Here is a 59,010-nt window from a genome sequence, read left to right as displayed (position 1 = left end):
TTTTATAGGCAAAATTATAGAAAAGGTAGTTTTTAATCAGCTGAACAAATAAGTAAACTCAAATGGATACCTGGACAATTTTCAATCTGGTTTCCGACCGCATAACAGCACAGAGAACAGCACTCATTAAGATAATAAATTATATTCGCTTAATTCTAACTCAACAAAATATCGGTGCTGGTATTGCTAGATCTCAGTGCTGCGTTTGACACTATCGATCATAACATACTTCTAGAGAGACTGGAAAACTGGGTTGGGCTTTTCTGGGATGGTTCTCAAAAGGTTCAGGTCATACTTAGAAGGGAGATGTTATTATGTGAGTCTAGGAGAGCAAATGTCTAAGTGGACGTCCATGACATGTGGAGTCCACAAGGCTCAATTCTTGCACCCTCTTGTTTAGCCTGTATATGCTCCCACTAAGTCAAATAATGAGAAATAAACCAAATTGCCTATCACAGCTATGCTGATGATCCCCAGATTTACCTAGCCTTATTCCAATGACTACAGCCCCATTGACTCCCTCTGCCAATGCAATAATGAAATTATCAGTTGATGTGCCAAAACTTTCTTCAGTTAAACAAGGAAAAAAAATGAAATTATTGCATTTGGAAACAAAGATGAAGTTTTCAAGGTGAATGCATACCTTGGCTCTAGGGGTCAAACAAATAAATCAAGTCAGTAAATCTTGGTGTGATTCTGGAGACAGACCTTAGTTTCAGTAGTCATGTCAAATCAGTAACTAAATCAGCATACTATCATTTAAAAAACATTGCAAGAATTAGATGTTTGTTTCCAGTCAAGACTTGGAGAAACTTGTTCATGCCTTTATCACCAGCAGGGTGGACTATTGTAATGGGCTCCTCACCGGCCTTCCCAAAAAGACCATTAGACAGCTGCAGCTCATCCAGAGCGCTGCTGCCAGGATTCTGACTAGAACCAGAAAATCTGAGCATATCACACCAGTCCTCAGGTCCTTACACTGGCTTTCAGTTACATTTAGGATTTAAAGTACTTTTACTCGTTTATAAATCACTCAATGACCTAGGACCAAAATTTATTGCAGATATGTTCACTGAATATAAACTTAGACACGACCACTCAGATCATTAGGGTCAAGTCAGTTAGAAATACCAAGGGTTCACACAAACAAGAGGAGTCCGCCTTTAGTTACTATGCTGCCCGCAGTTGGAATCAGCTTGCCAGAAGAGTTTAGATGTGCTAAAACATTAAATCATTTTAAATCTAGACTCAAAACTCATCTGTTTAGCTGTGCATTTCTTGAATGAGCACTGTGCTATGTCCGAACCGACTGCACTGTATTTTACGTATTCACTGTATTTTAAGTAAAATCATTTTCTATTTTTAACTGTTTTAAATTCATTTTAAATAAGTCTAAATAAAATAAATACGTTTTTATTTTCGTTATTCTTTTTCATGATTATTTTATTTTCTTTTATGTAAAGCACATTTAATTACCATTGTGTACGAAATGTACTATATTAATAAACTCACCTCGACTTGACTTATAAGAACAGCATCTTTCTTAATTTCAGATGTGTGGCATGTCTGTAAAAACTGTTATTTACACTACTCTAAGTTTTTTTTTAGGCTAAATTGCTACTATTGAAAAGGTGAAGACTGGTACTGCACAAAAGTGCCGAATTACAGCTTTAAGTGAGTCTCTGATCCAATCAGACGCCTAGCTTTTCCACACCTCCATCTCAGCTCTAACCAAATAAACCACGTATATTCCTGCCAAAACACCAATTTGATTATTTTAATTTTTAAATGTTCTTGGCAAAACAAAAACAACTAGTCTGTGTAAGAATTTCATTTTGAGGAGTGTGTTCCTGAAATCCTGCTCCTCTCTCAGCTGATGGAGTCTCACTTATTATGCACGTGTGCAGCGGGTGGCTCTTCACTCCTTCACACTTCACAGAGAGAGTTCAGGTCATTACATGAAGGATATGACCCTCATAAACACAACAGGATCTCACAACTCAATGCCATAACCACCCACAATGTCACTCAGACTCCCTCAATAAACATCATATAAACATCCATGAACTTAGGGCCAGGAAGAAACCACATGGTCATGAATCTGTACTAGTGCTACATTTCAAACAAATATACAGTACATGATCTCCAATGGAGGAACTGTTTTCTGTGTGGCACTTCAGTGCAATTTATAATTTCTGTGAGCAGTTTATTTTTTATTTTTTTTATACAGCAGCAGATTAAGCGAGCCAGAAGCCAAAACCGTTAGAAGAGATTAACGCATTACACTAACACATCTATTACTTCATAACCAAGACAAATAGTCTCACATTTGCATTAAATGCTGATCATATGTCATCTATAGCACCACTGTAAACGAAAATTAATACTCCTTTGTCCTTCTCAGTTTTGATTATCACGCAAAATGTAATCCAACTGTACAGTACTAGCTATCTGTCGCCACCTACAGGATGGAAAAACCCATGTTTTTCACAATTGAGATCTTTGTTAATTTACAGTGTGATGCAAAAGTTGGTTGAATTAACCATACTCGGCTTCTCATGAACAAAGACAGAACCAATTAAATATATCCTGAATATAGACTTATGTTTGGGGTCAGTTAGGCCTGTCGCGATAACAACTTTTTGTTTTGAGATATTTTGCCCCAGTATTCTGCATATTCCATATGCACAAAAGCACTTAACAAGGCCATATCTGCAGATTAAACTTTTTTGTATATGCATTTTGAACTAGCACCAACTACACCACATTATGTAAATTTTTTACACATTTTTATGTAAATATAATGGGCAATATATTGCATCACCAAAAATTATTGAGATCTTGTACATATATTGTGTAATAAATCGATATATTATTACGACAGTCCTAGGGTCAGTAGATTTTTTTCTAAAAAAAAACTCACAAGGATGCATTAAAACTGTTAAAAAAGACAACGTAACAGTAAAGAAAATGATCATGTTACAAGAGGATTTCTATTTAAAACTGTTTTTTTTTTTTTACTTTCTACTCATCAAACAATCCTGAAAAAATTGCAACACTGATTTTCAACACTGATAATTATAATAATTTACCTGAGCAGTACATTAGCCTATGAGAATGATTTCTGAAGGAGCTTGTGGACACTAGAAAACTCATATGATACAGATCTTAATGGCGGGTCATTTGAGTTCAGACATACTGATGTGTTTGACTTAATCCACTCTGTTCTTGTGCATCTGCAAGGCTGGTGTTACCCAGCTCCCACACAAACACTGCTCACCAGACCAGTTAAAGGAGCCCAGCTTTGAGCTACACCTGGGACACAAAACCACAAGAGAGATATTTTTTTGAAATGTCATTTAAAAACAAAGAAACAGAAAAGTACACACATTTATTGCACAGCAAATACAATCTCTGGCCTCCCAAGCACAAAATATCATGCAATATCTTTAACCTTTTAAATAAAGGATAAATCAATATTAAATCTACTCCATTTTCTTTCTCAATAATCAAAGAATATACGCTTAGCATTAAACAAATGTACAGTTGAGAACAATGTTTTGATAATTCTATTTAATTGTGTGTCCAGATGTGTGAAGCAGTGAGGTATTACCTGTCCTTCCATAACACCCAGTAAGGCTCCATCCACTGCAACGGCTCTATAAAGTAAGATGTGCACTGTCTCTGATCCTCACTATCACTCACTATCCTCATCTTCTTATGAGAGAACGCAGAGGCTCCACTTCCCACACAGTGACGGAGAATGCTGGAGCGACGGGAAAAGTGCTGCATCTGTAGGGAAACAAGACAACAGCAGGTTGTGACTGCAGTGTCCGTGAATTCAAAATAACTGAGAGGATATCAACAGAATTTTTTTTAAAAACTAAAACAATTCACCTGCACTTTCTACATCTCTATACAGCTTCTGCATTCTGGGTTTGTGCAGGGTCAACAGCGAAGACATCTTTAGGCACATTCTGGAGTTCTGAATTGATCGAAACACGTGACTTCTGTATAACTTTTCTTTCATTAGTTGTATTCATATTAAAGGGTGTAGAAAGCTGAATGAAAATCACAGTACACTGTTTTTAAGCAAAAAAGGAAATTATGTAACAACCAGTATATTCTGTCATTTTCTTCAACCTAAACTGTTTATATAACAGATCTGTGGCCGCCTAAAAAGGGGAAATAATATATTACAATATATCACAATATATTTTAAGAAATATATTGGTAAATATATTTTTCCCTTTCGTAAGGGGTGCCCAGCTGGTCCATAAATGCTTCATTCATTCTGAGAAAATGAGTGGGAACTCTATTCAATAATAATGCTCTCACAAGTGGTTAGTATATGCATAGTATATGCATCCTGTAAATTCCGATCTTGTGTTTTCATCAGGTGAGCAGTCACCACAGCAGGGCCTGTACCATGAAGCTGGATTAGGTGGCTAGCCAGCTATGTTTTCAGCTTAGTTTCCGCCAACCCTGGGTTTTAGGTACTATGAAAGTAGGCTCGGCTTTAATCGGTGTTCGTTGCCATGGTATCTTACGCTGCCACGGCTAACCTGCTCCGGGGCAGGTTATGTTCTGGATTCAAGGTCTCAAACTGAAGGTGAACCAATCAGATGTGAGAGAAGTGACACATGTCTGACACAAAGTCACTCCAGTTTATCTTGCTCCAAAGGTCACTAATGCTAAAAAAAAAAAAAAAAAAATAGAAGTCTGGCTTTAATGATAATAACTGAGTCATTTTATGATTTAAATAATTATTGTGATTCATATTATTATTTATCCATTATTAAGCCATTTTAGTTTTAACAGTTATTATACATTATTTTAAATACATATTAATGTATACATATAATGTAATGTAAATAAGCTGTAGTATCAAAAGATTGCACTATTTTAAAAATTACAAATCTGACCCTTACATGTTCAAGTCTCTATCACTATATTTTTTTCAAATGTATAAACTTAGTTAACAAGTTCCACTTGTGACTACACTGATGGAGCAAGATAATTTATTTTTATAAGTCCTCCTTCATTTTCATATGACATTTAAATTTGTCATATTCTTCAATCTCTTAACCTTTTAGCAAAACCTTTAACCTTTAGTTTTGAATCTCGCTGGGTCTCTCACGAGAAGTAAATCAAACAGCTTTGTGTTGCAAGGCTCGTGATTGGTTGGTTCGCCAGTGATGTCACACATTCATGTACACGCGCTCCACAAACTCAGGATCAAAGCCTGAGTTGACAAAGAAAGTTGATGAACAGCATCATGGTACCAACAAAGCCGGATTGGAGAGGTTTGGTTTTGTCAACTCAAAACTAATCCTGTAACTCTGAATTTGTTCAGCTACCACCATGGTACAGGCCCCAGCACTTCTGCTTTGCCTTACATGGCTTTTTAAATTAATTATACAAATCTGAATCTAAATATTTCAATGAATACATTGATACTTTATCAAATAGTTAATTATCTGAATGTGTATTCATTAATGGGCTGTTGGGATTACATACTTTTATTACATACACATTACTTAATACATAATTAGATTCTTAGCTACACTTCTGCTTATAACTAAGTTAAATTTCCTGGGCTAGGTTTTGAACAAAACATAAAATTAGCTGTAGAGTTTATTCATTCAAAATCATTCTGTTTTGCAAGATCTTCTTAAGAAGACTTTAGTGTAAACATCAACGCTAAACGCATGTGCTACTTGCTGTCAAGAAGGACGTCCGGTAAAATGTTCATAAGAAATAAAACAAAGTCAACTTGTTTAGTTCCGGGCAGAACGTTGTTATTATTAAAGCTTCACAAAGCCTCTAGAGGGCGTTAATATGAAATAAATAAACACTTGATGTTTATATTACAATATTGAAAAACGTGTTAAGATTTCTACCAACAGGAATCGCAAAGCGAATATGTTTTCATTGCTGTCTATGTGATTTATTTTCTAAAATTAATCATGTTTATGAGCAAATAAAGACACTGATATTTGCATTTTTACATCATTATTTTCAAATGGAATTGAATTTCAATGTACGAGGACATTAAGCTAACTGTAATTGATATGGACACTGGCAAAATGACAATTCAAAAAATGAAGCCCTAGAAACACTCCTTCAATCTGCTCCATTTTTAGACAGACCTTTCTAGTGTTGTAGTGTGATCTGCCATCTTCATGTTCAGCCAAGTTCATCGAGAACAAGAAACAAGGGTCTAGATTTATTGTAGAACCATAATCAGTTTAAAACATAATTTTACAGTAGCTGTAGCCTACCTTACAATATTGCCAACTCAGGGATCTGCACTGTACTAGATTTGATCTCTTTTGCATCCTATCATTTCCTGTTGTGTGGTCTAGACCTGTAATCTACCCCTTTTGCAAAGCTTTTGGCTGTCCTGCATGTGCTTAATGAAAGCCAAAACTAGAACATTTGAGTGAAGGAGTCCAGTCCACTGCACCTCATGACCAGCACATGCTGTCTTTTTCACTTACATATATGCTAATTCTTCCCTCATTCCTGTTAACTGTCTTTTCTCAGAGATATTAGACTACAGTTGGATTATAAGTCTTCGGTGAGAATGATGGTGGAGTAGGCATTCTACATGGCATCTAGATGAACACATAAACAAGTCACTGCACCCATTACAGAGCAGATGCCTGTGCTTTAATCTGACTGGTCCTCTCAGGACAAGTCCAACTTAGCCTCACTTGGTCCCTCAGAATCCCTGTCCAACCTGTTGCACGTATGTCTTTCCTGGGATTCACAAGAAAACTGATTATCACATGAAACCCAGATTAGCAGAATTTTTGTTGTTTTTTTTTTGTCAGCAGCTGTCACGTGATGATTAGGGTTATTGATTTTGGTAAGGAGCATCAGAAATTTGCACCAGAATTTTTAATTTGTCTGGACCCAGGAAGGCAGATTTAAGATTAAGGGCTTAAAGCAATAAGAACTGATGCTTCCTAGAAATGAACATCTGTGCGGACATCAACAGCCTTCAAGTTGTTCTCCTGCAATCTTCGTGGTTGTTCTCCTGCACCATTCATGAAATTTAGAGTTACAAAACTTCATTCGCTTTTGCAACAGGACATTGATAGGAAATGAAAAAGTACAGATCATTGTTGAAAGTTCCTCCTTGACTGAGTATTTTCAATGAAGGAAATGTCATTTACATGCAACGATTCTTCTGGGCAAAATAAAATAATTTATAAAAGCATACGGAAATACATTTTGGGTGTCACATTTGTTCCTTGTCCGAAATTGTCAGAAGTTCTGAATTCTATGAAGACCTAAGAACTGAAAATATTGTTGAAATCTTTACTATTAAAAAAAAAAAAAAAAAAAAGGTTATGCTCTGTGCTGTAACTGGTCTCTTGGTCACTCTTACACTAAACTTTTTTGACAGTTTGACTAGTTCGGCAAAATTTTATATGAACATTTTTAAGCATTTATTGCATGAAAAACAACTAGGAAAGCAATCAATGCAAATAAATTATATAAGACCTTTCCTCAGAACACACTTAACTTTTCGAGATAGTTTTTGGTATGACATTATTTTTTTATTTGCCTGCTTGCTTTGAGGATGCCAATTTGATCCATGGTTGATCATTTAAAACCTTAGAAATGTATTTATATGAAAAGTTTAGATTAAGGAAATAGTTTTAAATTTAAATTTACTCACCCTCAAGCCATCCAAGATGTAGATGAATCTGTGTCTTCTTCAGAACAGATTTGGGGAAAAGATTGCATTTTGAGGGTTCAAATAGTTGTTAAAAACATCATAATAATCCACAAACAATCCACACAACTTTATCCATGCATGTTTCCTATGCAGTTTTCCACTTCACAAGATGCTAATTGATGGACTGCATGCAGTCATCTGGATTACTTGTGGATTATTGTGATGTTTTTATCAACTGGAGGATCCATTGGTGAACAAGTGATGCTAAATTACTCCAAATCTGTTGTGATGATGAAACAAACTTATAGTATATTGGGGTTGGCCTGAGGGTGAGAACATTTACAGCAAATTTTCATTTTGGAATGAACTATTCATTGAAATAGTGTGCTATGTTAAAACATATTACTAAAATACATTTTAAATGTTATATGTTATAAAAGTTTGTATATTGCAAAGAAGTCCAAATACTTTTTGTGGCCACTGTGTATAATAACTTCCTTACTATAGCCTTCCTTACTATTACCTTTCCTCAAAAGCACCTGGCCTTGGCAGCCTCTTTGAAACTTCCCTGCAGAGCTCATGATTGTTATTCGTTCAAATGACTCTACTAGAGCTGAAGCAGAATGCATCACAACATTAGTTTTTCTCAGCTGGCAGCCCAAGACGTGTGCGCTCTTAAGGTACAATTGATTTCGCCCTGTTGTTTCCTCTTTAAAGTTCACTCAGGGTAGCCTTACTTCAGCTGTTTCTATTTCAGTGCTTCAAGAAACGAAAGCTTTATTGCCAAGTGTGTTCCTGCATTTGCGTACATTGATTAATTAAACCATTGTGTAATATATATTCTGATCGCTCAGTTCTTTCCTCTTTTCTATTTATATGCATTTGCTTTTTACTGACGCTAGAGAAAGTATCCCATGACCATGCTGACAGAAGTACTCACAAACTTTCACTTCACATTGACATTGGAGGGACTATGATATTTTAGATATTCTTTCAGTTTCATTATTCTCATGTTTTCCATTAAAAAAATGCATGCCTGTGGAGAAACTCATCAGTGGTGTTATTTAGAATATTCATAGTATGTGGAATATTGCTAGTTAGTCAGATTAGGAATGAATGAATAAATGTATTATTTCTAATTTAGTCTAACCAGACTGCAGCATACTGCAGCAAATAAATAAATGATTTCATTTTTATTAGAATCCAACTGAAGGCCAACAATTAAATGCTTGTGAAGAAACTCATCAGTGGTGGGTTTCAGACATGCATTCTTGACTTTAAACCTTTAACCTCTGAACTATTTTTAAACGCTGGTCTGCTGGGTTTACAATGGTTTCCACAAAGACGCTTCCCTTGATACATATTTTATAGGTCTCGCTGCTTTGTGTGCCTGCATGTTGGTTTAAGTTTAGTACTTATGTGTTGATCAGTATGTCATGGGTCACATCCCATGAGCTTGTCTGTCATTCGGCTTGAGTAAGATTTATGACGCACATCCTGTGGTGAAAGAGTAGCAGGACGCCACTCATGAGGTGACGCTGGCAGTCCTTCCTGGAGGTCAGCTCTGGATCTCTTGCTTAAGGCTTTTCTCTCACTTGGTCACAAAGCAGCTGAAGGATATTTGATATTATAGCACTCTGCCATAATACTATGGAATGATTTCCGAGCTGGAAGTTTAACCCAGTTTTCTGGGGATCACACAGTTTTTGATCAAGTCAAATTCTTTTCATAACTCCTTAGATTGATCAAAGTGATTGTTTTTTCTTGTCTTATGCTTTTTTAAGTGTGTGAATGTCACATTTTTTCTCCTGTAAGAAGTGTGCAACAGCATTTAGGCTCCTCATTAGACATCTGAAGGCCAGAGCTGACCTTTAAATGCAATAAAATATAGTGATTTATTAATTAATTAATTTGCAATCTTGCTCTCATTCACACAACCTGATTTAAAGCAGACTGATATGCTTTTTTGTGTGTGATTTGTTGAAATGGTCTGCATCATAAAGAGGTTTCACACCCAAAAATTGCAGCATGTTTTACCTTTGTGTTTAGATTAATGACCTGTGAGATTGATGATACATGGCGTGGTTTCACTAGTGTGTGTGCGTTTGTGTGTGTGTGCATGGGTGTGGTTTGCGTTTGGGGTCTGATTAAAACATGAGGGGGCTTTGTTAATGAGTGTATGACAGATGGAGAACCACCCCCCCAAACACACACACACACACACACACACAATCTATCCTATGATATGATCAGTCGAGCAAAGAGGAAGGTTGTTTCTCAAACAGGTTTTCACTTCACTCGATCAGATAAAAAGCTGACCATTGTTGCACGCAGGGTTTAAAGCAATATTCCTGGTTCCATAGAAGTGATGCTCAATCAGCAGCACTTGTGGCATTATATTGATTAACACAAAAATGAAGTGGCACTCGTCTTTTCTTTTCTTTAAGTAGTGGGATATTTTCAGTGGAATTGAATGAGGCCATAAAGGTTCAATGCTTAATCTCAAAATTACAGCCACAAGATGAACATAATATGTGAGTTAATATGATTTTACTGAAAAAAAATAAAAAATAAACCTTTTATGGACCTGTGTAAAATCTGATTTTACTTCTTCGTCATGGCATAGAATACCTAAAACCAATAATATTTCACCATTTACTCACCTTCATTTCGTTCCTAACTTGTATGATTTTCTTCTATGGAACATAAAAGATATTTTGAGGAATCTTGGTAACCAAACAGTTTGCTTCCTGTTGTATTTTGCGTGCGTACAATAGAAGTCAGTGGGAACTGAAACTGTTTAGCTACAATCTTTGAAATATTTTTGGCTACAAGTGCTTTTACAAAATAATTTTATATTTCTGCATTCCAATTAAGAAAGCTACTTTATTCACTTCCATTAAGTTTCACTGTAACCTCCTTTCTTTTCTTTTTTTTTAAGAAAACAAAGGACAATTAAAAAATATTTTTGTGGTAATCAGCCACAAATGATGTCGGTTCATCTTAACTTGTATTGAGCTCTAAATATTAAGACAAAGACCAGAGATGATTAATTAGGCTTGTTTTGTTCAGATTTACTTTTTATTATTATTGCAGCACTAATTCACTTTACCAGTAAAAAAAAAAAGGCAAGTGAGGGTTTGATATGGATAAATATTGATCACTCTTGCTTGCATGAATATTTAGCTTGAAGATGAACATTTTAGACGTTTGTGGCACATTTGTCTGGCTCTGTGTTTGTATTTGCCACATGGTGCCCCCAGACACGGGCTGTTGTCTGAGGGTGAGATGACCAGACTGCTCGTTTCTCCCGGCTGGCCTCAGAGCACTGACTGTTAGGTTAAGGGGTGGGCCGCTCTGCTTTTAACTGGTGATAGATGATTGCAAGGGTGAGGTCTCCAACACTCTGCAACTGAATGGTCCATTGGCAGCCATTGTTGTGGACAAACAGCAAGATAATCCCACAAGCCGTCTCTCAAATCTGCAGTGATTTAGAGCTTTCTTTCGGACCGCCTGATCTCCTTTAATTTCCCTATATTCCATTAGCCGTATTAAAAGCAATTACACCTATTTGCACTGAGAAAAAGAAAAACATCATGCTTGCCATTCTCTCATTAACGGAAGCAACAGGATTGAATACATCACCGGGAATCATTACGTCGCTCATGTTCGCACCGAAATCTAATCCTCATTCTTGTTACCCTCTTTTCAGCTCTAATATTCTTTGCAGCTCAGGGGCGATTGTAATGCTCTGGAACATGTGGCTCCATTAGAGGGATAAAAGGGAGGTTGATAAATTGTCCTTTTAGTCCCTTTCTTTGACACCACAAATTTACATTATCTAACAGGGAACAAATGAAAAGGCCCTGATTAGTGTGGAATGAGTTGGAAGAGAAGCCATTCATCTTTGTTAGCATCCCCCTGTGTTCTTTTATGTTGGGTTTTTACAAGGATGGGAGCCAGTGTGCTTTTCCCATTCGACAGCCCAGCTCATGGACTGACAAGAGTGGTCATCACTAACGCTCTCTCTCAGTGTCCTCCGAAAACAGGAGTTCAAAACTCTGAATGCTGGTGACTTCTGAATAACCTCCTGAGGTAGTGGGAGCTCACCCTTAAATGACCCCTCACTCTGAAGAGATCTTGGGGGGCGTCGAGGGGTTTCAGACCCTCTGGTAGCTTTGTGGGGACTGAGCGCTTGGAATTTGGAGAATTTTTTTTCCCCCTTCTCCAAAATCTCAAAGGCCATGGTCAGCAGATCTTGCACTTAGCAGTTTGTAGACAGAGAACATTACGAAAATCCTCTGACCCAACAAAACTACAAATGAGAATGCTAATCTACAATGATTACTTGGTGTCGATAGGTTTAATGAAAGCTGTTTCGGTTATTTTACACGGATAAAAACTGTAGTATTTTTTATTTGTATGAAAATTTTACTGTTTAGAAATTAAATAAGAAAACTTCAAATACACCTGCTTACTTTTAATTTATATATTTAGCTAACTGAAAAATTTAAATGAGCAAATTGCTTTATTGATGCTACATGAGTGTTAGAGTGAGTTAAAGTCACTGAAAAAAACAGATGTGTAAATTTTCACTCAGATAAAGGCAAGTAACATTGAATTAAGTGTGAAATATGTAGTATTTTATTTACACTACAATTTATTAGCAACTTTGAAAATGTATTTTAAACATTAATTGTAGGAAAAATCTTCAATGGGTTATTAACACATTTTTAAAACATTTTAAATCACAGTAATGCAAAATAATAAAAAAGATACGTAGCTAGTATGCATTCAACTGACTAGATAGCAACTGTATGTTGCATATGACCGAAATTGTATAATAGTTGGTATGACAGTTTACAAAACTAAAATATTAATAATAAATAAAAATTCTGTATTTTTATTTTCTGTGAAACATATGGGGGGGGGGGGGGGATGCAGTATGTTGCATGCGTTTAATTTTGCAAATTGTACAGCTTCGGTTAGGATGTCACTGTGAGAGGTCTGGCCCTCGCCTCCCCCTCGGTGGGGCCCCAAGTGTGCGCAGCGAATCCTCAGTCAGCTCGCGGACAGCAGCGGGGAGATGCTGCCGTCCAGAACGACAACCTACACACTCTGCGAGAAAATTGGATAGTTCTTTCACATTCTTCCAAACATGGATAATAACGACACATATCTGCATTTTAGTAAGTGCTTCGTAGTTTTACGTCTTTTTTATTCCCGGAAGTCGTGCTATTTTCCTTCCATGTCTCTGCTTGAGTGTCCCCCGTGCCGTGTGTTATCTGAAGTACGGATTGTTCCGACGGACTTTGGACGAAATGCTCATAAATTGTACGTGCTTGAGCTATCGGCTCAGTCGTGTCATGTGTATTGACTTGGAACCAGTGCCAATGTTAAAATCAGGTGATAAAGATTGTGCCTCTCAGTCAGGGTCAGGGGTTGGCACTTTAATTGCGGTTATGTAATTTATAGCTTTCCAGAGCGCCTCTTGTTAAACTGTTTGCTGTCGAGTAGTTATTAATGGCTCTCAGTTGGTATCTGGACAGCAGTGTGCTGTGCGTTATTTATTTGTTTATTTATTTATTTCGCAACAGTTTTGACTAGAAGGCATTTAAAATCAACCATTTACGAGCCCATTGAAGATCCGAACATATTTAACTACATGTGGAAAATGTTTATTTATTTTCTTGTCATGCAGTTAGACTTAGGAACATCTACATTTGCCCCAGTCATCAAACTAAGTTAGAGGGAAATGTTGCCCGATGGGTCTCACAGATCACAAGCATGCGCAGTTTTCTTCTGTAACTTAACCCAGCATCCAGATTTATCGTATGTTTAATTTCTTTCTTGTGGTGTTGAAAGGTATGCACACACTCGTGTTTGTCTTAATGTGATGAAATTCTTCATCACTTCGTTTTCTCATTATGAAGACTTCACAAACTCGGTTGTGAAATTTATTATTTTGCAGATGCTATTATGTCAGGTAACTGTTAAACGTTTAACGACTAAACAGAAGACATTATTTTAACCATCACGAGCGACATGTAATTTACCTTGAAAAGTAAAAAAAAAAAAAAAAGGCATGTTTTTAACATCTCTGACCATGAATGATCTTCCTGAGAATGGTTTACACTGCGTTCACGTTTGTGTATCGTCCAGCTTTTGTTAGAATGACTTAGTGTATAATATTAGCTAACTATCACATGTACAGCCTTTAATTCCGGTCTCTGTGCTTAAAGTGTGGATATTTACCACAAAACTAAGTGCTCGAGCTTGTCACAGCACATAACATCTGCCTGGAGTCATTTTTTTGCTTTCATTAAGACCCTCATTGTTGTGTTTATTAATATCACCCCAGATGCTGTTGTTATTCAGAGACAAATTAAGGAATATGAAGTCTATTTTAAGATTTTATCAGACACTCAGTGAGTCGCATGCTCTCTGATGTCAGTCGCTGCCTCGAGCTGCGTAATTTGTGTTTAGGCGCGTTTTTACGCACAGAGCAGTTTCGCATGCTAAAAAAAAACCAAGCTCCTTTTTCAGCTTAACCCTCTAGTATCCTTCGTATAGCAGTCCTTACTTGGTCTTTCGTGGACAAATTTGGGCACGAATGTCTCAGGTGTGATGCCATTTTGTTTTGTTTTTAAATAAATGTCATATCACTATATTCGATTATATATATCTATATATCTATAGATATATAGATAAAAAAATAATAAAAATAAAAATAAAACAATTCCTGTAAGTTCAGACAACTAAAAATCTAAAATTTGGGGACTTTGCTGAGATCTGGTGACATATGATGGTACAAAAATATGAAAATATCAAAAATATCAGTAGCCACTATTTGGCTGTGGTACTGAAATCTATAAACCATTGTTGTAACTAATTTAACCTCTTGAGTTTAAGATTTTAAAATTGTGGAATATATATAAAACATTTGTGTTGGGTGAGACTATACAAAGATGCCAACATGCTTACAGACGAATCTTATTTAAGTAATTAAATAAGACTAATTATTAATTTCTAACAAAACATCAGATTTCAATAACTCAAAAAAGAAAAATGGTACCAAATAAGTAAGAATAAACAATAAACCTAGCAAGAAGCATGTTTCAGACATGTTTTGTTTAGAATCAACAAGTCTTGCGGTAGGACTTTGATCTGACTTTGAAGTGTGTGTGTGTCTGTGTGTGTATGTGTGTGTTGTGTGTGCTCTTGTTTTTGTGACATATCAGGACACAACTCTGTATAATGACATGGGTATGACACAGGTATTACAAGGAGAGGGTGACTTATGAGGACATAACCCATGTCCCCATTTTTCAAAACGCTTTTTTTTTTTTGAGAAAGTAAAAATGCAGAAAGCTTCCTGTGAGGGTTAAGGTTAGGTGTAGGGTTGGTGTAGGGTCATAGAATATACAGTTTGTACAGTATAAAAACCATTACGCCTATGGGATGTCTCCACTTTTCACAAAAACAAATATGTGTGTGTATAGTGGCTGAATGGCACAATAAAAAATGCTTTCATTGGCTCATTCAGTTCTTTATTTTTGTATGTGTGAGTTACTGTTGTGTGAGTGACTGTTTGTATTCGAACAAAAAAAAAATTGCTAATTCAATGCTTTGTTTATGGAGGTGTGTTCGTGTGTGTGGGGTGGGCTATATAAAGAACACAAAAGACCATCATGAATGAAGTGTGTGCAAGCCAAGAGGGATACAGCAGCAAAGAATTTATACTAATTATCTCCAAAATGTGGAATGGACAAAGCATCTGATGATCCCTGATTTTGTGTATCCTGAAAGAGAGAGGCCTTGGCAGGCCCTTCAGCATTGTTGTAGCCATGTGTTCAGCTCATGTTACAGTAGTCAGTGAATGGTGTGCATGATGGACAAGGCCAGTGTTGCATCTTGGGTGTTTAAAGACTTTTTCCTTCCTTGTGTTTGAGGTGGTCTCATTAGATAAACTGCTGTATCCTATTCCATCTTCACTGTTGCAGCTAAATGCCTGTGTTGTCCTTCTCCCTTCCCTAACAACCATTGCTTTGACTGACCTTTCACTTGTGTCTGTTTGATGTTGAAAAAGTATGGGATGATTCAACACTTTAGTGAATTATACTTAACATAGCACAGGGCGAGCATTGTTCTCTCAGCATCATTTCACCATTGATAAAATCTATTGGGATCGGGATCAGCATGCATTAGTTTGCATTAAACACAGTCTTGTAGCTACTGTATAGCTACCTACACAAAAACACTAGAGCACAGAATACCTGATGCATTAGATATCATTCAGCCCGAAAAAGCAATGGTGGAAACCCTCAACACAGGCCGGGATGTTATTCAGTTTGATAATCTAATTGACAATTTTTCTGCCCCAGTTATGACAGTCTCTCCTAAGGACAGTTTCAGAGACAAACCATGTTCCAGATCCATGCTCTTGGTTGTGTCACTTCTGGTCCAAGGTTATTCCTAGATAGAATGTATACAGCTTCTTTACTTACTAATTTATATTGCTCTCTGTATTATCTATTGTAATTTTACACTGAAAAATCTGATGAATAAAATAAAGAACTTTCCATTGACAATGTGAAGTTTTTTTTTTCTAGATCATGTCATTCAGGATGATTTATTAAACACTTCCACAAAAGCCAAATCAACACACATTCCTTCTCTTGACATTTAGAACTTAACCTTATTATCAGATTTTGGGCTTGCATCAATAAAGCAGTTCCCCTGTGAGCCACGGGATGATAATCTCTTTAATCTGAGTAGGTAATCCAGCATCAGTCCACCACACATCCCGGGGCTGATTGTTCAATCCAGCCTCACCCCCTTATTTACCAGGAGAACATACTTTAGGATCCAGCATAGTATGTATATCTATGTTCCTGAAAAGATAAACAGACAAATTAACTGACTGCATTTTGTCAAAATTGCATAGCAGGTCATGGCAGTACCAAAACAGAACAATAATTGTAACTCGATTTAGGATCTCACTGGTACATTTTGTTACTCAATTTGCAGTCTCATCATTGGTAGATTTGTATATGATCTGTTTATATCTCACTGACAGATTTAGGGGATAGTTAGGTTTTCTGTGATCTGGTTGTAAAAAGTAGTCCAATTCTGACTGATGAAATTCTTCTCTCTTTGTAAAGTGGCAGTCCTGAAATGTTGGCAAGGAGTACAAGGCAAGGAGTACAATCAAATAACCACGATTTTCTCCATGTTCTTAAACAACGCTTTGCTAAACGCTAATAAGACAAAATGTTCTCTGTCCTAAAGTCAAGGTTTCCTTTTTTTGAGATAGAAGTCTAGGTGTTTTGGTTTAAACACTATACAATCATCTCACGGTTTGTTTCCATGCAATTTCAAATGACTTTGGGGGACTAACCTGAATTTCAGACTAGTTTTCAGCCTAATTTCAGTTATATTTTACATTTCCATGATAAGCACTCCCAAAGAGTCTTCTTTGAGATGAATTCATTTTCTTAGGGGGCTTTCACACTGGCAGTTTAGTGCGAAACGGGGCACGGTTCGCATGAAAAATCGCTAATGTAAACATTGTCATCAGACCCTGGTGCACACTGGGGTACCGAACCCGAGTCTACCTGGAGAAGGTGGTCTGAGATCGGTTGCAGGAAGTAAAGTATCCCGCGCATGCGTAACGCTGTCGATATAATTGTTTCCTCAACACAGGAGAGAGCCAAGTTTGATTACACACACTCCTTAAAGTCAAAATTACATTAATTAAAATTAAATAATTAAAATGAATTATTATTCTGTGCATAATAGCACCAAAATAACAAAAAAATTGCAACTATGCTCAGTCGCGTTGTGTTCTCCATGCGAATTCCATGTGTATTTGCAATGCAGTAAGGTGACCGCAAACGCACATGGGTTCGATACAACTACTGAGTGTGAAAGCAGAACAACGTTGCGGGTGGCCCCGGGAACAATCACGCTCGGGCTCGGACCGCAGCAAACGAGCCCAGTGTAAAAGCCCTCTTAGGCTCCTTAAAATAATAAATGTGACCTACAGTACTATACATAGTCCATTATAAATCCACACTAAGTTGAATTGTACTAACAATACACTTCTTACACAAATGTACACTCCACAATCCTGTTGAAGAATAAAAAAAGAAAAACACTGAGAAAAGAAATGGCAGTCACATGTAACTTTACATGGTGTTGTTGAATATTTGAATGATTAAAGTGGTCATATGATGCAATTTAAATTTTCCCTTTTTCTTTGGAGTGTTACAAGCTCTTGGTGCATAAAGAAGATATGTAAAGTTGCAAAGACTAAGTCTCAAATCCAAAGAGATATTCTTTAGCCACTCCTAACTACATAAAACGGCTCATTCTATCAAACCCCCACGTCTAATTCATGTGGAGATGTTGTAGGGGTGGCGGTGGCTCAGTGGTTCATGTAGGTTGTTTACAAACCAGAAGGTTGATGGTTCAATCCCTGGCTCCACCTGACCAAGTGTTGAGGTGTCCTTGAGCAAGACACCTAACCCCAGCTGCTCACGACGAGCTGGATGGTGCATTGCATGGCTGATACCACTGCCGTTGGTGTGTGAATGGGTGAATGTGAGTTGCTTTGGATGGCCATGGGTCTGTTGAAAGTGCTATATAAATGCAGTCTGTCTGTTTGTTTCGTTGTGAAAGAGAAGCTACTTTGTTTGGCCTTCCAAAAGAGGACACAACTAGAAATCAGTGGTTAAGTCGTATTTACAACACTGTTCCAGAAAAGTTCAACCCAAATGTTCAGATGTGTGCAGCACATTTTACAGAGGACGAGGACTGTTTCCTGTGAGAGTAGCCTACAATGCATGTCTCTGTTTCTATAAAGTGGGGCAATTCCAACTTTGCAAGGAAAGTCTGGCGCTTCTGTCTGTAAGTACATTTTTACATTTAAAGAATATACCACTGATGATGCAATGCGAGTTTTGAGCAGTGTAGAGTAGCTCTTGTTGTTTGTCGTTTCTATGATCACAAATGCAAAGACGGTTTTGTTTACGCAGGATTCCTGCTGGATGCAACAAATGTCTTGTTTGTAATGGGTTTTATTGGTTTTGTCTTGTCACACCAGGACAAGGTGTTACAGTACAGTAAGGGGCATAACATCTCCAACACACGCTTGAGGTATTCGGCCAATCACAATCACAATTATTTTTTTAACCTTTAACTGCATAAACACAATGCATTACACCAAATACACAAAATAATGTTCTTTTTAGCAACATAATATGACCCCTTTTTAAATGACTATTGATCTTCCATAATCTCCACTCTCAAACAAATTATTGCTTATCATTCTGTCATACAGATTTGCTGAATAATCAACAAAATGATTACTTCTATTCAGAAGTACCACATCCCATTTAAGAAACAAAGGCTGCATTTATTTTAAAATGATAACAAATAACGAACTAATGATTGACTCGTTCTCGAGTCAAGAACCGGTTGCATCGGTTTTCGGATCACCAGTACTTCTTTCGGACAGTTTGATTCAATAAACCGGTTGAAGAAAACAGTTATCCGGTTCTTTTGTGCTCGACGTAATCACGTTATTTGTGATGATTGCCCTTGATTTAAGCCTAGTTTACCCGCGCTCATAACACTAGCACAGAATCAGTTCAGAATCAATCACCAAAAGAATCAGTTCGGTGTCGGTCTGCTTCACGGTGAATCACACATGCATAGTAACATCACCTCCTCGGTTCACGAATCGGACGCGCCTGACAGAAACGGTTCTTGACTCGAGAAAGAGTCAGTCTATTGTTCGTTATCTGGCTCGGCTCGGTATTCATCTTCAGTTCTCTCTTCACAGCAGTTCAGTCAGTGTACTGTTTGAGTACATGAATTACTCCGGGATATTGGTTTGTTTGAACTCAAGAGGGAGTGTCAGCCACATTAAAAAGTTAACAGCTTAAAGGGGGGTGAAATGCTATTTCATGCATACTGAGTTTTTTACACTGTTAAAGAGTTGGATTCCCATGCTAAACATGGACAAAGTTTCAAAAATTAAGTTGTACGTTTGAAGGAGTATTTTTGTTCCCAGGGCAAGACAACCCTGCACAGATTACCAAAAAAAAAACAGCATTAAGGGACCAGTGGATGGAGTTTATTTTTACAGAGCATCAACAGAGTTGTGCAAGTGTTTTTGTTTGTTCCCTGCATTTCGAACATGCTTGTTTTACAAACAAGGCCCAGTTTGACGACGAATTTGCATATCGTTTATTTCTTAAGGATGATGCAATCCCAAGGAAAAATGGTCACGATCATGTGTTGGAACCACAGGCGGTGAGTAAAACTGCTTCAAATATCTCTGCCTCCTTGTTAGTGCGTCCGCCTCCCATGCCGGAGACCGGGTTCGAGCCCCACTCGGAGCGAGTTGTTGCTGCTGCTGCTCTTGTTCAGTTTCAGCCTCGGGATCTGATTCTGGATCATAAATAAACGGCTGAATCTGACTGTTAGCCATGGTTTGTTTTGGCGCGCGTGATTCTTTAGCTCCGCCCACACGTCATGCCTCCAGCCGGTCGTGTTTTTCCGGGAAAAAACGGTACAGACTATCTTTCTCTTATGAATATAATAAAACTAAAGACTTTTTGGAGTTATGAAGGATGCAGTACTACTCTATAGATACTCAAGATTAACAGGATATTGAGTGAAAACGAGCATTTCACCCCCCCTTTAAGTCATTTGTGGATTAATGCGTACTGGAGACGCGGACCATTTTAAACGATTCAGTTCGATTTGGTGAACTGGTTCAAGAAGATCCGGTTATATTGATTGATTAGTTCCCGGACTGGATATCACTAAACCTCAGTGTTTTGAAATCTCACAACAGACCGGAAGAGAAGACAATGCTGAATTTGGACCCAAATGTATTTTTGATGCTTCAAAAAATTCTAACTGACCCTCTGATGTCACATGGAGTACTTCGATGATGTTTTTCTTACCTTTCTGGGCATGGACAGTATAACGCACACAAAGCTTCAATGGAGGGACTGAGAGCTCCCAGACTAAATCTAATATATCTTAAACTGTGTTCCAAAGATGAACAAGGTTTTACGGGTTTGGAATGACATGCGGGTGAGTCATTAATGACATAATTTAGATTTTTTGTTGAACTAACCCTTTAACAATTCTGAAAACAGTTGATTAATATTTTTGTGGAAATCATGATAAATTTATTCAGGAATCTTTGATGAACAAAGTAAAAAAAAAAAAAAAAAACAGCAAAAGAACATAACAATTTGAAAGTCTTTTGAATAATTTAAACCGTACTTGCTAAACAAAAATTTCAACATTCAACTTTGTCAACATTTATTTCTAAATTTACATTAGTGATCTGTTAAGCTTTATAGAAGTTAGATGTTCAAAAAACAAATCAGCTTTACAGCCCTTTTCTGAGGCTAAAAACAGAAATGGCTCATTATAAAATCTGTTCAGAACACTTGCACAAATTCTTACGACCTGTTAAAATTGTATTTTGAGTATTCAAGTTAAATAAAGTACTGTGGCTTTGAACATGCACACCCAGGCTTTCCAAGGATAGATGTTCCTTCTGATCAGAATGTGACATTTAGAGGTCATTAATAGCACCGGAATCAAGCCAGGGCATACTTGAGTAAGTGTGGGTGCTGAGGATTGCTTTTACAATGTTCCCACTGGTCATCCAATGCATTACCGGGCATGTCACAGACACAGAGCAACTTCAGTGTGAGGAACAGCAGGCATCACAAGAAAGACATCTTTGGAAAACTACCACTCAATCATGCCTTTAAAATACAGTGAGTGTGAGTGAAAATGGGTTATTGGGATGTTTGGCTGACTTTGGACTGAGTTTGTGCATGTGGCCGATTGTAACATGAATGTTAAAATTAATATGTATGTATTGTGAAGGTGTGGAAAATGCGAAGGTCTAAAACGGCATCTCCTTTGCATGATAGGCCTCTTGATTATTTGGTGAATGCCATGTTTTGGTTTTAATATTTAAAGTGAAATTGCTATTTTAAGAGATTTGTTTGTTGTTCATTCTACCATTTTAACCTCTTTCAAAAAGAAAGGGTTTTTGTGAAGAAAATTTGTTCTTGTGAAAGTGGGGACATCCCATAGGCGTAATGGTTTTTATACTGTACAAACTGTATTATTATATCGCCCCTCACCAACCCTACACCTAACCCTAACCCTCACAGGAAACTTTGTGCATTTCTACTTTCTCAAAAAAACTCATTCTGATTTATAAGCGTTAGGGGTGTGCATGGATAGTCGAACATTTGAATATTCGTTCGATAAATAAAAATGATATTCGAATTTCGCAAAAAAAAAAAAAAAAATTCACAATAAAACATAATTTGGTCACTTTCTGTGAACGACGTCTGCCGTTGTTAAGCATCAATGACGTGCTCTCTCCATGAAGGCGTGGAAATTTTAGCAAAGGATAAATGGATTTGCAGCACAAAAAATCGCTTTCAGTAGCTCTGCTACTAAATTAATTTCAAAATGACAATCCATATACAGCTATGATCAGCAGTTCCTTCATCTTGGCTGAGCTTTCAACGTTGTAATGGGAAAGGATGAAGCTGAATGTTTAGTTCTTGTCACATGACCTGCGGTGCGCTTGCGGCATTCTGAAAAGTTCGCATCGCGACCGCGTCGCTTCCCTTAGGGCCGTTACATAGTCAACGTGAGAAACGCGAGCAAGCAACGCGAGCGACGCGCTCCTTTTCATAGTCTAAACAGTGGACGCAAGCGTCACGGACGATGCATGTATGCAATACACCTCTCACGCAACAGGGGGTATTAGTCGGGTGATATTAGAAGAGTTTTCCCATCGTGGTTGCAACCTCTCTTCATGCATTTTCTAACGTTATTTTATTTGAATGTAATTGCGATTAACTATCGTATAAATGTGGATGAATACGTATAAGTTCACATAATTTTTCCTCTTCGCCCTCCATTGTATTCAAACCAGCGGCCGAAGCCTCGGGGACGCGAATGCATACAGATGCGTTGACTATGAAACGGCCCTTATGAGCACGCATACCGTGGGCCTTCATTGGAAATAACGAACTTGAGCGCGCAAAAGACGCGATATGTGAACGGCCCCTAAGAACTGCCATGGAGAATCACACAAAGTGACCTTGTTGCGGCATCCCTCAAGCAACGAATAAACACCACTAACTTGGAGAATGCAGTGAAAACTCCCCTTCTCGCGTCTGCCCTAGACCCTCAGCACAAACATCTCATGTTTTTCATCTCACGAGAGAAATAAGAATTTTTTTTTACATTATTAGAAAATTTTCCTTGATGCAAGTGGTGCGGATGCAGCCGCCGTCACCAAGATAAAGAGGATGCAATGCTCACTCGTCAGAAAAGGCTGAGCCAGTTCTTCAGCGATGATTATACAGAGAGTCCAGTCGAGACGAGTGGGAACAGTTCTTGCTGGAGCCATGTATTCCTCCAGATGAGGATCCCATTCAGTGGTGAAACAAAAACACGAAGCGCTTCACAAAGCTTATTTGCTTAGCACACCGTTATTTGTGAGTCCCACTAACGTCTGTGCCATCAGAGCGTGTTTTCTCCGCGGCCGGCCTTATTGTTAACAGAGCCGACTTCCCCCGATCATGTAAATGTAAATGCCTGTGTTTCTCAACAAGAACATGTAAAAGAATAGAAAAAAGCAAAAAAGATTTGTTGACAGTTTCAAAGTTTCAAAGTTAAGTGTAGGCTATACGTTCTACAATAGCCTAATTGCTGCAGGCTGCTTTACGTTTTTTCTTTGTTCACTTTTTTTTTCTTTGTTCACTTTTTTTTTCTTTTTTTTTTTATCTGTACTTTTGTTTGTTTTTCAGCTACAAAACACATTGTGTAATGTTCAAGCTTATTGTGTGTAAGCATATTCAAAATGATGGAAAACAATAAATGTTGCTGAAAAATAACGTCTGTCTCATTAAACTTCATTTAAATAAATGAATATTCGAATATTCGTTTTTTTGTGAGCTCAAATATTCGAATGTGATATTTGCGGAAAACGGCCATCCCTAGTTTAGAAAAATGGGGACATGGGTTATGTCATAAGTCACCCTCTCCTTGTAATACCTGTGTCATACCCATGTCTTTATACAGAGTTGTGTCCTGATATGTCACAAAAACAAGAGCACCTACACACACACACACACACACACATACCGTATTTTTCGGACTATAAGTCGCACCTGAGTATAAGTCGCATCAGTCCAAAAATACCTCATGATGAGGAAAAAAACATATATAAGTCGCTCTGGACTATAAGTCGCATTCATTTAGAACCATGAACTAAGAGAAAACAGTCCACGAGAGGGCGCTCTATGCTGCTCAGTGCTCCTATAGCCTACGGTAATTTAAGTATGACAAATTGCGTGTATGCTTTACATAATATTTACTCAAAATACACAAATATGTTAGTACTGTTATGTTAATCTGAAAATGGCCAAATATTGTCTGATTATTCGTCTGGCTGCTAGTAGCCTTTCATTAGCTAAGTTACAGACAATTCATGCATATTCATGTATATAATGTATAAATAATGGGCATGTGAGAGACCTGAAATTTGATGTGTGATGATCCATTAGTGCTCGCAGTCACTGCTAGTCACTTTTTTGACCCCTACTACTGTGCAAATGCCACCAACCATTACTTCCATCATTGACATGGCCCCCAGATGTCTCACGGCATTTCTAGCATGAAAATGTCAAACTGTCACATTACATTTTCTGTCTTTATATAGTAGATGAGTAGAGAAAAGATATTTCTAAAACATTAACGAATCAACCACATATTCATATGTATTTAAGATCTGAATGATCATTAATGCATTTATTTTAATATATATTTTAATATTAATATTGAAAAAATATATATTTAAATCAAATATTTAGATGTACAAGCTGTTCATATTAATTTCCAATTGCATTTACTATTGATGGTGGATACAGGCTAATGCCCTCTTTCTGTTCTCAGGTTCTTCTTTGCAGGTAACACATGGTCACCTGAGCTCCCCTCCATCCCAGCCTCCTCTCGGCTCCCTGGTGTCCCACCATCACCCCTCCATCATCAACGGTCTAGGGTCGCCATACTCAGTCATCACTTCTTCCTCCCTGGGCTCACCCTCAGCCTCCATGCCCACTACCTCCAACATGGGCTATGTAGCGCTCAACAGTCCACAGGTACAGCACTAAGAACGACTCAGAAAGAGGGTCTGTCAAAGTGGTTCAACTAGGGGCAAACATTTGGAATAATTAAGATTTTAAAATGTTTTTGAAAGATGTCTTTTATGCTTAACAAGGCTATATTTATTTGATAAAAATACAGTAAAAAAAAAAAAGAAACGTTATTACAATGTAGAAGAACTGTTTTCTGTTTATAATATATATTTTAAAATGTAATTTATTGCTGTGATAGCAAAGCTTCATTTTTTTGCATCACTACTTCAGTCTTCAGTGTCACATGATCCTTCAGAAATCATTCTAATATGCTGATTTGGTCATTTATTTGTGGTGGCAAAGTCATTTGAAGTAATTAGTTAAAAACACTGGGAACACTGAAGAACAAACCCCGAAATGTAATTCTTTTATACTTTAATTTACTGTAGCTATTTTTGTAAAATATTACAGAAATTAGGAGTGCTCATAGATTTAAAATAAAACTTGAACTATATTGGAGGCCTTTGAATATTGAATATTGAAAATCAGGCGCCTTGGAGTCAAAAAGTCTGGTCTATTAGACACGAGTACTTATATCACAAGTCTCAACATAAGGTCCGCTAGATTTTAACAGCAAAAATGACAAAAACGACATTAAATTATTCATATTACATATTTTCCATTCTCATATCCTTTCTAAAAGAGAGCTACCACCTCTGAGTTTAATGAGCACAGTCTTTTACTTTTCTTTGCTTTCGATCATTTGTGCTTTTTCACGGAAGAGATATTGGGACATCCAAGCTTCCATGCATCAGAGAAACTTTTGCTGCGAGAGCGAATCAGCGAGGCAAATGCAGAAAGCTCTTTTAATGCATTTCTCCTTTCCTCTGCAGGGCCTCCTTCCAGCCTGAGGGAGAACAGCCCATTCAGTTTAGTCTAGCCTAAAAAGAGCTAATGTAGCGTGACCGAAAACCCTAGTATAACCTTGGCTCACATGGAGAAAGATATCATTGCGTTGAGCCTGCGCTACAGCGGGCGCAATATGCGACACTTCAAGAATGCTGTGGAAACCTGCCATACTATTAGCTGTAAATAGCGTCATGTGTGAATGTGTTGCCTAAAAGTAGGGATGCCTTTATAGAGCAGTGCTTCTCGTGAGTGAGGGCCAAGTGCTCTAAATAATATATGGGCTATATGCAGCAGATTAAAAGGAGTGAACGTGATGGTGACTGCTGTGTTTCACCTTCTGAGCATCTTTCTGTCTCACTGAATGGCTCACCGTTTCAGGATAGCGCTCTCTCGAAATTAACATTTGTGTTGACTGGTAATCATAGAGGAACCACCTTAAGTACATTTTGGAGTGAAAAAATTATTATTTGTGGATAATTTTTGCAATGTTCACTCAAAATCTGAGGTGCATAAGCTCAGATCAGTTAGGCCTACAATCAATAGGTTCCAAAAAGAAATCAAGATCTTTTCTAAATGAAGGAAAGCAGGGACACCATAAGTGTAACAAGGTGGGAAACAATCACAACAATTATCACATTTTGGGGGGATCATCACATCTTGTATGAGCAAAATCAGTAAGTTTTAGTCCTATGCAATAACATTATAGCATTTCCATTATAGCAAAAAAAAAAGTGCACTTAAAATAGCCGGATGATGTACTTTTAATACACATTTAATCAAAAACCTGTTGTTGTGTATCATGTTTGAAGGCTAAGATTAGTGCACTAATCTCACAGAATACTTCTTCTTTGCAAAGTTTGGGAAAAGACAAAATTATAAAAAAAAACATGCACTAACAATTGCAGTGCTCCCAGCATCATTAAAAATGCACATCCTGACATTTTATTTCAGAAAAAGTTCAGCTTTTTAAAAGTCTGTTGACCCATTAGGGTTTAGTTGGTTTGTTTTCAGTTTCCATTCCCTGACCTTACTATCTTTCTCTGGGTATGTGTGTCTAATTCTATAACAGCTTCTGAACTATTCTTGAACATGAGCTTGTTCCGCTCATAAAACTTGCCATGTGGAGTATGACCGTTTGCTGCCATCTAAGGGTGAAGACAAGCTTTCATTGACATTCATTCATTGGAATTAATTACTTTTATTTATTGTAACACTCTAAATTCTATATTCCATAGTTTCAGATGTCACATTTCAACCATGTTAACATCTGGAAAACGGTATACTAAAACATCACATGTCTAATAGGGCAGACATAGAGTGAATGCAAATGGTGTAAAGGAACATTCAAAGGAATCAAGTCACATGATCCAAAAAGGAAGTGCTCATTGTGAAACAATTTGATTGTTCAGGTGGTGGGAAACCACACACACACAAGCTTATTCTGTTGATTGTTTCTCTCTCTGTCCTTGCAGATGAACTCTATGAACAGTGTTAGCAGTTCAGAAGACATTAAACCTCCTCCAGGACTGGTGGGACCGGGCAGTTACTCCTGCAGCAGCCCGGGATCCCTGTCCAAACACATCTGTGCCATCTGTGGAGACCGATCCTCAGGTGAGTGCGCTCGCACACTAGTACATGTTTAGTTATGACTTCCTGGAGCCTGAGGGGGATAGTTCACAGAAACACATTATAAAGCTGCCATCAGTTATTATTATTACAAACTCGTATACATTTCTTTCCTCTGTGGAACTTGAAAGAAAATACTTTGACGAATATTTTTAACCCAAAAGTTTCTGTTCCTATGGACTTCCTTTGTATTATTTGTCCATGCTATGGGACTCAGTGGAAACCGAAACTGTTCGGTTACAAACATCGTTCAAAATATCTTCTTTCATTTTCCAGAAGAAAGAAAATCATACAGGTTTGGAATAACATGAGGGCAGAAGTTTTGAGTGAACTATCACTTTAAAGACAGATCATTTATTATCAAATGATATGATAATATACCGTCTTTATCTACCTACAGGGAAACATTATGGTGTTCACAGCTGTGAAGGATGCAAGGGCTTCTTCAAGAGAACCATCCGGAAAGACCTTACATACACGTGTCGAGAAAATAAAGACTGCCAGATCGACAAGCGCCAGCGTAACCGCTGCCAGTACTGCCGCTATCAGAAGTGTCTAGCCATGGGCATGAAGAGAGAAGGTGAGTGACTCAAATGAAAGAGGCCGTCAGAAATGACTTGTGCAGGTGTTTTTTTTTTGTTTGTGGATTATAGTTTGAAGTTTGAAGTAGTAGAAATGTTCTGTGTGTACAGCGGTGCAGGAAGAGAGGCAGCGCGGTCGGGAAAAGAGTGATAATGAGGTGGAGTCTAGCAGCAGCTTTAATGAGGAGATGCCAGTGGAGAAGATCCTGGATGCTGAGCTTGCAGTGGAGCCCAAGACTGACGCTTACATTGAGTCCAGCACAGGCAACTCGGTCAGACGCCTCTTCCAGTTCTGGAAAAAGCTATGTGATGTCATGTAATATTGTAAAAAAAAAAAAAAAAACACAATATATATCATTTAAAATAATGGTATTCTATGGTAATATATGAGAAGATGTAATTTATCTCTGTGATAACAAAGTCTTCATTGTCACATGATCCTTCAGAAATCATTCTAATTTGCTGATTTGATGCTCAAGAAACATTTCTTATTGTTATAAATTTTGAAAGGAGCTTTTTTGCCTAAACCTAAAACTTTTTTCGGGATTTTTTGAAGGAAAGAAAGTTCAAAAGTGCAGCATTTATTTAAAAAAGAAATAATTTGTAACATTATAAATGTCTCTCCTGTCACGTTTGATCAATCTAATGCATGATAAAAATGCCTTTCAAACAATAGTGTACCTATAAAAATAATTGTATCTTCTCAATTAAATATGTCTTTTTTTAAGGATGAAGAAACAGGATTTGTTACAGTGCATTATTAGGAACTGAAGTTATCATATCAATAACAGGATACTAAATCAGAAATTCTCAATTATCTCTAAAATAAATAACTGCACTCAAGAAGAAACTGGGATATTAAAGAGATGTCATTTTTAGTTTGATTTTCTTGCCAATTGTCGATACTTATAAATATGTACATATTTTTGATTCTCAGACAAATGACCCAGTGACCAACATCTGCCAGGCTGCAGACAAGCAGCTCTTTACTCTTGTGGAGTGGGCTAAGAGAATCCCGCACTTCTCTGACCTTCCTCTGGATGACCAGGTCATCCTGCTGCGAGCAGGTCATGATCCCTCTATTCTGATCTTAAATGTGTGTGTAGAATATACGGGCCACTCTCATCGTCAGTGTGTGTGTGTGTGTGTGTTTAGGTTGGAACGAGCTGCTCATTGCTTCATTCTCACACCGTTCTGTGACGGTTAAAGACGGGATCCTTTTGGCCACTGGCCTGCATGTCCACCGCAGCAGTGCTCACAGCGCAGGGGTCGGCTCTATATTTGACAGGTCGGGTCACAACACTCCTCAAACCCTTCCTAGATGCACATACCCTACCTCCAAAATGATATGGACATTTAAGCCACAGTTACAACGTGTGAAGTTATAACAAAAATACCAAACCATAAAACATTTCATAGCATCAAGTGCATGTATGTACAGATTTTCCATTCATTGATGACATTGATTAATATGACGTTGTCTAATTTACTTTTTTAATTTCAAGATGATTACAATTAGATTTTTGTATATTGTATAACTGAATCCTTGTAAATCCAATCGAAATACATGATAATGTTTGCAGGGTATTAACAGAGCTGGTGTCTAAGATGAAGGACATGCAGATGGACAAGACGGAGCTGGGCTGTCTAAGAGCTATCGTCCTCTTTAACCCCGGTAAAGACCCTCCTGAGCAACTAATAAATCCAATCTAAACACTCCTTTGACTTCTAATTCATTATTATAATTAATAGATCAAGTGTTACACTTTGGAATTGCAGTTAATTATATCAAAATGATTAAAAAATATATATATATATTTTAAGTAAATCTAAAATATATTCTTATAGAATTTATAGGGGCATTAGAATTTTAGGAGAATTGATATGTAAGAAGCATGTAATAAAAAATAATTGATCATTGCAACAGATCTTTTAAAAAGATGTTCATGAACGATGTTCATATTTAATATAATATATTTTATGGTTGCATTTATTAAATATACTGCATTATATTTTATTGTTATTGATTATTATAATACAAGATATACAAGATTTAGTATATAATACATTATATACAAGATTTAGTCTTCTTTTGCTGATTCAGTGTTTTACAACAGCTTGTCAGTTAAAAGGTTTTCTTTTATAGATGCTAAAGGATTGTCAAACCCGTCAGAGGTCGAGGCATTACGGGAAAAAGTGTACGCTTCACTGGAGGGCTACACCAAACACAACTACCCCGACCAGCCCGGCAGGTAGTTCCCGCTCTGCCACCTTGATATTTTATTGATGCAACAGCACTCCTGTTCTTCTTTGGCTCATTTCTAGTGTGGACAGACACATGCAGGTGTAGTGATGGAGTCTGAGTGCTTTTTCTCTTTTCACTCAGGTTTGCCAAGCTGCTCCTCCGTCTGCCCGCTCTGCGCTCCATAGGACTGAAGTGCCTGGAGCACCTGTTCTTCTTCAAACTTATCGGAGACACACCTATAGACACTTTCCTCATGGAGATGCTGGAAGCGCCGCATCAAATCACATGACACAAGTCTTACTGCATGTAAATATTCCCCAGCGCACACTTAATATGCATTATAACAAAAAGAAGTTCTTATTTTGTACCAAGCACAATGTGAAAGACAAATAAACGCAAACGATTTGTATTGGTATTTTCAAAGAAAGAGACACTGTTGAAGTAAATTGTAAGAGTACTGTAAACCTTTCTTTTGTACATAGATTTTGCCATCTGTGATAGCTGCAGAAACTAAATGTGAAAATATTTAATTCAAAACAAAACTGTATAAACAGTCACCAGCAATGAGTTTAGAATTATGTGGTAATAAAAAAATTATTTAAAAAAATCTTTTAAAATGTTGTTTTATTGTTGTGTTATTTTGAATGATCTTCAATGGAAGAGATGCGGTGTGAGACATACAATTTCTACCTAAATATATGCAGCTAAGAGCTGTAAAATAAAATAGAAATTGTTATTTTGTTCTCTGGTGTTTTTTTTATATATTTTTTTCATCCTTATAATATTAATTATTACTAATATAATATATTTATATATTTAATTTATGTATTTAATTAAAAAAAGAATTTTAACAATAATTATAACTATAATAATTGTATGAATTCAATATATTTCAATGTATTTGTGATTATTTAGTATATTTTAAATACACTGCCATTCAAAAGTAAAGTACTTAAAAAAAAAAAAAAAAGTTAATTTTATTATTAATGGCAACAGTGCATTAAATTGATCAAAAGTCACCGTAAACATTTATATTGGTACAAAAGATTTCTATTTCAAAATGTTGTTTTGAACTTTCTCATTATCAAGGATCCTGAAAAGAGAAAATAAATATTCAGTATTTTAGAATGATTTCTGAAAGTTATTTATTTTATTTAAAAATATTTTAACTATTTCGTAAACCAACTAAAATATGTATACTAATTATTTGATGTGATAATGAAAAACATTCATTTAGTTCCATTATGAGACCCCGTGCGGTAACTTTATGTAAGTGAGGTGTTGTATTATTCGCGTCTGTCTGATTGTTCTAAATCAATCAATCTGTGACTCTGACTTGACGGGAAGCTATTTTTCCCCCTAAAATTAAAAAGCTCTTGTTAAATGTCTGGAGCAGGCAGGAAAGGAACACAATGAATGTGTTTCTCAGCAGGCATGAATGAAATGTGCTTCTTTCATCTGTCTCTGTTTTGTGTCCAGACTGATGGTATTGGAGCTGAAAATGCATTTTATGTGTCCATGTGTTTTGATAAAAATGTCATAACGATATGTGATTATATGATTTCCTGATTAAACAGACACTTCACAAAATAGCAAATATTTCATGTCAGAGTTTCACCTGTGTTCATCTGATTCAGTCACTTGCCTCATTTGTCACATTTATGATAATCAACAGGGCAAAGTGACGGCAGTGAATATAACATTCAAAAACATAGATACCAAACAATAATTACGATCGTTGATATTCACTGTATAGTCAAGTCAAACTCTCTATATGTATTTTCATTATTCAAGTACATTATACCTATAGAGAAATAAAAAGAGGTTAAAATAACTAAAAATTAACTCAAAATATTAAATATATTTATGGCTATTTTAGGGGGTTTACAATCTCAGAAAGAAATGTGCAAAAGCTGTCACTGGGGCAAGTTCAACCTTTTTTTAATTGCTAATATTTGGGTACCAATATATGTACCCTTTAGGGATAAATAAGGTAAGGTACAAAATTGGATCTTTTGAAAAGGTAAAGCTCCAGTGAAAATTTTCTGTACCTCTTTTTCTGAGAGAATACAGTATATACACCTCCAAATATTATTATCTTATTTTATTTTATTACTTTTATAGCAAGGATGCATTTAAATTAATCAAAAGTGAACTTTCTATTCATGTATCAGTGTTTAGTGTTTTTCCCTTGTTCGGGTGTGTGTGTGGGAAGGAAGGAGACCAGGGCCAGCTGTCTGAGGCTCATGAGGACTTTAATTAACAAAATAAAACAATCGCGCCACTTGCGCCCACTTTCAATCGCTATCTTCCAACTTTGCTCTGATTTCCGGCTTCCGCTTTTCTGCTTTCCATCCCTCACGAGTCCTCAGCTCTCTCGCTCCTTGTCGGCATTCGACTGGCTTATATCCCGTCTCCCCATGCCCATTACTGCAACGAGACCCAGGTGTTAGTCCTTCCCGCTCTTTCTCCCGTCACAGACCTCGCTGAACCACGCCAACCCCCCCTCCATTCCTGGAGAGGAAGTCAGCCGCAGCCATCTGCACCCCAGGCCTATGAATCACGTTGAACTTATAAGGCTGTAAAGCTAGATACCAATGGGTGATTCGTGTGTGGGAGTCCTACATGCTGTTGAGCCACTGCAGGGGTGCGTGGTCTGAACAGAGGGTGAACTCCCGCCCCAGGAGGTAGTAGCGAAGGATGAGCACCAGCCACCTGATGGCCAAAAACTCCTTTTTTATGGTGCTTTACTTAGTCTCTCTCTTTGAGAGCTTATGGCTAATGTAAAGCACCGGGCAGTCCTCCACCTCCTGGGACAGGACAGTGCCCAGCCCCCTGTCCGATGCATCAGTCTGCAACAGAAAAGGGAGAGAAAAGTTAAGAGAGTTCCGGAGTGGCCCGCCACACAGGGCAGCCTTCACCTGGGTAAAACCCTGTTGGCACAGCTCCGTCCACTGGACCATATCTGGCACCTGCTTTTTAGTGAGGTCAGTCAGCGGGCTGGTGAGGTCTGAATAACCAGGAATAAACCCTGTAATATCCTGCTAGCCCCAAGAACTGCCTCACCTCCTTTTTGGTCTTTGGCCTGGGACAGGTTACAATTGCTGCAGTCTTTTTTGGGGACTCACCTGCCCATAACCCAAGTGGAAGCCCCGTTAGCCCCATCTGTCTCAGCACTCCCAGGACGGCCCTCTAATGCTCCATACACTGCTGCCAATCCCTATTGTAGATGATGATATCATCCAAGTAGCCAGCGGCATAGGCAGCATGAGGCCAGAGAACTCTATCCATGAGGCGCTAAAATGTGGCCGGGGCCCCGAACAGCCCAAAAGGAAGTGTCACAAATTGGTGTAAACCAAACGGCATGGTGAAGGCTGTTTTTTCTTTGGACATGGGAGATAAGGGGATCTGCCAATATCCTTTTGTCAAGTCCAATTTCGAATACACTGCTTCAGGATATCGTGTTGAGTAGTCTACAGGGTATTCCACTATATCCCCGTGTACACACCTCACCTTAACCATGCTGCCCGTTTCCAATGCCCCAGATTGTATCAGGCTTTGATGGATGGAGGTCTGGTTGCAACCTGAATCCACAAAAGCCAGATAAGTACCCCCCCTTAATACTCACAGGTATCTGGTATAACCCGGCTTGATCGGGGGCGGCCTGTGGGTCATCCGGGATCCGGACCAACTTCCCCACCTCCATTAACGAGCATCGATCCACGAAATGGCCGAAATCCCCTCAACGCCAACAGTCAGGCCCAGGCCTCCTCACTGCCCTAGTGGTAGGAAGTGTGTCAAGGAATGGGCATGAGGATACGGTAGGAAATTCTACAGCCCCCTCCAGATGGGGCCTCAGGGCCCGGCTGGATCCTCAGTTCCCGTCCTCCAGTGGGGGGAGGTCCAGCAAACCAGGTCCGTGGAGCTAGAACGAGTCTAGGGGAAGAGGAAGAGAGAGGGGAAGGGGACAAGAGAGAGAGAGAGAGAGATTGCAGGGATTCGCCGACCCCCGGAGCACACACCAGCTGGTCCTCCGCCAGTTGGATGGCTAGATCCAGCAAACAGCCATTTACGGCACGAGTCCTGGAGCCACTGCGCTGAGACAAAGGGTCAGCCTATTCCACCAATTCCAATTATCGGAAGTTTTGTTGGTGCTGTTCAGGACTGAGGCCGACCCTCTAGAGGATTGCTCATCCTAAGTCTGCGTATACCAGGAGGTTCTGGATGGGCAGTTGTTGGGCAGCCTTCTGGGCTTCCCCCTGAACTAGAAAATACAAAAAAACATCCAAACTAATTTAAGAGTAACAATTTAATTGATGTTCAACAAATATAAAACATGTCATAGTTTGGCTTGTGCTCTGTTTGACAGAAACCTGGCTAACACCTGATGATTACATTATTTTAAATGAGTCTACCCACCAAGATTGTTATCAACATGAGCTGCATCCCAAAGGTAAAGGGAGAGGTGTTGCTACAGTTTATAACAATATTTTTAGTATTTCTCAGAGGGCAGGCTTCAAGTATAACTCGTTTGAAGTAACGGTGCTTCATATAACATTATTCAGAGAAACAAGTGTTGATGATAAATCCCCTGTGATTTTTGTACTGGCTACTGCATACAGGCCACCAGGGCACTATAAAGAATTTATAAAAGAATTTGCTTATTTTCTATTCGAGTTAGTGCTGGCTGCAGATAAAGTTTTAGATGATGGTGATTTTAATATCCATGTTGATAATGAAAAAGTTGAATTAGGATCAGCATTCGTAGATATTTTGAACGCTATTGGTGTTAGACAAAACATCTCAGGACCTACTCATTGTCAAAATCATACTCTAGATTTAATACTGTCACACGGAATTGATGTTGATGGTGTTGAAATGCAGCAAAGCATTGACATCTCTGATCATTATCTAGTCTTGGGCAAACTTCATATACCTAAAAATGTCAATTCTACTTATTGTTACACGTATGATAGAACCATCACTTCTACCACAAAAGACTGTAAGTAATCTTCCTGGTTTATCTCAAATCCTCAGCATATTCAACAGAGAAAAACTTGATAATGTTTGTTTGTTTGTTTGTTTGTTTGTTTTAGAGCACAATTAAAACAATGCAAGGTTGACCAATGTGCTGTACAATAGTAACTAGTAAAAAGGAGACCAACAGCACAGAAGGGAAGAATAGTAATTAATAAATAAGCAAACAAAAAAATAAAAATAAAACAAACATCATAGCAAAGAAAGAGATCCACTTTGTTTACTCAGTGTGATGAGCCATAGGCGAACTCTAATAAATACAATTTCAAATTTATTTTAAAATAACCCAATGTAGGTAAAAGTCTAAGATATAAAGGAACCTATTCAAATACTTTGGAATACTTTGAAATCCCATTATACCTCAAGATTAATCCAGAAAATAGTTCAACATGTTACTGTGCTGTTGATGTAACAGAAACTATGGACTCTCTCTTTTCTAGCATTTTAGATAGAGTTCCTCCTTTACGCTTAAAGAAGATTAAGGAAAACAGTCTGACACCATGGTATATTGAGCACACTCGCACCCTAAAGAGAGCAGCCCGGAAAATGGAGTGCAGTTGGAGGAAAACAAAACTAGAGGAATTTCATAATGCTTGGCAGGAAAGTACCTTATCCTACAGAAAAACATTAAAACTTCTAGATCTGATTACTTTTCATCTCTTTTAGAAGAACACAAACATACCACCAGATATTTATTTAATGCAGTGGCTAAATTAATGAAAAATAAAGCATCAACACGTGTTGACATTTACCAACAGCACAGCAGTAATGACTTTAATTCTAAGATAGATACAATTAGAGATAAAATTGTAATCATGCATCCGTCATCTACAGCATCACATCAGATGCACTTTAGATCCCATGAGGAGCAACTCCACTCATTCTCTACTATAGGAGTTGAAGAATTGTAGAAACCTAAATCATTTAAACCAAAACATTTATATTAGACCCTATTCCTTCTAAGCTCCTAAAAGAGGTGCTTCCAGAAGTACTAGACCCTCTTTTGACTATTATTAAATCACAATTTTCAATGGGATATGTCCCCAAAACCTTCAATTCTGGCTGTTATTAAGCCTCTTACTAAAAAAAAAACTTGACCCCAAAGAACTTGTTAATTACAGACCAACCTCGAATCTCCCCTTTCTCTTCAAAATACTAGAAAAGGTAGTATCTCCACAATTATATTCCTTCTTAGAGAAAATGCTCTCTGTGAGGATTTCCGGTCAGGATTTAGACAGTATCATAGTACTGAGACTGCTCTCCTTAGAGTGACAAATGACCTGCTCTTATCATCTGATCGTGGTTGTATCTCTCTATTAGTCCTAATGGATCTTAGTGCAGCATTCAACACTATTGACCACAACATTCTTTTGTATAGACTACAACACTTTGTTGGCGTTAGTGGAAGTGCATTAGCATGGTTCAAATCATACTTAACTGACTGCCATTAATTCATAGCAGTGAATGAAGAGATATAATATAGATCACAAGTGCAGTATGGAGTACCTTAAGGCTCAGTACTAAGGCCGTTACTTTTCAAGCTTTACATGTTACCCCTGGGAGATATCATCAGGCAACATGTTGTTAGCTTTCACTGTTATGCTGTTTACACTCAGCTGTATATTTCTAAATGGCCCCGTGAAACATATAAATTAAATAAATTATCAGAATGCATAGTCGATGTAAAAAAAACTGGATGACGAGTAATTTCTTACTGCTAATTTCTGTAAAAAAAAAAAATTAAAAAAAACAATTAGACAAAAGTGGATCAGCCCAGATAGTGGATCAGCACCTAGAAAGGATCTCTACAGCCCTGAAAAACAGCGGAGACCAGGACAACTAGATGACCCCCATACAGAGATCCCCAGTGAAGACCTTGTCTCCTAAACGGCCACTGGGACAAGACCACAGGAAACAGATGATTCTTCTGCACAATCTGATTTTGCTGCAGCCTGGAATTGAGCTGCTGGTTTCGTCTGGTCAGAGGAGAACTGGCCCCCCAACTGAGCCTGGTTTCTCCCAAGGTTTTTTCTCCATTCTGACACTAATTGAGTTTTGGTTCCTTGATGCTGTCGCCTCTGGCTTGCTTAGTTGGGGACATTTAATATCCAGCAATATCGTCGATTTGATTATACAGATACTATTTAAATTGAATAAAGCCGGTTGATGACATCACTGGATTTAATGATGAACCGCCTTTAACTGAAAATTGAGTGTTTTATTGTCATTTTGCATTGTTGCATATTTGCACTATTTTTCTATTTAATTTTTGACCCAATCTGTATTGTTAAAAGCACTGAAGACAGGAGTAATGACTGAAAATCCAGCTTTGACTACAAGTATAAATTACAATTTGAAATATATTACTGTAGAAAATTGTTATTTTAAAATGTTTTAACATACACAAGTCCAGTCTTGAGTGCAACCTTTAGCAGACTTGGGACCCAGACTTGAGTCCACCTTTGTCCATTTTGGACTCGACTTTGGTGGACTCAAACATAACACTAATATACACAATATTAATGTTTGTTTGTTGTTTGTTTTTATATTTTATTTAAGCAAATGCATCTTTGGTGCTATAATGGACTTCTTTTAAACACATTTGAAATCAACAGAATTTTTATGTGCAGGTTACATGGTTAGTTATAAAATGTCTACAAATTCAACATCTTCAGACTATAAAGCAGTGCATGAGCAATCAAAAGCATGATGCAAACCTCAAAGTACCAGTGTCAACAACATCTCTGAGCTGGAACAGCACTAGAACAACAGCGATATAATGAAGCAAGACACTGAATGAAGTGGCCCAAAAGTGGTCCTCAAAGTCTCTCAAACACTTTGAGAACATGATCTGTCTCCAGGGTTTTGCTTTTTTAATTTTCTATAACTTTCTTCAGACTATTAACAACAACAGCGTCTGAACAGAAAATCTATTGACTTTGATTGTTGTGGACACGTGGACTAATGCGTCTCAATGGTCCCTGAGGCAACATTGAGTTTTGAAGCGCATTTCCAAACCAGAAGACAGAAATAATGACTGCAGTGTGTTTGGAGGTGTGGTACACTGCTTTAACATTTGAAAGACATTACTTCAGAACAAATACCACTTCCCATAAAGAGGATGTTTTCTCTCTCACTTTCTTCACAGCGCGTGAGCAATTTATTCCGACAGGAACTGAGAGAAAAGCCAAAACATTTATTACATATAGATTTTTTTAATGACTGCATTTTTGGATTTGGTTTGATTTTGGGTATTAGGAGATCATTATTCCAACGTCCTTCTCAGTCCAGCTTATGAATCAGCTTTGGCAGCTATTTGAGACACATGCATACTTACCAACCACCCAAACAATCACAAAACACTCAAATGACCATGACCTCCTACATGAAACCAACTCTTGGTCCAAATCAAGTGACTCAGATTTGAAACAAAAAATCTGTGGGGCCTTTTGTCAATAATACGTAGTTTAGTTTTCGTGACCACATTAGAAAAGTCAAACACCATCTGTGTCAACTAAATAAAGTCTGGGAATAGTGCAGGACCTCTGCAGTGACATGTCTTGGTTTCTCTGAATTTGATTAAAGAGCTTCATTTTGACCCATAAGCTGACCGCATTATGAGCTTTCATGCACTGAAACCCAGTATCAGAAGCACTGGACACTGAAGTTTTAATAGCCATAATAATATTTAAAAAATAATAATAAATTCATCCCATTTGTGGAACATTGAAATCCAAGGATATTTTAAAGAGGTCAATGACTCTTCTGTCAGCATTGTGGACACATTGCTGACAGTGTGTGTGGGAGGTTAGCCTTTACATAATCATGCTTTAATTTGGCTGTGGTGTTTAATTAAAGTTTCTGGCCAACAAGAGAAATCCAGCTGCCATACAGTATAAAAGAGTCAAAGCAAGGACAGAACAAGGTGAGCTCAGAAAGACGCTTCCCCTTGGTAAGTCCTTCTCTGCATGCAGACGGCTTTGATGATGAATGGCTTCTTTTTGAAATAAAGAAACTTCAGTGTTTTGTGATCATATCATGTCTTTTTTAGACAAACAGGTGTTTTTGAATCAGTGTGATCGATCTATTGAGGGTTATCATGACTGGATCTGCTCTGGTTTCATTTCTCCTGGCGATGGCCTGTGTTCTCCTACAACTCTGTGCTGCTCGAGGTGAGTCGGATCATTTCTGGATCTGTCCATCTTGGTCCTGGTGAGGTCTGATGGACTCAGCCTGTGTTGTTGTGTGCAGGCAGTTGTGCGGGCAGGTCTGTAACTGTGATTATAAATGTTTTGTCCATGGAGAGTGCTGCAAGGATTTTGAGGATGCCTGCACTACTGGTAAGACCCTACCATCTCACAGTCTACCAGTTTTTGAAATTTGAATAATAAATAATCAAAATTATGAATTTACGTAGTGATTCAGATATATACTTTATTTTAGAATGCCGGATAATTGCGTTTACCGTACTTCACCTGGCCCAATTCATTTATTTTTTCTTTTCAATTATTTACTATAACAATTATATATATTTAATATATAGTATATTATATTTTTATATAATGAAATATAATTATAATATATATATATTATTAAATATAGTATATAATATATAATTATTTTTATTTATATATATATATATATATATACACACACACACACACACACACACATATATATATATATATATATATATATATATATATATAGGTATATATATATAGATATATATATAGGTATATATATATAGATATATATATAGATATATATATAATTATTTAAATATATTTATTTAATATAATTATATTATTTTATGTAAACAAAAGCCTTAAGATCAAGTTTTTTTTTTCATCATGAGGGGTCCAAACTTCTTTATAGAGACTGTAAGTATTACTGTAAGTATTGACTGATAGTTATTATCTGGCTCGGCTCGTAGTTCATCTTCAGTTCTCTCTTCATAGCAGTTAGGTCTGTTAGAGTAAATGAATTACTCCGGGATATTGGTTTGTTTGAACTCAGAGGGAGTGTCAGCCGCATTAAAAAAGTTAACAGCTTAAGTCATTTGTGGATTAATGCGTATTGGAGACGCGAACCGTTTCAAACGATTCAGTTCGATTTGGTGAACTGGTTCAGAAACCGCTTTGATTTGAACTCTCTCTCACAACAGACACGGAAGAGAAGACAATGCTGAATAAAGTCGTAGTTTTTGCTATTTTTGAACCAAAATGTATTTTCGAGATCATTCACTCAAGCTGCAACATGTTAGAAATAAAGACCAAACTGTCCCTCCCAAAACTAAAACTAAGAAATCTGATCTGAAGCCCCTCTGAGCAGCTGAGAAGCCTTCTGACAGCTACGTGATATTAAAGACAAACTGTATTTTACAGACTACTGAAGAGGATCACTGGCACAAAGGTTGGAGCAGAAAATAAAACGAAGCATATATGTATTGTGTAATTAAGTCAGCCATCCGCTGGTGATCAAGTCTGACTGGAACCCCTATAGCTCTCACTTTGTATCAACTTCTGATTAGAGAATCAAAAAGTGTATTTTTATTAAAATTACTGTTTCTGTATGATTTTTTTTTTACTGTAATTTATTATTTTTATCAATTTTGAAAACTGGTGCTCTTTGATATGTTTGTAGAAACTGTATTTTTCTAAATTCTTGAGTTCGTAAGAACAGGTTTTATTTGAAATAGGAATATTTGTCAACATTATATGTCTTTACTGTCACTTCCGAACAATTTAATGCTTCCTTGCTGAATAAAACTATACATTTCTTTCGATAAATTAATAGATAAGTCTTACTGATTCCACACTTTTGAATGATAGCGTATATGGATTTTTATTTATAAAAAAATTTTTTCAGACACCAGACTGAATAACTTTATGGCTCCATCTGAATCTGATGCTGCATCACTTCCTGCGGGTGGCCCTCTGTCCCAGGACATCAGCCTCTTCGCTCCTCGGACACCCTCTGACATACCCGGTAACAGCTTTATGAGTTTGCTTAAAAAGTAATTAACCTATTAAAACTAAAATTGGTTTGACTTATTCTAGGAACGATGCAACTAATTCAAATCTACGGACATTTCCATGTGAGCTGGTGATCAAAATATTAACCAAACTACATACATGCCCTCGCAGGCATCGGTTCCAATCCTTCTGGGTTCCTACTGCCGGAATCTGGTCCGGATCCTGCAGCTGGACCACTACAGGCAGCGGGACCTTCCTCTGGGAACCCCCTACCCATCCCAGTGCAGGCGTCCCTCTCCATCAGTGGACCTGCCTCTGCTGCAGGTAAACCCAGCACTCTTGCAGACATTGCCCAGGCCAGCAGCCGCAGCTCCAGGTATCACATCCTTGTAATTACCACCTATGAATGGAAAATATTTGAAACGAGTTGTATTCTGTAATTCAAACATATTTAACCACATAAAACACAATTGAAAATACTGTGTCAGTCTTTCATGTTATATACATCTGTTCAATCGATTCATTCAAATACACCACTGGTCAAAGGTTTGGAATTTGTTTGGGGAAAAATACAGGAAAAACAGCAATACTGTGAAATATTAATACAATATTCTTCCCGTGATGGCAAAGCCTCATCTTCAAGTGTCTTTACTCCAGTCATCAGTGTCATGTGATGCTTCACAAATCATTTTAATATGCTGATTTGGTGCTTAATTATTAAAAATGGTTCTTATTATTATCAGTCTCATTACTACCAATAAAACAATTATCACTTCTTGAGAGCTTTGTGGAAACCATGATGTTGATTGAGCAGCAAAAACAGTTTTCAACATAAATAATAATACTAATACTAATAATAAAAAAATGTTTTTCTTAAACAGCAAACCAATATATTAGATATTAGATCATGTGACAGAAGACTGGAGGAATGATACTGAAAATTCAGCTTTGATCAGAGGAATACATTACAGTTTAACACTGCATTTAAAAAGCAAGGTTCTTTTAAATTGTAATATTTTACTGTTTTTTTAAACAAATAAATGCAACCTTGGTGAGCATAGGTGACTACTTTCCAAAACATTACAAATCTTGAATATTTTAAACTTTTGAGCAAAAGTGTAAATTAAATCTGAATATATTTGAACCATTCATTTCTGTTTTTTTTAAGATGCAAACTCAAACCCTGATCTCTGCAGTGGGCTTGTCATTGATGGAATGGCAACTTTCTTCAACAACTCCATCATAGTTTTCAGAGGTACAACTTCTTTATGTATGTACTGTTGTGTGTAGTGCAATTTTTTATGATTACACTAATTAAGAAAAGTGCTATCCATCTCAGGTCACTTCTTTTGGCAGCTGACCCCCAAGACTAGAAGAGCCGGTCCTGCTGGTGGAATCACTGAAGAACTGGGCATCCCGTCTTCCATCGACACGGCCTTCACACGCTGCAGGACTTTAGTGGGCTCACTGGTGAGATCACTGCTGCTCTTCCAGTGCCAGCTACCAGAAAGAGGCTGGAGTCTGTGTACTTCTTCAAGAAAGGTATTAACTAACTCCGTGTCTGGTTAGAATAATTAGAAATGACCCAAGTGAGAAAAGTAATCTAATTTATGTTTTCTAATTAGGAGGCACAGTTCAGAAATTATCTTTTCCTTATGGAAGTGGGCCAGCTTGCCGTGGAAAGAGATCCAAAAATTCAGACAAAATTCCAAAACAAGTAATCTAAATCTGGTAATCTAAATGATTTTTGTTATAATGGCCTTCAATGCACTGAAAATAATATATAAAATGTAATTTTAGCAACAAAACAGTTTAGTATTATTTGTGATAATGGCATTTATTCATTTAAATTTGCTTTTATTTTCAGTTCACATTTAATATTTTTTTATATATATATATTTATTTAGCTTCAACTTACTTTTATTGCAATTTTAGTCATTTGCATTGTATTCCATTTAATTACCAAAGCAACATTTTCATCTAATATTTATATTTTATTTCAAGTAATGTAAAGATTTTAGTAGAAGTCATTTTAGTTAACGTCAACGCTGCAGCAGAAAAACATACGATTCTTTATTTTATGATGCTGTTCTAATCTGACAGAGATGCAGTTGTCAGGGGAGATCAACATCAAGCTCATAATGAAGGGCTTCCCGACCCCGTGACATCAGCCTTGTCCCATGCCTAACCCCCGGAAGACTGATGGTTTCGATTACTTTGTTCTCTCATGGCGTAAGTGACAACATTTAGTCTTGCAACACAAGTCTTTCCAGTGAAATTATATAAGAAGACCATTTGTGAGAGGATTTGAGTGTGAAATGTGTTACTGATTGAGTCTCATCTTGGTTTCTTTGAAGCAGTACATTTAAAGTGATGCATTTAATAACACCATCTCTGTGATTTACAGCTAAAGTCCTAAACGTCAAGGTTAGCGGTGATCTGCCCTCTTTGACAGCCCCTGTCAGCCATTCCTCCCAGCAGAATTACATCAGCAAGTGGCTCAACTGCGCCTGAAAGACCAGCATGAAACAAACAGCACTAACAACTACATGGTGAGAGAGATTCTCAATTTATTAGCAAAAACCATTGAACAATGCGTCAGTATGATTACTCACAAAATATAAAATAAGTCTAACCAATGTTTTAAAACACACTGAAAGAACACATTAAAGTAAAACTGCAGTAGGCTGAATCCGTGTTTCTGCTGGGCAGACGCTGGGAAGGGCGAGTGGATTTAGAAGGGGGTGCCTCTGTTGAGTCCTCGACCCCGACTTCCACGAGGAAAACCACCGCCTGCAAGACAAAAAAAAAAAAGAATTGAGATACAGACCCAGACAAACCAAATCTAATTACACTGAAGATCTTTGTAGACATCCAAAGTTATTAAAACATCTGTTTTCATAGAACAAACTATAGCAAATTATGCAAATTAAGCACAAAACTGACAAATGAAAAGCTTCTGTATGCATTTCACGTAACCTTTGCTTCATAAAAAATAAAAGAGAGAGAAAAGTTTTAAAAACCAGTCTGTGTTGCTTTTTGTGAGAAATGTGACTGATGATATACTGAGAGGTCATGAATGAGTAAGAGGATGGATGTAAAAGCATGGGCTCTTGACCTCTCCTGATGATCTGGTTCCTGCGCGGCAGCTGGTGCTGAGGAAGGAGCCGGCTCGCAGGTTTGGCCTGACCACTACTGGTGCTGGGATCTAAGAGAGGAAGAGAAATGTGGTGATAAACACCGTCAAATACTTACGGGTAGAAAGAAAAAGAATGGAAAAGAAGTTGGTGATTCACCGAGTTGGAAAAATGATCACCCCCCCATACTCTTACAGTATACTATAAACCTTCAAAAACTCATACAAACACTGATGTAGGGTATTCGGCACAGAAATACTGTCATACGTCTAACTCAAGTTTAGAAATTTTGGCCATGTTTATAATAATAGAAAGTGACGTGACATGACATTCACCCAAGTATGGTGACCCACACTTTTTTCAGAATTTGTGCTCTGTATTTAACCCATCCGAAGTTCACACACACACACACACACACACACACAGAGCAGTGAACACACACCCGGAGCAGTGGGCAGCCATTTATGCTGCGGCGCCCTGGGAGCAGTTGGGGGGTTCAGTGCCTTGCTCAAGGGCACCTAGGTCATGGTATTGAAGGTGGAGAGAGAACTGCACATGCAATTCCTACCAGCCCGGGACTCGAACTCACAACCTTTCGATTGGGAGTCCGACTCTCTAACCATTAGCCCATGACTTCCCCGGATTATTAACTAAAGAGTTAATAATCCAACTCTTTAACAGTGTAAATAAGGCAGAATGTTTAAATTAAACCTCCCCTTAATAACACACAACAACTTTATAACCCAACAAAATAAGAACATTTATTTAAATTTAGACTCAATAAGATCAGATTTAATTTGACATTATAATAGAGAAATTAAAAGATCCAGAAGTAGTGAAAAAAGTGAAAAGGTGTGTACCTGTGGAGCTGGACGTGGGCTCTTGACTAGTGGAGGGCATGCTTGCATCATCGGTCGGCTGTGCAGATTCCAGCTCCGACTGGCCCTCGAGACATGCCTCACTACTCGCCCTACACACAGATAACACGATTACTACAGCTCCCCTGAAAAAACTGAGCCACTCCGAAGTGAAGCATGAAACTCACCCTTCACTCTCAGCCTCCCCCACAAAAACGTCATCTCCATCGTCCCCTGGGACAGCTTCTCCTGGTGCGCTCAGACTGCCGGTGGACGTGCTGACCATGGGGACCGACTGAGAGGCCGTCTCCGACACATCAGAGGGGTGGCTCTCTGTGAATACGGTCACTGTCAAGACGAATCAAAGGAAGACAGCAGTTAGGTTTGACTGAAACATATCAGCCAAACAAATCTGACAGGACTTCCACCAGCTGCTCACCCGGAGCAGCCACTTGTAGAGGGGTGGTGGGGACACTCCTGCCTCCAGACTCTTCTTCATGAGCAGGCAGGAAGAGAGGACTTTCATACATGCCCAACCCTGAAGAAAGAAAGAAGGAATGCCAGGGATTACTCAGTGTTCACAGTAATTATAATATTTACTAGAATTAGTGTTGTGTTTGTACTCGCCTCCATGTGTGGCCAGATGGCTCAGGTCAGAATGAGAGGAGCTGGCCTGGGGCATCATATCCTCAGGAGGGCCGAAACGGAAGCGAGGAACTCCGGCTACCTGAGGGGAACTGAGATGGGGGGATGCATCATTAATCAAGATGTTTAATGATGTATCCTCCATGCTATAAATGAGTTAAAAGCTGCTGTGACTCACTGAATGGCCTCTGCAAAGCCATCTGTACGGTGTGGCACCACAAGGGTGGGAGTGCTAGGAACCATTCTGTCATCATCGTCAAAGAAATGTTGCTGAAAGAACCAAAACACTCGGTCAGAAATTATGAAGCACCCAAGACACAGGATGTTTATATTGGTTGGATCGCTCACCATGCTTCCGATTCCAGGCGTGAGCTGGGGTGCACGACCCATCGAGGGCCGTCTGCTCTGTCCAGACTGTCTCTGTCCAAAAGAATAGTAGAGTCATCAAAATTCTGTGATATAAAAAGTATTTAATTGATGCTGTGTTCGGGCAAACAAATAAGAATTATTATGATTGAGCTTCTTTCAAAGTACGGGACATGGGCTATATACCTGCATGATGGGGGGTCCGAGCTCAGGGACGGGGTGGATGTTGAGGCGAGGGGGTGGGGTGTGATGTGGTCTCCGGGGGGGTTGGGGAAGCCGTAGGCCCAGGCAGGATGTGGTGGTGGTGGTGGTGGGGACTGGCTCAGCAGGGAACGACTCCAGGGTGCTAACACTAGCTTCACCTGGGAACACACATAAGAGTTACTCGGATTCAATATTCATAGATTTGTCACTTACTCCTAAAGGCACCATATTGCACACTTTCATAGTCTAGACATGTTTTTTTTTAAAAGTCACAGCGGGCCAGACTTTCGATGAGCAGTGTATCAAAGCATCAGCATGAAATAGGAATAGGAACAGTAGTGTGTGTTTTTTTGTACCACTGCTCTGAGAGTCCGCTTGCTTCTGGATTGAATCGGATGCCTCTTGACTCTCTTCGTTGTCAATGCCTGGATCAGCTGCTCCATCACCCTGCCAACACAACAAAATCACGTCACAACAACCAGCCAAAAGTAGTCACAATCATTTCACAGAAACTTACTATAAAAATATATATACCGTATTTTTCGGACTATAAGTCGCACCTGAGTATAAGTCGCATCAGTCCAAAAATACGTCATGATGAGGAAAAAAACATAAGTCACACTGGACTATAAATCGAATTTATTTAGAACCAAGAGAAAACATTACTGTCTACAGCCACTAGAGGGCGCTCTATGTCTTCAGTGTAGACTACAGGAGCACTGAGCAGCATACAGCGCCCTCTCGAGGCTGGAGACGGTAATGTTTTCTCTTGGTTCATGTCAAATTAATTTTGATAAATAAGTCGCACCTGACTATAAGTCGCAGGACCAGCAAAGCTATGAAAAAAAGTGCGACTTATCGGAAAATACAGTATATAAAAAACCCTAAAAGGTTAAGATGCGATCACACTAACTGTTTGCAGAGACCGAGTGGCACAATGGAACAGCTTGTTTTCTAGCAGCCAACTGGCTTTCATTACAACAGAAGCTTTGTGCATCGGAGGGTTAGAAAAGTCGGGGTCACCTCTGCCTCATCCCCCTCGTAGGCATCATTGGCATCCGCACTCCCACTGCCTTCATTACTCTCGTCTGCTGCTTCTGCCATCCCTCCATCACCATCTTCATCTTCATCTTCTGCATCATCATCGTCTTCATACTGCAGAATAAAGGGAGGTTAATAAGCGCTGCTAATGACACAGTTTCTGTTTCTCTGAGAAACACACGCACGGACCTCTCCAGGCTCCCCCTGCTCCTCCTCTTCCTCTTCAGTGCCGCTATCTGTCTCTATGATGATGACGTCATGCTTGTACTCCTCGATGGAGTCCTGTCCGCTGATCTGAGACTCGGAGGGTTGGGACTCACTCACCTGATCCATCGGGACAGACTGAGACAAAGATTCTTCGTCTCCCTCACCTAACACGGGAAATGCTTCCTGTGAGAGATGAACAGACAAGGTCAGTGCGCTGGCTGTTCATTGTTGGGATGAGTGGTTGTGGTTAAACGGTTACCTCACTGGCATCAGGAGGCTGCTGGCTCTCTCCTGGAGCTTCACCCATAGCATCATTACTCTCCTCAGTGCCTGAAGCATCCTAGAAAAAGAGCAATGCAGGATGATGTAGAATCAAAAGGGTCTATTTTTAATTGCCAAGGTTATAACCACAGTGAGTGTTTTCAGCAACACAAGTGCTGCATCTACAACAAAAAAAAATTATATTTTACATGTACTGAGAGCTTGTAAAGACTGGGTAATTAAATAGAAAGATGTGGTGTCTGTTTGTATCAGAATGCCTTCACTGGCTTCAAGCAAAAGCATATATGCCGTGCAATCAGTGTACATTATAATCTCTTTCACAAAATAAGTTACCAGTATAAATCAAACTAATTTCTCAACTAATAACACGATCCACTCCCACAAGATGACAGTTGCTCATGTACGTACACTGCTCACCTCCAGGCCTATTCTTCTTATGATACGGAGCTTCTTCGTGATGGGTTGGTGGGTGGAGTCGTCCTGTGTGGTGTCAGTCACCTCGGTGGAGCTCTCCTGCTCTTCCTCTCGCGCTCGCTTGGGCACAGATGAGCCTGCAGTTGCTGACACTGGCAGAAGAATGACATGTTAGTCAGAAACCTCATAGTAATAAAGGGGGTACGGTGGGGGGGGGATGGGTGACCCATACCTACCATTTTCTCCCAAATTATAAATAAAACCCGATTTAATATATGGTTAATCTTATTAAAATGTTTATCATAATAAGGTATAATAATAATGCAATACTAATCAACATAGTCTGAGCAGTCTATCACTGCTTAGAATACTATGAAATATGTTGCGTGCCTTATTCTGCGTAATAGTGCTGTCAAACGATTATTTGCGATTAATCACATCCAAAATAAACGTTTTTGTTTAGATAATATATGTATGGGTACTTTGTATATTTATTATGTATATATAAATACACATGCATTTACATATTTCAGAATTTTATTTATATATATGAAATATATTTATTTATAATATCATTTATATGAATATAAATAGAATATAAATAATATATTTTCAAAATGCATACTGTATGTGTGTATTTATGTGTGTGTGTGTATATATATATATATATATATATATATATATATAATAAATATAAACAGAACAAACGGAACACACACATTATGCAAACAAAAACCTATTTTGGATGCAATTAATCGCTTTACAGCAGAAACTACATCATCTCACAGAAAGATTTACTTCAAACACTCGACTGATGTTATGTAGTGAGTTTGGAGTAAAAACATGTTATTAATTTATTATTTGGTATTTTCATGTGCTTTCAGATGGAACAGCATTTACCAAAAAGAGCCGTAGCTAACTGACAAGCTACGCAAACAGCTTTCGATATCTTTGATTTCATTATCGCGATCATATATTGTCTACAATTATGAACGGTATTTTACGTAGCTTGTCAGTGAACTACAGCTCTGTGTAGTAAATTCTGCTCCATATGAAAGCATGTGATGGATATTTAATACTGATGACAGATCAGGCTTTACTGAAAAGATGCACATGACATGTTTATTAGGGCTGCAGGATTAATTGAATGCGTACACTTAGATCCTACGGCTTCAAATGTTTACGACCTTTTCACTGTTCTTTGTACCTGAACCAAAGACAGCAGTGGAAGTGGATGGCCTCTCCATCTGTGAGCTATGTACTGCCTCCATAACGGTCGTTGCTGGCTCCAGACTGGTCTGCTGCTGAGTGGGCTGGACGAAGGCAGTGGCTTGTGTCTGCTGTAGGCCGAGGATTGGCTGTGTAGTCTGAATGTTAGGGCTGGTGGAACGCACTGAGCCGCTGGTGCTGCCGAAGACAGTCACATGTTCCACTGGACTCTCTGTGGACTGGAGAGCTGATGGAAAAAAACAATGACAATTTAAAACTCATGCACTAATACGGATATCCTATCAGATGTCAAAGCCTGAACTCCACCCGTACCTTCCTGCGTTTCCACCTGTGTTGTGGGCATGACTGTGGCTGTGGGCGTGGTCACAGGTCCGGGTGTTATCATTGGGCGGATGCTTGCCCTAGGGGTAGACTTACTCCCTGCAATTGGTGAAGGCTTGCTGGGGGCAGCAGCCACTGGTGTGGGCTTGATGTTGGCAGTGGGCGGCTCGGATGTACTGGCACTGTTAACAGTTGGAAAAGAGAGAGACAATATTTAACACCACTAGAAAAATAAAAGATGCAGAAGTCTTACACATTCACGGAAAACAGATTACTTCCGCATTGCAAAATTAGGTGGCTCTGAATCATTACCTTCCTCTGTCAGCAGCAGGTGTGGGTTTGAGAGTGATCTGGCGAGCATCTGATGACCTCTGTGCCTCCTGAACCTGGAAAAGATCAATTACTTTTATCCTTACCAAGGACATTTACATAAATACTTTCATTTAGTAAATAAAGACTAGGATTTCTCTTATAAGATACATAAAACCTAATAGTAAAAACCCATCAATGCCAAAAAAAGTCACATAGTATTCATACATATGTTTCAACATACGTAACAGTATTTCTACATACATTGGTCAGACAATAGTGCATTTGTGGTGCTGTACCTTGCTCTGGCCAGGGTCCTGAGCTTCATCTTTCTGATCTCCGTGTCTCTCCTGTTGCTCACGGAGTTCCCTCAGCTCTCTCTCCTGCCGGCTCAACCGGCCTTCATACTGGGACTTCAGCGCACTCATCCTCACCTCCAGCTCCTCTCTTTGTTGCTTTAGCTCCTCATTCTCTTTTGCCAGCTGCTCCTTTGCACCTAAAACACATTGGATGTAGGGATTTTAGGATGCAAGACAATTGGATGTAGGATGTAAATAAAGCTACTTGCTAGGGAGAGGGAGGACATTTGCATCCTAAAGAGCATTTTATTAGACAAAAATGTACATATCCCCCTGCATACAAGAGTCAAATCTTTCAGCCCAACAAAAGAAATACTGTAAATATTATAAAGAATACATTTTCAAAACATGTCAAAAATATTTTCCCATTTACATATATGGTTTAAATATTTAATGTTTTATTATTTTATCATTTTCTTTGAGGTTCACTTATAATGTTAGTCTGATTTTACATTAAAAAAAAATAGGAATTTAGAATTAAACAGGTAATTTTTTATCCTATTTTTGAACCTGTCTGCAGAAAGGTCTGTTTTTATAGGCGGGGCAGATTTAAGACTCGCAAGTTAATGCCCACTGCTATGATTGGCTAAAAGATTTGTTTATTAAAATAACAGATTGACTGCTGTGAAGTACTCTGAAAATAATTTGGGTCATTTGGATTAAACAGTCTTAACAGTCTGCTACAGACAATACAACAGTGGTAAAAACACATTTACTAACACTTATGTGTTGACAATTACGGTTGAATCCACTCTAGTTAGACTCAGTGCTGCATCATCATTTATTTTCAGTTTTTCTGAAAAGTCTGCATCATACTGCCTGGTTTAAAAAAAATGAATCCATAGCAAAGTAAATCAAACAAACAGTGTTTCACTGACACGATCTGGTGCTCCTTTACACTGGATGCTTGCGGCGCAATGTGAATTTAGACAACAGAACCCGTTTATAATCTGAAAATCTGTTTTAACACTGGATGCAGAACGGATTGAAAACAAATCCCAGACAGTAAACTAATGTCCTGATCAAATTCTGACATATAGCCATTCGCGCAGCTTCTGACCTGAAAGAGAAATTGATTCGCTACATGACGCAGCAGCAGGGATCTTGATATGTTAGGATCACAAAGAAGGCAATTTAAAGACTGTTTTTCACAACTTACACTACACCGCGTCTTAAAATCTTGTAATGTCATCTGTATGGTTAGGTTGATGGAGTAACCCTGTGTTTGCATCTCTCTAGTATTTCCCCTCCACCTACCACTAAAGAGGCAGTGATGTAGAAGCAGGCATAAATCTTCTCCTGCGGAGGCGGGGCTCAGCCACACTATTACATCATAAAGTGGCACAATCCAAAACAAGTTGTTTTTTGAGCTTGGTTTCAATAAAAGCGGTTTTTAAACTAATGAGAAAATTGTACGTTTTTCAAATTGAATGTTGATGTTTTTTATAGTTCATTGACCTGTTAAAAAGATGTCAAAAGATCAAGGGAAATTTGATTTCTCAGTTTACGACCCCTTTAAATCATTAACTTGTAAAAAATGGTCATGATTATCTGGTTGGACTAAACTGCTTTGGACCATAGGAATATCAGCGAGATTAAAGCGTGTTCTGGTTTACTAACTGTTGAGCTGGTTGATCTTCTGCTTGGCACCCATGAAGGCTTTCTTGGTCTTCTCCTCTTTCTCAGCGATCTGCTGTCGGAGCTGCTCCTCCAGGTTACTCTTCTCCTGAAGCTCTGCTCTCAGACGACTGAGCTCCGGCTGCACCTGCGCCAGCTGCTCCTGCAGGCTCTTCACCTCAGCTTCACGCTCTTGCACCGTCTGTACGCACAAACATCACCACATGTTTTGAATGCACTACTGACAGTCTTTACTGAGTTTATTCAATTCATCACTTTTATGAAGTCAACAAACGCTTCATGAGCAACAATGAAAGAGGACCCGAAAAAAGAAAAAGAAAAACGCTTTAAACTAACTTCTCACTTCAACGTCTCAAAAGTTAATGAACACATAACACTCCATTACTCTCTCACTTCCTGGATTAAACACTTTTATTACAGTTATATAACGTGAGGCAAACCAGAGAAGCCCACAATGGCGATGGTTGGGATTGAGAGCTTTGTTCTTTTACAGCTCGAGACTGGATATCCCAGTGCTCTGAAGGGTTATACAACTGTGGATCTGTAAAAGCATTACTTTTGAGCCACTTAATTAACTGTTGTGATTCATTTAAAAAGTTTTGTTTAAAAAGAATTCAGCCACCCAAAAATTAAATACACAATTAAGCCTTTAATTCACATATAAACAATGATCAACACAGACAGGCTACATCAAATATGTTACAAAGAAGCTTAAACCAATGAGGTTTGTTCTTGTGTGTCTTGCTGTTCAAGTCTATTCAAGCTTCCGCAAGAACAACTGAGGTTTGTTCACGGTTGATCTTTTGGGTTTACAATGCATTTCAGACCTAATGAGGTCAACACATTCAGTAAAAGGCTAATGTTCTACTAACATTCTACTAACTTGTGTTCATGTACTTGTTCAGCATGAATATATGGCTATTCCTGATTGATCCAATAGAGGGCTTCACAATTTTAGCCTCTATAGATACCAATGCAAGAAAGAATCATCTCGCATAATAGTTTATCCCACCTATGGGTAGACTGGTTTGTCAGAGCAGCACAGTAAGTCTTAAATGAGTACCTTCTGTATGCTGTCCAGCTGAGTTTCCAGTTCGGAGGTTCTGTTCTGTGTCTGACTCAGTGAGCTCTTCAGGTTTTGAATCTCCTGCACTGAGGCCTGACGGTCTTCATGCTCCTGTGCTGGCTTAGACGCAGCCTCTGCCACCATCTATCAGAGAGATGTGACAGACTCCGATGAATTCAGGACATTTTCATTGCTTCAATTAGTAAACATGAAAAAAGAACAACCACCATAAATTGTGATGTACCTTATCATGCTGTTCTTTGAGCTCTTCATACTGGGTTTTGTACCGACGGCCGATCTTCTTGACCTGCGTGATGGTTTTGAGTTTCTCCTGGATATCCACGTTCTTTGCCTCCAGCTCCTTCTTCAGACTGTCTCTTTCAGTGGTGACCTTCCCAAGGCTATCCTGCAGGTTCTGCACCTGGCTCTGAGCTGTTGTGATTGAAGCTTGGCTCCTGTTTGGCACGCAGGGAATGAAGATTGCGGTGTTAAAACCTCTTGCATAAAACTAACAACAACAAAAATTCTTACATTTTCAAATGTCACATGATTTAAACAAGCACTCTGACCTGGCCACCTCATTCTTGAGTTTCCCCGTCTCCTCTATGAGCTGCTGGATGCGTTTGAGATGGGTCTCCCTCTCAGAATTAAGCCTTTTACTTTCCTCCTGATCACTGTCCTTCTGCTGACTAAGCAGTTGCTGCACAACCAATTAAATTACAGAGTTAGATACTGAAAACCACACTACCAGTCAGTTTGACTGAATTAAACGGACCAAACATACTGGTGTTTTTTAATATAAGATTCTACAGGTTACATTCAAGGTAGAGAAATCCATGCGTGAACAGTGAGACCTGTGTTCGAGTCTTCAAGCGCTTGACGTCCTCCTCCAGGAGTCTCTTCTCAGCCTGTAGCATGCCACTCTTCTCACTCAGCTCAGCATTGGAGTCCTGCAGGGGCTTGATGTCTGCCTCCAGTTTACGGATCTACATCATCATATGACAATCAATGTTATACATATGTGACCCTGCACCACAAAACCAGTCTTATGGGTATATTTATATATATATATGGGTATATGATAGTTAAGCAAATAAACAATATATTATACACAAATATGAACAGATATATCTGCAAACACATAAATGGACTTCTACATTAAAGCTTACTTATAGCGGAGTAATGTTTCATGATTAATTGACTTGTTTTAGAACAAATATAAGACACTCAACCTTTCTGACTTAAAGCCCTCCTGTTGTCCAACACAATATTTGAAAGACTACATCTCATGTATTTTATATAAATATTTTCAACGTTTTTACTGTAATGACAACTAGGCTTTTCAGACAATCTAGGAGTACTGATATATTAATCATTTTCTGATTCCATAATTAAGTACTAAATGTTCTTCAATAAAGCCCATTGTTATTGAGGAGGCAAAATAAATATGGTTCCTGTTTATATATTGTTTCTTTGTGTTTTTAAATAAAACTTAATTTAAAGATTAATTTAAATACTTTTAAGACTCCTGTGGTCTCCTTGGATGATTGCTGAGGGCCTCTAGTGGGCCCCGGTGCCCTGGTTGAGTCATGTTGCAAAGCCTCTAATTACCTATAAACAATTACCTTGTTTCTTAAAACGACATTATTTCTAAATTGTAAAGAAGGTGCCTGTAGGAGAGATTGATTCTTGGCCTCTGAAGATCTCTTAAACTAATCAATAAGACAGGAAATGGTCCCAAGAAGTGATGCACACAATGTGCTCTTAAAGTCTTGCCTTTGCTTGAGTCTGTTGTAGTTCATGCTCCAGTCTGTTCTTCTCATTCTTCAGCATCTTGTTGGTCTCAGTCAGAGCACTCATACTCTCCATCCGCTTCATTATGTCTTCCTGCTGTGTCAAGGTCTTTGTTGCTACCTGCAGATAGAGATGTTAACTGACTGAAAGATATGCAATTTTTCAGATCAATCAGATCAAGTTAGGTGACTTGACAAAAACCTACAAATAAATAAATATAAAAACAAAAAAAACTGATAAATAAATATATTTTTATATATAAAGACTGTTTGAAAAAAGGTTTCTGGCGGAGCTCTCAGTTAGTCCAACCAATAGCAAATGTACAGAAAGTTTGGGAAAACTGTTTGAAACAACTTTTAGGACCTGTAGCTTTTCCCTCTCCACATTCAGGCTATCCTGCAGTTCCTTTAGCTCTCCCTCCAGGTACTCCATGCGCTGTTTATATCGCAGGGTCTCCACTTCCGCCACTTCTCGCCGGGTCTCAGCTATCTCCTTCTCCCGCCGTACAAACCTGTTGGGAAAGAAAGGCCACATGAGTATTACCCCAATCTTGTTTAGTATTGTATGGCATTTTAATTGAGAGGTTTGCGCTTGATGAAGGGTTTTACCTGAGAATGTCCAGGATCTGTTCATGAGATTTGCCCTCCTCGTTCAGAGAGATGTTCAGACTGCTCTCTCCAGCGGTCTGCTGCTGGGTGGAGGCCATTATCTTGCTGCTCAGGTCTTCCATCTGATCATGAAGCATGGTGTTCTGCTTCTGCAGCTCCTCGGCTCTCTTCTGTTCTTTAGAAAGTTCCTCCTGAAAAGAAACAATATAGAAGTTGTCAACCAAGCATGAGCTCTACAAAGGCTGTTATGCTAAAGGGATAGTCCACACAAAACTGAAAAACAGTGTCATCATTTACTGAATTCGTTCTGAACTTGGAATGGAAGACAAAATAAGATATTTAGAAAAAATTTAGAGAACTAAACCGCCTCGTTTCTGATTTACTTCCATGGTCTGGACAAAAAATGTAAGTAAAAAACTGACTGGTTAAAACCATTCCTCAAAATATTTTTTTTTTGTTCAGAAATGCGCACAGGTATTTCATTTATGATTATCTCCAAGGCTCTCTAACATCTTTATGCATAAGCCAGTTCCTTTTACTAAATTCTTCTACCTTTGCCAACCAGTTGATTTTACCTTCAGTCTCTTTTCTTTTTGTTCCCAGTCCACACGGCCCTGACGCAGCTCAGATGCAGCTTTCTGAGCCTTGTCCTCAAGCTGCTTCAAGGTCTGCACTGACTGCTGTCCCTGTTTCTTGGCGGCCTGTAGGGCTTCCACATCTGCAGCATGCAGCATGAGCTCTCGCTCATATTTATTCTGAGCCTCTGCAGCCAGTTTAGCCTGGAGCCCAAAATAAGACACGTGTGATTAAACATCGAAGAGAATCAGTGGGTAATAAGCTGTTTTTATCCAGCAGTGTCACACTCGCCTGTAGTTTGCTGTCCTGAGTGGCTCTCTGTTCCTGGGCCACTGCTTCCACAGCTCTCTGTAGGGCATCCTGCAGCTCTGTCTGCATGTCTGTCATGCTCCTTTTCAGTTCCTTCACCTAAACAAATGGTTTCAATCCTCAGAACTTTCCTATTCAGATACACTCCAAAAACAATGGACGTGCCATCCGTGTACGTTCCATACCCGTTCTTCAATGCTCTCCACAGCTTTTCCTCTTCTCCTCCTGGAGCTCTAGCTTTTCCTTTTCTGCTTCCACCAGCCGGGCTTCCAGCTGCTGGTTCAACTCTCGCGCGGTCTTCAGCTGGCTGTCAGTGGAGGTCCGTGCCTGCTCACCCAACTACAAGTGAAACATTGGGCAAATTTGTTTGTACTGTGGCCACTTAGGACTTGCAGTAAAAACATCTGGACAGGATGAAGCAGATTAATACCTGCTTCTCTTTGTTTACAGATTCCTCTAAGCTGAGCACCAATGATCTGTACTGCTCTAGGTTGGTGTTGACATTCTTCAAACGCTCCTTCAGGTCGGAGTTCTGTTCTTCGGCCTGCTGTAGACATGCACGGAGCTCATCCACCTCTTGTTGAGGAACACCAGGAGCTGAAATTGCACATAACATGACCTTGAGTTATCAAGCACTGGAAAATATGACACCCACAATTTCATTTTCCAACTTCTATGTTTACCTCTGGGTAACGTCCTCACAGGCTGCTTAGGAGCTGTGCTCTGGTTCTCGGTGTTGTTCAGTTGCTGCCTCATGGAGGTGACCTGCTGTTCAGCAGTTCTTAGCAGCTCTTTAGTCTTCTGATGTAGTGCTGTCTGTGTCTCCAACTGCTTCTTAGCCTCCAGAAGCTGAGTCTAGTCAACAGAAATGAAGGAAATTAGTCTTTCAGGTGTAGACCGTTTCACCAAGTAGTTGACATTTGAAAGTCACCCCTAATATTAAAGCTTACATCTTGGTGGCGTTCCAGTGTGGTGTCTCTGTTCCACCTCCTGTTCCAGCTTCCTTCTTAAGCTGGACGATATCTTTCTCCAGACGCTGAATCTGGTTATTGTAGCGCTGCTTGGTATCCGTCTCAGAGCGTTTCCATGGTAAGCTGGTGACACAATGAGGAAGTTAAATAGGAAATAAAAGCAAAGAGTGATTTATAAAAAGTTGGTAGCGATAGGTAGACAAACTGTACCTGAATGGATTTGAGATTGGTAAGCAGGAGGTTCTGGCCCCGCTGCGTCGGTCAGGATGGACTCTTTCTCCTGGGGCCAGTCTGTTCTCCACCTGCTTCAGAATGTCTTTTTCCTTCCGGATGTTCTCAACACGCAACTGGCAGACAAGAAGAAAAAAAAACTCATCTGAATACTAGCTATCTAGTTTGCTGAAAAGTTTTATTCAATGGCATTGAACTTTGGCTCACCTCAGCCATGACTGTTTCTCATTGGCTCCCTTAGATCTTGAGTCATTGTGTGAATGATTTGTTCATGTCTCTGATGAGTGGCAGTCATCTTTTGATTCCTCTCACGTAGGGCTTCAATCTCTCGTCTAAAACCATTCACATTGTCCTGAAGCATCTCATACCTGCCAGGGGCCAATTCAGTACTATTTAATCCTTTACAAATGGAAGTCGGAATTTGAAATGAAATAACTATTCAAAAAATGTTAAATTTTGTCAATCTGATTTGTATTTTGAAATACAGCACTACGAAATACCTCCATTGTGTTTTCTGGTTTTATATAGTTTCATAATATATGGTTACAAAGCTATGTATTTATAAAGTTTTTGCACCAAAAAAGGTCCGATACCTCTAAAAATGAAAATTTTTCCATCCTCATTGTCATCTTTGTGAAAAACAGTCACATTCAAGTGACGCTAACGCCTTACAGAAATGGAAGTAAACACCTACTGCCACTGTGTGTTTTGATGCTTAAGATGGGACGTGCTGTGATAGAGCGCATATGTTTGAGCCCCAACGGGGACAAACATGAGTTATATAGAACACACCTCCTTGATTACTTTCGATGATAACGCATGTTAAAGGGCATGTCGAAGAGAATCATCACAAGTCTCTGGATTTCAAACAGGCATTTCAGAGGGGTGGAAAAAGAATAATTCATTCATGATCTAGGGAGTTAGTTTTGTGTTCTGAAACATGCCATGTCTGTTTTTATTCCGAAGCCATTTTTTATAAATCAAGAACAATTTGATTCACCTATTTAATATTTTGGTATTGACAATGAAAAATTGATAAAAATAAAAAAAAACTGAAAAGCAATCGCGCATTCAAAAGCAGTTTCAATACCAGGCATAATAGTGGCTCCCTGATGCCCGCATTTATATACCGGTTTAATTGGCCAATGATGTAACTGCAAGAGAAAATA

General features: G+C 38.5%; 1 protein-coding gene and 3 pseudogenes across 5 annotated transcripts; 2 read left to right on the top strand and 2 right to left on the bottom strand.

Annotated features, from left to right (window-relative positions):
* Positions 1-3,179: 3,179 nt before the first annotated feature.
* Positions 3,180-8,274, bottom strand: LOC113040381 (dual specificity protein phosphatase 12-like; annotated as a pseudogene).
* A 4,525-nt stretch (positions 8,275-12,799) lies between these two features.
* Positions 12,800-30,866, top strand: LOC113114593 (retinoic acid receptor RXR-gamma-A-like). Of its 5 annotated transcripts, none has more exons than XM_026281471.1 (10): positions 12,800-12,882; positions 24,719-24,924; positions 27,282-27,420; positions 27,836-28,015; positions 28,128-28,288; positions 28,954-29,083; positions 29,172-29,304; positions 29,600-29,691; positions 30,163-30,268; positions 30,403-30,866. In XM_026281471.1, the coding sequence occupies exons 1-10, from the start codon at positions 12,852-12,854 to the stop codon at positions 30,548-30,550; spliced, it is 1,326 nt and encodes a 441-aa protein (XP_026137256.1). In that variant the 5' UTR covers positions 12,800-12,851; the 3' UTR covers positions 30,551-30,866. The 5 variants fall into 5 exon arrangements, with proteins under 5 accessions (XP_026137256.1, XP_026137267.1, XP_026137260.1 ...); XM_026281482.1 differs by lacking the exon at positions 12,800-12,882 and adding an exon at positions 21,379-21,507; XM_026281475.1 differs by lacking the exon at positions 12,800-12,882 and adding an exon at positions 21,387-21,513.
* Positions 30,867-38,671: 7,805 nt separating this feature from the next.
* Positions 38,672-43,811, top strand: LOC113040373 (proteoglycan 4-like; annotated as a pseudogene).
* An 18-nt stretch (positions 43,812-43,829) lies between these two features.
* On the bottom strand, positions 43,830-58,057 carry LOC113040364 (nucleoprotein TPR-like; annotated as a pseudogene).
* Positions 58,058-59,010: the final 953 nt, after the last annotated feature.

The sequence above is a fragment of the Carassius auratus genome, chromosome 2 (assembly GCF_003368295.1).
Source record: "Carassius auratus strain Wakin chromosome 2, ASM336829v1, whole genome shotgun sequence".
Taxonomy (NCBI): Eukaryota; Metazoa; Chordata; class Actinopteri; order Cypriniformes; family Cyprinidae; genus Carassius; species Carassius auratus.
This window is presented reverse-complemented; position numbering and strand designations above follow the sequence as displayed.

Coding starts and splice junctions, on each gene's coding strand:
- LOC113114593 (XM_026281471.1), top strand. CDS start 12,852: ATGGATAATAACGACACATATCTGCATTTTA. Junction 29,084..29,171: donor GGTCATCCTGCTGCGAGCAG/GTCATGATCCCT, acceptor GTGTGTGTTTAG/GTTGGAACGAGCTGCTCATT. Junction 29,305..29,599: donor GTCGGCTCTATATTTGACAG/GTCGGGTCACAA, acceptor TAATGTTTGCAG/GGTATTAACAGAGCTGGTGT.